We start from the raw sequence: 72,089 nt of genomic DNA on the forward strand, positions 1-72,089 counted from the left end.
TCACTCAAATCTAGTTCTTTCATGTTCAAAAGTTTTCCAATTTCGTGAGGTATGCTTCCGTATATGAGGTTTTTGTGCAATAAAAGTTTCTCCATATTGGTGGAGAGATTTACAATTGAAATCGGGAGCTTCCCACTTAAACTAGTCGTGTCTAAGCTCAAGAGCTTTAGATTGGTACAATTAACCAAAGAATCGAAGAAGCTCAAGTCACCGGGTTGCATATTGTCTCCAAGTGGATTATGACCCAAACCTAAATATTCAATATTAGAAAGGCTACCCAAATTATTTGGGATAGGCCCAGTAATATTGTTTATGAAGATATCAAACGAGACCAAATTGGATGCATTAACTATCGATGGTGGAAGCGGGCCTGAAAAACTGTTTGCGCCAGCATAGAACTCTCGCAGCCTAGGAAGAGTGAAACCCAAATCTGTTGGAAGCGTTCCTTCTAGCTCATTCTGGACGAGACTGACGAAAGAGAGGAATGAATTGTTGTATAGTTGTTGGGGAACCATACCGGACAACCTGTTTGCTGACAAACTAAGAAACTCTAATTTTGCAAGATGAGAAACATCAAAAGGTATCATTCCCACTAGATTATTATATAGTAGAGAAAGAACACGGAGAGATGATACGTTCGCTATCGACGGTGGAATTGATCCAGTAAAATGATTGTTTCCGAGATTAAACTTATAAAGCTTAGACCAAGGAGAAAAATCAGTGGGTAGTTCCCCTTCAAGGTCGTTGGCAGACAGACTGATGTTTCTAATATCTATACAATGACTCAAATTGGCAGGAAATCCGCCTTCAAAAGAATTGTCATTCAGATAAAGATATTGTAAGCGAAACAGTCGACCAATTTCATTTGGGATTGGGCCATGGAAGCTGTTTTGATATAGGTAAATTCTCCTGAGAAAGGAGAGATTTCCAATGTGAGGCGAAAGGGTTCCCACCAAGTGTAGTGAGGAGAGGTTAAGTATTGTTACCCTCTGTCGTCGGCGGCTACATATAACTCCTGTCCAGTGACAGAAATGAATGGAAGTGTTCCATGAGTGTAGTGCACCCATTGGGTCATCTCTTATCGAAGACTTGAAAGAAAGTAAAGTCTGTTCATCAGTGACATTGCTGGGAAATGAAGATATGAATGTTGTTGAGGTTCCGAATAAGAAAACAAAGAGGATGTTGAATAGGAGAAGGTTGAAAATCATGGTTGTACGATTAGGAAGAGAAAATGCTGCAGTGGTGGAAGTATTGGTAGTGAATGTTCGATTCATTTATAAACATGAAGTTGTGTAAGCGTATTCCAGACGAGTAGTACTTATCATTATCAAACAAGTAATAAGTTTTGTCTGCAGCAAATGACTTTATAAGGTCAAGCAGGTTAAGCCAAATATGACGAGTGAGTGGCAGGTACATTTTCCACACATTGCAACAAATTATGAGATAATTATTCATAATAGCTTCAGACTATGATGTTATTTAATCCATGATCTTGACAATTAATATCACATCAAATATGCATGTATGTTACGGTATTTAAAATCTACCAGGAAGCATCTCTAGTTGCTAGCAATGCTTTGACAATTTCGTCGACTTGGTTTCCCTGCTTCAACCACCCACTGTTCCAAATTCCAAACATGGAGGACACCTACAGTTACATATATGTTGAACAAATTGAACATTTTATATATGTTTAACTCATACCTTTACGATATTCATACAAGTTCAGACAATAACGTAGGGGATGCCTTGGATCAGGTTGGCTCAAGCACTACTTGTCTGTTGCAGCCTAATCTTTGCGATTCGTGTTACAAACATTGCCTCAAGTACATGCCACTGATACATTGGCATTGATTTGTGCAAGTAACTGCATATTTATATCAAGCCATTGAACAATAAATAAAAATCACCAAACACCGACTAACTGCATATTACAATGAGTTCAATTATAACAGAATTTAGACTATTCTTTTACGTATTCTGCATAGTTTATGTTCTCATCTTATTCTGCATTTAACTGTGCATGAGAAATCAAGTTAATAGAGTGTAAATTGGCCTGGTAAAAACAAGATATTAAGCTGCCTGGTAAAATCAAATATGGCGTTAAATATGTTGGTGTACATAATATTGGTTCAAATTACTACATAAAAAAAAATTATATATCGTTTAAAAGGCCAAATCCTATTTTGTATTGTTACTGGAGCTCCACCTCAGCTAATAAATCATCTAACCACTACAATAATCAACACCCAGACCTCTATACAAAAACGAACAACGATCAATAAACAAAAAAGATGCAGTACCCTGTATACAAATGCATCGAAAAGATTAGCCCAGCAACGTTACACAATTTATATGTACTGCAGATAATACAAGCATGTAAGAAATATGAGGTTTGTTGTAGCTGGATTGCTTTTATGCAAGCTGCAGTTTCTTTTGATTTTTCTTTGGTAGCCACAGTCTTCTCGTCTTTCTAAAGGGATCAACCCAGTTCTTATCCTCCTCTACGGCTTTTTCCCAGCGCGCCTTAAATTTTTTAAGCTCTACTGTAGATTGTCTTCTTATCTGTTCAGTCATTATCAGATACCGCAAAATTAACTTAAAGTGATCTCCATTTCTGAAATTATAGACAGTTACAAATGCCGCAAAGCATAAAGTAGTAATGAAATTACAAAAGTTGATATGACAAAGCCATTACACCACCTAAACTGACAATAGGATTACGAAGTTTGATAATAATATTTTAAATCAACTTCTGGTATCTAACTCTTAGTAGACACTAAGTTTTGAACATAAGTATCATACAAATGTGTCTTATTGTGTATGCACTTAAAGAAAATAAAGGGGAAATCAAGTTTTCTGAACTGAGGGTGATGATTGCCTGTTTAAGGCGAATGGTGAATTGAATGTGAAAGCGAATATTACTCCCAAGTACTAACACCTAACATATTTAAGACCATCACTTCAAAAGTTGAGGAATAGTAATCCACATATGATACATGTAGTAATCAAATCACCTATTTAAAGGACTATAGTAATTGCATCACAGTACTTAAAGAAAAAGAAAGCTGTTAAAAGTTCAGTTGCCTAACCTCTGCCCGTACATCAACAATATGTCTCTGAAATCAGAAGAAATAAACAACAGTGAGTACAAAATTATGCAGAGCAAATAACTATATTTTTCAACTACCCGGAAAACGTAAATATTTAGGAAAAACATGAAATAATACAAGAAAAAGATTAGATTGCAAACGGATACCTTTAACAACTCCTCTGTTTTTGGACCCTGCAAACAATTAAAAGGAAATCCAAAATTTCAAACTAGGTTGCAAAGATTATGAAACATTAAAATGTTTTCTCAGTCAACAAATTTAGTAGCACGTATCAGGATTTGTGCAAAGTGCCGTCAACATAGTGATTTTATAACATTAATATGGCTTATATCATTATGTTCAAAATAACTCTCATCATATGACTAGAAAAAAATCGGGCATATTACCTTTTCTGCAGATGGTCCACCTAGAGTTTGTATGCTCTGATGAACCAGATATTCACTATCAACGACACCTATTTTCTTTGTGCGATCCCCCTGGAGAAATTCAATATTGATGGAACATACAAGAACGTCAGATACCAGGATGAAAGCAGGAACTATGCGGCTACATTAAAAACAGTCTCTTTGGTTCCCAGATTAAAGACCCCAAAAATTGAATGCAAAAAAAGATGTTAAGTGAATACATGTATTTTAAAGCCCCACAAGTTCAAAAATATATATAATATTATGTTTAACAATGTTTATTAACATATGATATAAAAACACCTTTATATATGCTAGTCGCTACAGACTTGAATGTCTAGAATAAATCACTACGAGGTGCTATTTAATAAGTTATACTGTTATAGTAAACATTGTATACCAACATTTTTTTTCCTCACACCACTAGCAAGTCAATTAATTTTGATTAAAAGTTTCTCGTGAAAAGAGCCTCTTAATAAACTAAAGAACATTAAGCAATAAAAGGTACAAACTCAAGCAGCCTCCTTTAACATCCAGCTAGTATTATTAGAAAAAGAATAATGATATTTTGTTCATCATACTAATGTGATAATAAGCAAAACTTTCACTGGTTCATCCAAAATCTAAACTCCAATAATAAATAATTGTCCTAGAAGAGGGATTAGCAACAATCCATGATTTTACCTGTGCACAATAACCGAGTTTCATGTCCAAGCCCCATCCATGAACAAGATCATTCTGACAAAAGATTAACAGAGTAGGATTTATTAATAAGCTTCAATTCTGTATATAAACAAACCAAGTGATGAATTTGAGTGAGAAAGTCTCAATCAATACCAAAAAATCCAACAAGCTAGACCCGTAAAAAAAGTCCTACAAAGAACTCCCTATTCAACATGCACCTTGCATAATTTATCCAACTTTGTTTAGTAGAATAAGGATGACTGAAATGTGCAGGAGTGCATTTGAACAAGTGAAAAGACTGGGTTTTTTTATATCACTTAGGTTGGGTAGTTATAAACATCTATCGTCGTGAACACTATGATGTAGATCCTACTTAAAACTCCATTAGGTGGATTGAACTCCTGCACTTGCTCTACTAATGTCACGTCTCCAATTAAATTCACACTTACAAACTGCTTCTCTTATACTCTCTAATATATATATATATATATATATATATATTCCCTACCTTCCATTCTCTAGTATCATTAGCACAAACATTTTTTTATGATCTATAAAAATAACCATGAAAGTAAATCAATCATCAGCAATCAGCAACCCTCGTGTTATAAATGTTGCCTTTCCATTCCCTGGAATTTAGCTCCATAGAGCTGCCTTGTGGGTGGCCATTCAGATTTACTTTCTTGGGTTCAAAGCTTAATCTTAAGAGCACTGACATTTATGATAACATTATCAGGACGAAGAACCCCAACTGTTCTAGTTTAACTTTACATAAAAAAACTTCCATAATATTTGAAACATACTTCGAGTAGTAGGGCACGTTTCGAAAGATATTCCTTATTCAGTTGTCTACATTCCACACTGACACTATTTATGTACGGTGTACACAAAGATACATTTTTTGCATTTTTTTTGTTCTAGTTAAGTAAGCATGTGTATTTTAGTAAAACATCCAAAGCTGTTGATGTGGAGTAAGCGCTCTTCCAAAATTATGATCGAATAACATACCTGAATGAGATGCCACGTACAATGCCAAGCAGATCTCGAGAACACTGGAGCCATACCTTCAACAAAACTGAATATATAGAAAATTTTAATTAACAGTTGGTAACTGATACAAATATTCAGTAACAAAATGTGCCTTCCAATTGAATGTTTGCTTTTATATGTTAACATTTCCTACAGTAGAGAGTACTATATTGCTATCTAACTAACGAGATTTCCTGGCTTGATTTACCGAATGAACCCGGTTGAACTTCCTGAATCAAGTCTAGCAAAAAGAACAAACGTTAACTTACCCGGAGCATGGTGGACCTTCACTGTCACCTGAACACTTTGTTTTTCCTCTTTTATCATATACTCTTCTGCATTAAATTGATTATACTTAATAGCATCAGAATCCAAATGCACCACTAATGATGGTAAAATCTCAGAAAGCTGGAAAGTGGTAGTGTTCGAATCTTGGAAATGTACACAGTTACCTATGAAATTGTTTGCGTCTACTTCGTATGGTGATCCTGTGATGTATACCAGTCGAATTTGGGTCTAAAGCCGGTTGAGATATCTCAAATCCTTGAGATCTAACAATATCCAAGTAACTGAAACCAGAAATCACGTCAATTATTCAAGTAACTATTCTAACAGGTGTACATTACACTGTTCTACATTCAATTATTTTTAAACGTGTGCAGGACACATCTTCACAACCATTTCAATAAAACATATATATCAGAAATCACATGAAAAAAATAAGACAACCAGCTAATAAGTGAATAGAAAATACCTTCTTGGATTAAAATCCTCAACCCCCAAATCTTCATCCCAGAGAAATATATAGTCATAAACAGAAACAACCGCCGGATGTAGAAAACGTTTTGCAAACCACCTGAAACAAGAACACATGATCGCACAATCTAGAATTTTTAACACCTAAAACAATAAAAAAAATGTTGTATGCCTTACCACTTTGTTTGGTTCTGACCAACAATATGAATGGCCTGATTACTCCATTCAAGATTCTGCCACCCATCCACTTTTCCGTCATAATGGAACAATACAATTGTAAAATTAACTGGAAGAAACTGAAATGAAAGATGTGAGATCAAATACTCTGCGCAGTTGTGTAAAAGGTTAATGAACATTTGAGCAGACTAATGAAGCCAAATTTATGAAAGTAAGTACCTTCTGAACTATGTTATCAACATTATCCTTTTGACTAATACCAACAGGAATTGCCAGCAAGTAACGAGGGCCGGAATCTTTTGCCTGTTACAAACACATAGGCAAATTTCAGCACAGAAAACAACACTACGGTAAAAAAAGTTCGTATGATACACTACATACACTTAGAATGTATCAACAAGGAGTAAGCAGCAAGTAATGAAACAATATGATGACTACACTGAGATGCATTTTGCACATTGATGTTAGATCATAGATTCATATTAAATAAGAATAAAATTCCAACCTTTGGCTTGTTGGTCGTCCACAGAGGTCTCAAGTCCAAATCAGAGGTGGATTGAATGATGCCACGAGGTAAACGAATTAAACTTCTCCAAGCTTCGTCCACTGCCTATACAAAAGATCAGAAGCACCTTATTTAAAAAACACATGCTTCCGCAAGTACTTTGAGATGAACATAAGAATGATAACATCACGCCATTTGCTTGTACAAAAAAGAGTACATAGGAAAAAGGAAATGACAAATGAAACTAATACAAAAGGCTGATGTTGAGCCTGTTACCTGTGATGTATAGAGAGGATGCAGTTTAATATCCAACTGATGATGTGAAAAGAAAAGGGAATTCATTAGCCAGACCATTATGGGGGGAAATAATACAGTAATAAAAAGCAGCATTATCGATACATTAATCTGAGACAATGAGTGCTTAAATGGCCATAACAAAACATCTACTATAATAGAAGCACTCTAAGCAACAAGCAGTGGGTCAAGAACCTTAATTGGAACTAATGCTCTTGACAAGACTTTAGGTTATGTGTCAGACATACTTTAGTGTATCCATATGTAGGTGCATATGTGCATAAATGTGTTTGCTCACAAAACATCATTACGGTTTCTGTGAACTACATTTAAGTCATCGTGAAAATTCAAACAAGTTAACTAATTAATCTGGCTTCTGAAAAATCATTAAATGGTCCCTAAATTCGTCATAGCTACTACAGACACACCCAAGTAACCAAGTTGGTCAGTATGATCGCCTAAATAGATGCCATAGTTTGGTAACATACCTCAGTCTGCTGGTACTGGTAATTTGTGGTTTTATAGACAACAAACAACATCACGGTACATACAAATCCCATAAACGGTTTCATCTTGAAATTGCGAGTCACCTGCAGTTTGAATGGATAGAGTAACAAAATTTAGTTTTCAATTATATTTCAAATCGTCAAATGCTCAAAACATCTATGCTAAGTTAAAGAATATTACCCCATCAAACAACACATGTCTTTTCCTCAATAGCCACCTCCACGATTTAAATCCCCTCATAGACAAATAGGAATCCAGATATTCTCATAAGCTGCAGCCAATGTTAACAAAGTATTCAAAAGTAAATTAGGAATATCCTACAAATGTTTGGAAGATGGAAATAAAAGAACCATAGAAGATTCTTACGCACAATGCAATTACCTAACAGTATCATTATACAAAAATAGTGGACTACAAAAAGATCAAACACTATGTTAGGCAACCTAACACCCCAACTTAACAAACCAAAAACAAATAACAACTAATAACGGTTAAACACAACCACCATTAAAAAATTCTAAATCACAAGCTACAAACATCCGATCTTTAAAAAAGTGCCATACTCTCATACCAAGTGCATTTCGGGTGTAAGAACATCTAGTAAATCTTGCTCTATACATATAATCAAAACAGATTGGGTTTGCTTCAAAATATCAAAATTCATTCACAAACAAACCCAAAACCCAAAATAAGTTGCACCCATTTCGATAAAAAATCGAAAACCTAACAAACAATAACAAGAATTAAAAAAATAAAAAAACCCAAATAATCAATACATGTAAAAAAGAAGCACATGATCTCTGTCAAATATATAAACTACAAATCTTGATTTAAAACAATAAAATAAAACAAGGGTATAAATCAAAGACAGTAAAAGAACAAACAATAAAACAAATGTACAAACTAAGCTACTAAACACTAAACATATATTATAATCATTAAACAAAGGAGATCTTGTAGTAAAAAAAAACACACTTAAACATATACATCATATGCGTGTGTGTGTGTATAACAGTAATTGCAGCTGAAATCAAGCTCCGACAAGCATCCAGTTCATCGAATTATGTGTCAGGCGGGAAAAAGACAAAAAGGGGGTTCAAAGAAGCACAAGAGTTTCAAAGGTTTAAGATGATTATATGTATGTATGTAGAGGAGATAGATAGATACAGAGATAAAAGAAACGAGAGGGTTTTAAGGAGAGACCAAAGTTGAGTAAAGTGTTGCAACGTTATATAGTACGAAGCCAACTCTAGTACTATTGTTTGTGTGTGTGTAAACTGTAAATGTGTGTGTTTGTGTTTTGTAAAAATGTAAAGTGTGTGTGATGTTAAAGACACTATCAATGTCCTAAATATAATATTGTAATAAATTTATTTATATTTGGCGAAAGCATTTATGTGATTCTGTTCTTTGAGGATGTAGCTTTACATTATCTTTATTTATTTATTTTTGTTTATTTGTGAAAATACTGAGATGGGAAAGACGTGTGATTTATGACACCTGTCTATTTCTGGTGTGATTTAATTTTCATCATCATGTTTGTTTAAAATGATCATGTAACAACGACTTTGGAGTTATATTTGATTTGCGTAAAAATTTAAATTTGATTTAATATAAATTGAAATATATATTTGAATTTAAATAAACTTATTATGAAATAATATATTTGGTAACTTGAATTTGAATTTAATTTTAAAATTTTAATATATTCAAATATTAAATATGAGAATTTGAAATGATAAGCTATTTATTAAATATATTTTTTCAGAGGCTGTTTGGGTCCTATTTTCTGATAATTTATAAGTCAGAAATATACTTATCTTTGAACTTATAAGATAATTATAAAAAAAAATCAAGCATAATAATGTTGTAAGCGTTAATCTTGCATAACAACAATCCTAGGAGACCGTGAAATCGCCGGTAGATCTAGTAGAATTGTTTAGCCATATGCACACATGTATTATATTTCAATTATAATATAATTGCCTAGTTACGTTAGCGGTAAGCCGGCATATTTTATTTGCTCAACTGAAATAGGTTATAAACGAAATTTATACAATTTTAAAGTGAAAAAGCTTGATAAAAATAATTGTTAAGTTTAACACATATTGCTTAAAATTCAGTATAAAAGCAGTTGCAAATGAGTTAAATTGTTTGTAAATTATTGGAGTTTTATCGCTAAAATTACTTATTTCAGTATTGTAAATGAGTCAAATTGTTTGTGAATTTCTAGAACTCGACTCTTAAAATCTTCGAATTCGATTCAATAATAATCAAGCCAGATTCAAATTATTTATCGATTGAACTCGAACTTGTCGAACATTTTTAATTAACCCACTGGATTACTCGTTATTAATTAGTTTTGAACAAATTTATAAGTTTGCTCACCCACTAAATTAATAGATTCTCCATGGCAAAAAAATAATAAATAAATAGATTCTCTAAGTAATTATAGCAAGTCTTTCCTTTCCAGCAATAGACTTTAAGGTATGCTGGCATGTGGGTTGTTAAGCCTGAAATTAAGGTCAATGTTTTAGGTGAAACCTAAACACTGGGACCGTTACAAACAATATTTTAACGAGCAATAATATATTGTTAATTCTTAATCGAGCAGTTGCTTTCTCACTTGTCTGTAGATCTGGGTTTCCCTTTTAAGGAATCTATTTTGACAATGAGTTGAGCAGGTTTTTATTGCTTCCTTTTGTGAAATTTGTATTCAGAAATACAAGAAAACTGCTTAGATTTCATGTCATTTTCTCATGGTACATCTCACCTTTTCGTAGCTTATCTTGTGAGTGTGAATGAATAATATCGGAATCATGGTTACAGATTTTGGATATCGAAACTATTTAGTTGAGTTATCGATTTGCAATTTATCGGGATCGAACAAATATTTTTGAACGATTTTTGAGTGATTTATGGACGATTTTTGAAAAATCGACTAATTTCTATAATAATATACGGATATATTACCGAGCGTGGTGACGTAGTAAGGACTTATTTCTTGTCCCGGGATTCATTGGAAAACTTGCTCATTTTCAAGGCATGGACATAAATTGGATTTTCATAGAAAACGTCTATGATAAGTTTGTACATCTATCTCTTCTCCTAAATGAGAAAACTAGAATACACTTTAATATGTTTGATTTGGTGTTCTCACAACTGAGTTATGTTTAAGATGATAATACAACTATGGCTAATCAGCTACTTTTAGCTAAAAAATGGAGAAAAACTACAAACCAGTCATCTTCTGTGCTGCTCGTTTTCTTTCCTTCATCACCATAGATTTAGATCGATGATTATTGGAATCTGTGTGCACAATCTTTCCGGGATGACTGAAACCTTTCTTTGTCACCAGCTTTGACTGCTTCGGAAGATTAGAACCATCAGCATTGTTAATTTTTTTGGAACCAAGCGATATCCCTATATGTTTCTTTGCAGTCACCGGGGACCCTAAAGGAGCAGAGCTGGAATCAGCATTTCGCATTTTTAGGTACCCCTGTGGAGATCCTGAGCTTTTTCTTGCCACCACTGATGACTGCAGTGCAAGTGAAGGAGTACTAGGACTCACATCACCTACTCTTTTATTACCAAGTAGAGTTCCAGCAACACCACCTGCAGTATCAGTTGGCTTAGCAGAAAACTTTGATTTCTCTGGTCGGGGGCGAAAACTTCTTGGTCTTACAGGAGTACTGCGCATTGGTGATAAATGTACAATGGACGAGAAAACCTTATCAAGGGAATCCTTGCTTTGTTGTCTATATTCTTTCATGAGAAATTCTCTGAGGGTAAAGGCAGACTTGTACTCGCGTGTTCTTTTCGAGTAAAAAATCAGCGCATTATTGGCTAGCAAAAGAAAGTCTCTGAAGAGTTCTCGAATTGATTTGATGGTCCCACTATCAATTCTCGATCTTATTGTGTCGAGATCCATGTGTTGTCGGATTATTCTCTTGTACCGTGCCCGCTTCTGTAAGAATTAACATTAATCACGTAAGTGTACAGATAAACAACTACAATCAAGATCTTTTCTTTTTTTTGAGGAGGTGAAGAATGACGGTTCAGGAATCAAGATCCACATCTTATACATGTCTCACTATTGCCTAATCAACGAATATTTTGGTAGTAAAATTTGATAGAGATGCTAAAAATTAAACAAACACCAAAAATATTTTACCTACCTGGCTATCAAGTCTTCGCGTAAAGACCATAGCATGCTTGCTTTCTGCAACGACTCCAAACATCCCCATCAAGCTTCCACTGGTCCCCCTAAACAAGTCTCTATATTTACCATCTACAGAGGAAGATTTGTTTATTTCACCACAGCCACTGGTAGAGGTTTCCTTCCAAGATGAATTGGTTTGAACATTAGATGGACAAAAATGTTCGCTTTCTAAAATGCTACCTTCTCTGACTTCCATATTACAACCTTTCCTCTTTCTTTTACCTCTCCTCTTTCTTACAGTACTTTTATTTTCATTCATAAGCCCTTGTAATTTTATGCTTAGAAGTGTCTCATGCTCATCAGACTCCAAACTCTTTGGCTTTGTTTCCAATTCTGGAGTTGATTCCAGTTCTGTAATTCGACATTCAGGGGAAAAACTTGACCTGAAATCCTGAGTGAAACTTCCAGCAGATAAACTGTCCTTGGAAGTTTCTTTAGCAGAAAACTCAACGAGCTTGATCTTCGGTACAGGTTCAGGTGATTCTGTCCGGCTGGTATCATAATCAACCTGACAGTCCTCTACTTTCGCAGCCTTAAGCCTCTTCAGCTTCGCTTCAAGAGATCTAAACAAAAAATAATAATTCATTTGTACTTCAAATAAAAGGTTCAAGTTCTTAAGATAAAAAATAAATTACATCCATCTAAATTTGAATATGAAAGAGAGAAAACTACTTTCATAAATGATCAGAAGGCAAAGAAAATAAAAGTTAAAATAGCCTTGTTGGGCAACAACACCAAAATAAATAAAAAAAAGGTATAAAATATCTAACCCGATTGATTCTTCGGATTTCTTCAATTCTTGCTTAAGCTCTTTCACCCGGCACTTCCTTAATTCTTCAAACCAAGCTCTAAAGAATAGACAACAAGGAAAATGAGAAAACATATATCAAGGGAAAGTTGATTACTGGATGGTTAAAGATAAAAACTGATTCACAGATGTATTTTATTTTTGCGAACAATGGCAAAGCCTGTACTGCTGCCGGGTTACCAGTGGTGGGTAAATTACTTCTCAGGATTAAAAAGAAAATACTCTGTACAATTGCATTATATTAAGCAAGGAAAAAAAGCTATTGACAATGTATCCAATGTTTTAATACCATTGAGTCCAAGTGCTACAAGGTCATGATGTCCTTAAATCTAGTTCAAAATATACATTATTTGCAAAGTCTGCAAATCAATTTAGTGGTTGTAGTAGGACACATTAACCATCCCACGAACTAAAGTACACAGGGACTAGGCTAAAGCTCTACTAGGAATCACCTTACTGCAACACCATACAATTCCCTTTAGAATTTTAACTAATAAAGTAATATGACAAATCAAATAATAGATGTATCAAAGAAACACGTGTACTTACTTGCAGCCGGAGTAACGCCGTCGTAAGTCCTCATACTTCGCTTTGCAGGCCTGAAATCAAGTAACAGTTAGCATCGCACCAAAAAAAACAAGACGAATAATAACCTAACTAGAATAAATACAAAAACAGTGAAAATAACTGAATGACGTACTGTTAAATTCCTTTAGGTTAGGAGGGATGAAATTGGATTGAATAGGATGGAAATTCTTATTGTTAAATAAAAAGCTTTTAACTATTGTATTCCTTTCTTCATTCCATTACGAATTATAACTACAGCTCAAACCCACCAAATTTAAAAATGGTTGCTCCATGCTCCTTCCTAATCTCTTTTCACAAATCTCATTACTAAAATTTTTAACTCTTCTACTTATTACACTCTTTATTCTTCCAACCGCTTCTTCTACCTCTAATTATGTATATAATCTTTCATTCTGTTCCTCCCAACCGAATGAAGTATTAGTTACTTATCCATCCTCTGACAAGTAACAAATAACCTATGATGGTTGGTATAAATAAGTCAAGTGAAACTGAGTCTATCTGGAGTGGAACTTTGACTAGTTTCACCACGCTGTAATTTACAAATTACTTGGGTGTTTGTTTCAATAAATTATCATCTGGAAATATGCATTTGTAGGGCTGTAATTCGAGCCGAGTTCGAGTTTTTTGCAGTCGAGTTCGAGCTTTTCTTTATCGAGTCGAGTCGAGCCTGAAAATAATCGAGCCTGAATTGTGTGTTCGAGCTCGGCTCGGGTAATACACGAGCCGAGTTCGAGCAGTTCGCGAGTTTTCGAACTTAACGAGTTTTTTAACGAGTTTTCGAGTTAAACGAGTTTTTAACAAGTTTTCGAGTTTTCGAGTTTATCGAGTTTTTCACATATTTTCGAGTTATCGAGTTTATCGAGCCTACGAGTTTATCGAGTTTTTAACATGTTTTCGAGTTATCGGGTTCTTATCGAGTTATTCGAGTTTTATTTTTACCTTCGTAAAAATATTTCTTTTTTAAAATTTTGACTTGTAATTTAAAAACATTAGTTTCACTATTAATAACAATAAATAAATGTTCAAAATAACATACATGTGTTCTGAGGTAAATCAAACAACACATTCAAATACATGTATAAACTAGAAAACAAATAACAACACCTTTGTTAGTATAATTTTTCAAATCATCTATTTTATTAATTTTGTTTAACTCTATCTTCATATTTCTTAAAAATGTACTTATTTTTATATATTGTATATTGTATATCTTATATATATAATAGGCAAGTGCTCAAATACAAACCAATATTAGAATACAAACTACAAACCAATGAGACCCATATGTTTAATCACTTTCCCCTTCGTTTTTAATTTTACTTTTCCCGTTAGTTGGTTAACTTTTTAAAAAAAATAATTTCACCGTATTTTTATTCATCTCACACTCATCGATTTGCATAGCATATTTGCTATATTTTGACGACAAATCAGTATTTAAATGGGTTAAATATCAAATTGGTCACTGAAGTGAAAGTGATATATCAATTCCTTCACTGATCTTAACGGGGTATCATTTTGATCACTAAAGTCGTATAATTATCAAATAGATAACTCCAAAAATGTGACAAAAAAATAAATATTATCTTTTGTTAAGTTCTACACATTTTTCTTCAACGCTACTATAATCAAATGAAAAGTTATGAACTCTAGCATTTTAGATAATATATCTAGATTTTAAAACTTTTATTTACTATTTATTTTTAATTAAGTAAGATAAAATAACTATAAAATTTAAAATAGATAGTAAATAATTTTTTTAAAATCTAGATATATTATCTAAAATACTAGAGTTCACAACTTTTCATTTGGTTATAGTAGCGTTGAAGAAAAATGTGTAGAACATAACAGGTGATAATATTTAATTTATAATCGTATTTTTAGAGTTATCTATTTGATATTTATGTAACTTTAGTGATCAAAATGATACCCCGTTAAGATTAGTGAAGGAAGTGATATATGGCCTTCACTTCAGTGACTACTTTGATATTTAACCCGTATTTAAACTTACCCGAATCAGTAAACTGAAATCTGTACTAATTCCAGAACCAGTACTTTTATTGATTCTCGTAGACATAATTAGTGATTTATCATCGAAACATATCAAATATGGTACTGATTGTTGGATGATATAGAAAAATATATTGAAATTAGATTTTAAAAAGAGTTCACTAATTGACGGGAAAAATTCAATTAAAAATGTAGGGAATTATGTGTAATTGTGTGTGGGAGGTGTAGTTTGTATTTTAATTTAGTTTGTATTTGAGTAAGACTCTATATGATAAATAAAGTAAAATGATAATTTTATTATTGTCGGGACTCGGGGGAGAAAAGTAATTTTTATCTTTTTTAAAACAAAAGTACGCAATAGACATTAAATCATTAATAAATAACAATTATAAAAATAATAATTTTAATTAATAACAATACAACATAATAAAACTTTTTTGGTATAATTTATATCATATTGTATAATATACCTATTAACTTATCACTAAATTGTAAATTTAGATCTAATTAGTTGACATCTCAATTAGAATTTAGACAACTATCAAAAGTATGATTCGAATTTATAATAAAATATCAATATAGTAGTAATACATTATTACTATAAAGGACCGTTATATTTTGAAATAAATGATAACTTTTGAATCTAAAATAAAGGAATATTCTATAGATTCATGATTTAAACAAAAAAATAGAAGCCCTATATTGAATAGATTATTTGATGTAAAATTCGTAATTGTCCTTTTTATTTTAAAATAAAATCAAACGAAACTCGATAACAATTTTACTTGCTTCAACTCCAACTTGATCCTTTTTTGTTTTACTCTTTCAAATTAATAAATTCTTATTTTTCTATAAAAAATTAATAATTGATGCAATACAAATCTAATTCAGTTCAAAACAAAATTAGTTTTGAAACAAAATAAATGTTACATGAAAAATTGATAGACTAAAAATGTGACCAGAAATTTTTACTTAAAAAAATTAGTATGACAAGAAATCTGAGTCAACAAGTATTTATAAATGATACGCTAGAATGAAATTAAAATATTTTTTTTGATAATCATATCCTATTTTGTGTACAATAGCAATAAAGAAGGCTTTATAATGTCGGTAGCTAAAATATTTTATAATTTATATGTATAATGGAATAACACAATTACATATATATTGAGAAAAATTAAAAAAAATATTTAAATTAAATAATCTTTATTAAGGTTGACCAAAAAAACACCCTTGGGTAGAAAAAGGGACAATATATAGGAATACATGTGAACTTTGAAGAACCGATTGAAAAAAAACAAATGCAAATATTTCAAACAAATAAAAGTATGGAAGGGTCCCCTCAAATATACACAAAGTGACAAAGGACTACCAATATCAAAATATATATACATATCCAGAAAAAATTATCAATCATGTAAATAACAAATATAGAAAGACATAAGTCATATTAATAATATAAGTAAAATAAAATATTATTAATCATGTAAATAATAAATAAAAATAGCATCAAGTTACATTAATGGAAAAAATAAAAATTTAGAAAAACATGAGTAATATTAATAACATAAGTAATAACATATATAAAAAATAAAAATATTATTAAAATATAAAAAATTAACCGAGTTCGAGTTCGAGTTCGAGTTTATCAAGTCGAGCTCGAGTCGAGTTCAAAAAAACTCGGCTCGGCTCGAGTTTTTAATCGAGCCTAAAATCTTGTTCGAGCTCGAGCTCGATAACGAGTTCGAGCCGAGTTAATCGAGTCGAGTTCGAGTCGAACTCAAAAAAGCTCGGCTCGAATTACAACCCTATGCATTTGCAAGTGTCAAGAAAGTTTCACAACATACGGGAGATAAATAAAAAAGCAAAGAAAAGAAAACATTTTTGTTTAGGAAATGAAAAAAACCCCAAACCCATATTACACTTTGCTATAGGTGGAAACACAACTTGGAAAATGCATAATGAAACCTAGAAGCCTAGGCCTCAACCCATACCCAAAACATTGAACATTCAGCAAATCTATTGACATGTTAATTATCTTAACTAAAAGGCAATTTTTATGTTCACTTCATAATCACAATTAAAAATTTCCAAAATTTAAGAATGAAAAACTTGACAACAAAAAACATATTAAAACCAAAAAAAAACATCCGCAAATTATTTTTAATAATTCAACAAATAATCAAATACACTTGTCTCTATGATTTGTTTGCGACAGTATTTCACTCTCTTTTTTATGTTGTTAAATCATAACACTTTAAGATTGATCATATGTAATGATCAAACTAAACCAAACTAAGCATACTCCAAAGTCTAGAGTAGAGTCTGGGAGAGTAACATGTTCAACAATCGTACTCTCTAATCTTAGGAGTAAGAGCAGATAAACAATCATGCAAGACATATTTTACTAAAGGGAACATATGAACTCTCAGCCTCTGAACTGCAATTATCTTTGAACTGGTTCAGTATAGAGTATAAACACCTATAACAATTATTGACTGATCTGATTCAAAACTTAGGCACCATAGTGTACTAAGACACCCAGGGATTGCCAATATCTTCTCTATGGAACTTTACTATTCTGCCTCAATCTCAATAGGAATAAATTTAAGTATTCAAATGAATGGTATTGATAATTTATAATCTCTATTGCACCTTCTTTCTAAGTAGAAAATAGGACGTGTAATTATAAAACTCGTTCAAAAAACAAAATTACTGATACTGAGTATTTGAAGTGTGTCATTTGTATTGTAACTAGTTCGTATACTAAGATGATTTGTATTGTAACAAGTTTGTATACTAAGATGACTTGCAATGGAACACGACTAGGCATATATATATAACTAGATAAAAGTAACCTAAAACTTAAAATCAGTTCAAATGTAATGCCTTGGTTCGTTTTTGTATAATCTAAACATAACTTGTTTTGGTTACTTTTGATAATTTGCGCTTTGGCTTAATAAACATCAACATAATATTTTGAATGTAATTATAGTAAATTCTGTTATTTGGTACTTTTATACTTTCAGTTAATTTTTTTATTCTGTTACTTTTATACATCATATAACTTAAAAGTTAAATGAGTTAGAGATTTGAATTTAGTGGAGAGCGGAGAACTACCACAGGATTATATTCTTTTCTTTTTAATTATTGAACACACTCACAAACCCCTCCTTGCCAAAAACCACATTTGAAACCTCGACCTCCCTCCTAGCAAAACTGAACTTTATTTATTTTTTAAAGGCAAGTCTCCAAGTTCTTACTCGCAAAATATTCTCTGCAGAACTAAGCTATTTTAATGGTATATACCCAATCTGAAAAAGCTTATTTCATATACCAGTCTCAGAAAGCGTATTTCAACTTTTAAAAAATAAAAAATTATGTTAAATACCTATTCTGAGATGGCGTATTTCAAATAGAAATCGTATTTCGTCAATATTACCAATTTCAAAAAATACAGTATTATTTACCATTATCCAAATTTTTACAACAAACTTTTACTTAAAGACCCAAGCACGTGAAAAAAAGTGACTTGCAAACTTTTACAACTTCACTAATCTTTTACTTAACACCTAAGCACATTACTCTACATTTTTATAAACCACTAACTTCACATTTTCTTCCCACATGTCTACATTAAACAAAAATAAATGAAAAACACATTTCTAATAACTTAACATAAACTAAAATAACTGCAAAAAATAAATTCCAAGAAATAAAATAAAATAATTTAATAACCTCAGGGGTGAAGCTAAACGGGTAAACGGTTCGGACTCGGAGCTCCGAAGCAATCAAATTCCAATCCTTTTTCCCGTGCCTTAAAACCGCGCTTCCCAATATAAGTTCCTCCCATGTACCCCACCTCAACCTGGGCCCCACCGCTAACTTCCCTTCCCTCATCTTTGCCATCCACGTGTACGCCCACGATTATATCACCCCTATTACTATTGCACGCACCCCGCGTATTTTAGCAAATGCCCCCCTCGTATCGGAAAAATATACACACAAAAATACATACAATTTTCCGGCGAGAATTTTATTGTTTTGTAATAAAAAATGATGTTTGGAGAAGAAGTAAGCGTGAGAAAAGGAGTTGAAATAAAAACCGCTAATTAAAAAAACATAAAAATAGATGATTGGTAAATATTATTAATTATTATTATACATAATTTTGATGTAATTGAGGGGTTTGTGTGTGTATATGTTTATCTCTATCTCCTCTATATCTTTGTCATTCTGTTTGTAAAGTGGTGTTGCTGTTTTGCTCCTCTCTTTTTTTTTGACGATTTTACCCTGGTGTTTTGTCCTGACATTTGTGTTTTCAGGGGTTTATTTGGGTTTGTATGTGTTTTTTGTCCGTACTGGTTTTTGAAATTTTAGTAATTTTTTATTTTGTCATTTTCAGTAGGAGTATGCTTTGCCAAACATTCCTTTAAGCCCTTGTTTTTCAGATGCTTTTTGTATTATATTTATTTGCATGTACCGAAATTGACTATCATCTCCTGTATTGATTAATTTACAAAATAATAGGAGGATAATTTGGTGTTCTTTGTAACGGGTTTTAAAATGCTTAGTTACCAATTTATTATTAGTTCTTTTATCTGGAATGATATGGATCTCTCGGCCCTCATACTTACATAGAGTCCCATAAAATATTAATCTCTTTTGTGTTATTTTGAAATGTTAACACTTTGTCTTAGTTTCCCAATCATAGTATCTTGAAGATATAGTAGCAGCACATATAAGTAAGATATAGCTATTGGAGACAGTTTAAGAAACATGCGTCTGCTATTGTAATACACAGTGCAGAAATGTTGCAGGTAAAAACCTTGCGCAATGTGCATACCACAGAAATTCAAAACTCAGACTACAGATCTCCTTGCTGCGCATAAGCACACTTATTAGGCTCTCTCAGCTGCATGTCCCGTAATGGACTTGCTTTGAGCTAAAATATATTAAACAAATTCATATTTCAATACTTCACAGCCAGATGCATGGTCTCCGGACATCGTTTTCCATTCAAGCAAGTACAATAATACTTTGTTATATTGATAATTCACTGGGCAAAGACATATTTGGCTTGATTTTACTAATATACAACCACCACTGTGCTAGGGAATGGTAGTTTTAATTGAGCAAATACAGTTTTTCGGTAAAAATACATATTGACGTATTAACAGCTGCTTTTACAATTGTACCCATTGCTCGACGGGGAAGTATGTCATTCTTCTGCCTGAGCTTAGTGCAAGTGGTAACATCCATGCCCTCCACGCTCCAGACTAGTGGTGAAGAGAAATGGCATTGTTATCCTCTGAATTGAATGTAACTCTCCATATAGATTCTGGGAGTCGTTCTTTAAAAAAAACTCTAAAATACATAAAGGATCTTGTGTGTTCTTGCTGCATTGTCGAACTCAAGCTACTTGTCTTCGTTTAATCACCTTATCCAGGTTTTCTGAAACCAGTGCAGTTAGGTTGGGATCCTCAAATCCAATATCTGCACCAACCCTAAAAGACCAAGAAAAAGACACTAGAATTAAAAGAAAATATACAAAACAAGAGGATCTTTTTTTGAGATTTACACATAGTTAGTGCACTTCAAATCTACAATGGCAGAATAATAATTAAATGAGCAGAAAGCTTGCAATTCGAACACATAGAGACATTATTCACATATAGTACCAGCTTAAAAAATTCCCGAAGTAAAGTTAACTGACAAATAAGCCACATTAACTCAACCAGAACAACACACGCACACACAGAGGGGGGAGGGGGATGGGGGGAGACGGAAAGGGAGGGAGCTTTATTTACTTACTTTGGATCAAGTACCAACTTTTGTACTTCCTTGATGGCTGAACTAGCTGCATAGAGTGATATCTTTCCCACCTGCATCAAGAACGACTATGAATTTTAAAAAATATTGAAATAAGAATGGGTTCTTAACAGCCGCACAGAGGAAGCGCGTATTAAGAATGAAAGAGAGAATGTAGAGGAGGTCATTTGAGGAAGATGGTAGATAGGTTACTGGTTAAGCTTACCTCCAATATATGCTGCTTGGCATTGTGATCATTAGGAAGACCACGGATGTCTTCAGCAAGTCTTGTTGCCTCCTTGAGACTCTCGGGCCAAAGAAAATCAAGGCCTAATTGAACTGTAGACTGCAGAATAAAATGAAAAAAAGTACAACTCATCAACTCTCATGCAGATATTCAACTTTACACTGTTTTCGTGCATCATTTAGAGAGCAGATATGGGTGCTGGAGCCTACTGATCTCCTGGATGTTTAAAACGTAAACGGTTGAAAAATTCCTCAAAAAACACATATTTCTTAAGATGAAACCAGCACAGAGAATCCAACAATTAGGTAATTAAAATAACAGTATCTCCCTCGCTCTCTCTATGGGATTTCGAGGGTTTGAACCTTCAAAGGACAAGGTGGGTATGTGAGTGTGTTTAACTAAAACAAGTAACTTTTCAAAACAGTGCAAAAGTTGCTACGGATGCAATCGATTGAAAAAGAAATACTATTCCAATTAACAGAGTCATAATTTGCAATCCTGAGTTTCCTGAGAGTAAAGATATCAAACAATACAGATTATTGCTAATGGAAAGGGAAATGCAGACTACAAGCATACCGAAGTCCTACAATATTTTTCAGGTCTCACTGTGGATAACACTTAACAGAAATTCTGTCGAACATACTTCAAATCATTTAACCATCGCCTTCTGTCTTCTAAAATTAGTTCTGGGTCGCTTTACGTAGATGAGGATGACTGACCTGAAGATTTCGCACTTGGAAAGGACAACCAGCAGGGAGGAATACGGCTTGCCCTAGATGCTGCTCAAATGACCATGGCTCTACTCCTGAGAGAAAAAACAATGATTAAATATTATCATAGCTAAGAACAAAAACGAATATTAAAGTTGGTAAATATATCATTTTTGTTTCATAATATATAGCCTTTGTTGGTGAAATTCCTGGGCCCCAGAACCAATCGAAAGAATATATGCACCTAGTTCTTCCTTCAACTTTCTTTTATGATGACTTTTCAAGTATATCACTCCATCGTAAAGTGGCTGGGGAACCTAAAGATTAAAACAGTGGAGTAACAATGTCAATGAAACTGATGAGGAAAGATCAACTAAAAGACATAATCCAATTACCGAAGCAAGAAACATACAGAATCGTATGTCAACTCATCTGGTCTTCCAAATTCCTTCGAATGGACTTTCAAAAACTCAAGCAGCTTTGGAACATCCTGTCGCCTGAAGACATCCCAAATAGCTCCTGGACGACTCTCTCCAGAGAAGTTCTTGGTATCTCCGTTCAAGTCTTCACAACTAACAAGTTCCTTTTCAGCCATAGAAACAGCAACATTATCTGTTGCTTCTTCCTTAACTAAATCCAAATGGCCCTCCTGCTCTTCTTGTTTTTCATGTTCCCCGAGTGATAATTTGGGTGATCCGTCATTGCTTAAAGTAAGTGGTGGATCATTGGTCAACTTATGTGCATCAGGTTCCTTAAAGTCGTTTTGCATAGGCTCAACAGCGGTCTTTTCCAACCCCTTGAGCTTCACTTCACAATTATGCACGAGCAGGTATACCTGCATAAAATGACATCTGAAATCATGACCATATCTGGAGTGCACATAAGAAGAAAAATTTGGGCAATCTAGTGGATTAAAATATTATAGGTTTAACTAGTTTACAAGTTAAATAACAATAAATCAAAGTAAAGAAAGAATCTGAACAACCATTACTAGTCCATGACCAAAAGTTTCCGAATTCAAGAAGATATATAAGAAAGTAAGAAACCACCTAAAGAGGTTGGCCAGCTCTTTCCTTTGTGAAATGCTACCAGTTCAATTAATCTACGAAATAGCTGTACAATTGCTATTGTCTTTATAGTTAGTATATGAACTACTAACTGGTCACATACTTCATGCATATTATATAATCTACTGGTATTGACTAATACAACAAAAAAGGCCCTTCACTCCTTTTATCGTCTCGTTTACATTTTTAATTAATGACAGTAAGAAACAAAATACAGGGAGCTCACCATGTCCCTCAGATTGAAACGGAGATTGTTCACTGAGTCACCGCGATCAAGTTCCTCAGATGTCCCATATGATATGAAAATTTTAGGTCCCACGTCATTCTGCAAAAAATAATGTGGCAGTTTTGCAGCTACATTAAGTAGACCCCACTTGGAATGAATATACTCTAGCAAAGGAAGATCGTTGATAATTTCAGGTCTCTGGTACAGTAAGAACTCATCCAAAGAACTTGGAGAGGGCCAGTTCTTTAACTTCAACATTTGTGGACGGCCATTTTCATGAAAACGACCCTCATGATATCCTTTGATAAACTGACCAAGTTCAATATCAACCTGTAATAACATAACATACAAGCGCATCCATCGTTAGAACATCGGGGTGCAGTAGTAAATCATTTTTAGGATTTATAGAACACCTAAAAAGGAAGTCAGAGAACTCTAGACGATACAGAAACTGTATGCACTGATTAAAATTTGTTAAATCCTACCTCTGACCACTCCATACAGTCTAGAGCCTTCACATCTTTGCTTACATCTTTCGTTTTCTCTTCTGCTGTCACTTGAATTCCTCTATATATAACCACCGGATCCCAATTCGGCATTGATGAGATATCTATTACCTCCTTTATGATAACAGGTTCACCTCTGATCCAATGTTTCCTGAAGTCCCCAATCCCTTCCGCTCTAACATCCTTAGATGATGGACAGTACAAATAATTATCTTTCTCATCTTCTCTGTGAGCAAACTGGCAAAGTCTAGTTTTATGTTCAGCTTCTTCTGGACTTGTAGTATCATGTATCTTGCAGCCATTAACCATTTCTTCGACATTCTTCACCAATTTCGCAACCCAATTCATCTTAAATATGCGTTTTAATGTTAAGGATGAGCAACCACAGCCTCCATACTCTTTTGGGCGGCATGGTATACTGCCATCAATGTTGGCTCTCCAGTCAGAAAATCTATCAACCAGTCTATTTCTGGAAGGTTTGAGTTGCTCAGACATGGCCATAGCTTCCTTATCACTGTTTCTCCCTGTTGTCCCATCTTCTACCTTTACTTTGGTATCAACTTTAGATAAATCTCTAAGATCTTGGCAGCAGCCAAGGCATACATCATATGAGCAATTCATGCAGTGTCGATGATAATCAATAATAGGACTCCTACAAAGATCACTGCAAGAATTTTTTTTAAAACAAATCAAGTTCATTCTCGTATTAGAAAGCCGCATCTTTAATTTAAACATGCTTAAGTAAGGTAGTAGATCACATATTACTTCTCCTCAGCTCTGCAAATACAAATAACGAAAATACCAGGTAATTGTACTATAATGGTTCTGAGAATCAATGTTATCAAATGAAAAAGTACTAGCTCTGTATCTGTGCAAGGCACATGCATATTCTAGATATCAATTAGTTATTGGTTGTATTTGGTGTGTTTGCATGTTGCCATGAATGAGTTACGAGACACTTAATGTTTGCAGAAGTTCATCTTTTGATGCCGATCATTCCCTAACTTGTTCGAAGTGTTATACTTGTACACATGAAAGTTTATTTATTATCTTCATGTAAATTTGAACTTATTTCTACTACAAAAGTAATATTTAAAGCATGGTTGTCACGACTTACATCGAGGCGAGTCGATGAACCTCGGGCTAGACGACTAGTGATGAGGAACGGAAATAATCAATTATTTTATATGTTATTAAGTAGTTTATATTTGTTTAGGAGTTTCTTAAATTAGTAGTTTATTTACAATAAAGCCCAAATGTTTACGAGCCTTGGTCCATTAGGTTTAATACTAAGGTTTTATAGTCTATATATAAGTAATGTAATCCCCCACATTATTACTTAGCTTTATTTACACAATTTCTTGAGAATAACATTGATTAATTATTCTTGGGAATCGTATAATTCATCGCTTGTTCTCTTATTATCGATCTTGCTTAATAAAATCGTTGCTTTTCAATTCTTGTCCTGCATCAAATTGGTATCAGAGCCGAATTCCCGAGGTTTTAGTGTTCATCGATCACTGTTTTTACTGTTCACATCCGTTTTTACTGTTCACAGTCACGTGTTTGCTGTTCGCCACCCTTACCACTAGTCAACCACCATCCCACAGCCACCATACAGCTGCTGTTCATCCACCTATTCACCGCTGCTACCCTACACGTCCATTACCCAAATACAAATCCCTAAATCCCCAAACTCTAAACCCATAATTGCGAACCCGACCCGACCCGTATGCAAGAACCCTAATCCCCAAATCAGAACCCTAATAGCCAACCCAAACCCGCAAGCACACCAACTACTTCTCTAAACAGTCATCATCGGACAAGTGGAAAGAAGGATCAGATTGTGGAAGTAAAGAACATAATCAGAATCAGATTGGATAACCTTTCCAGTGGAGCTTCATAACTTTTTCTGAATTAAACGTGAGGCTGGTAATATACATATTTGGTGTATTTATATCTCCTGATTATGCGTTTATGTTCTAATAACGCATATGTATTAGATGCCCGGTACTCTGACAGTCCAATCATTACCACAAAACCCCGCCCATATCCTGTAGCCAGCCCATTAAAACTCCATCGTTTTGTCACCTGGAAACCCAATGGAATATATATTATTCATAAACTGCAGTTTAGTACCCGAGAGTTTACAGAAAGATTAATCCAGTCCGTGAAGTCACGTAAACTACGTAGCAGCCCCTGAACTTTGCAGAATATTCAGATCAGTCCCTGAACTTTGCAGAATATTCAGATCAGTCCCTGAACTTCAAAGTACTTAATGTTCAGCCCCTAAACTTCAGAGAATTGGCATTTGTTTTATGTCTTAGAACATGTCTTCGTACATTAAACAAAAAACTGATATTGTGGAAGATAATATCTATTGTCTTGAGCGTGAATATGATGAATTCTATTATGAAGCCTATGTTTGTCATCGTGACCATTGGTTACTTCAATATATACTTAAGGTTAAGGAGTTGAATAACCAACTTGATGAACTTAAAAGATTGGAAAAGAGGTACGAAATTGAGTTGAGGAAAGAAAGGTTGAGAAAAGAAAGATGCAACCTTGCAGATGAAAATTACAAGCGTGCAAAGGTGGAAGTACATAGGGCTTTTGAGACTCTCACATCTCAGGATGAACGTCTTTTACATTTGGAAAATGAGAAGATGTTTAAAGAAGAGATGAAAGTTGAGCATATTGAAGAAGCTGATATGGAAGATTCAATTGAGGAGGTTAAAAAACTTACGGAAGATTCAGTCGAGGAGTTTAAACAAGTTGAGCATTTAGAGGTTGCTTGTGAGGAGCAAGTGGAAGAAACCAAGCCACAACCAGATTGCTTTCAAACTTTTGGGTATCATAAAGTAGATGATGATATTATTGAGGTTGAGCATATCGACTTCATCATTCCGGACTACTTGCCTAGGCTTCCTTCACTTGTTTGTCAATTTTCAAAGTTATTCGCGCCTCCGTTTTTCCAGAAGACCATGAAGTTCATCTTGGTTCCATCTCATCCTTGCATGGTTCTTGACTTCTACAAAACTCGTGGTCGAGTTTTCTCCAACAAGGGGAGAATGACGAGGAACGGAAATAATCAATTAATTTATATGTTATTAAGTAATTTATATTTTTTTAGAGTCGAGATAAATAATGTATTTATCTATATGTTTTATACGTGGGGTTGGGAGTTTATTAAATAAGTAGTTTATTTACAATAAAACCCAAATGTTTACAGTTGGTCCATTAGGTTTAAAACTAAGGTCTTATAGTCTATTTAAGTAATGTAATCCCCCACACTATTACTTAGCTTTGATTATACAATTTCTTGAGAATAATATTGATTAATTATTCTTGGGAATCGTATAATTCATCGCTTTTTCCCTTATTATCGATCTTGCTTAATAAATCGTTGTTTTTCAATTCTTGTCCTGCACCAACTAGTCGTATACTAGTCGAAAAAATAATAATATATTACTAAAATTATATATAATAAATATATTGTGTAATTGAAGTTTCTAAAAGCTAACTTATTGTTGTACTTTAGAATTTTAGGATCCAAATACTTAAGAGAATGCATGGATAAGTGGAAAATGATAACAACAAAGCAAAATAATGGTTTTGTAATATGCAAGTGACTATTAACACGAAATGATGTATGATAGACTGATAAGCCGCAACTAAACTTATAAAGCTTAAAACATCAACTGAAAACAAAAATAAGTTTATTACTTCAAGAATAAACTGAAAACAGAGCCCATAAATCGAAACATGACAAATATACATACAAATTCGTATATATATATATACATACATAATCTGTATGTATAGTTATAAAAAAATCAACTGAAAATTTGTATGTATATACATACATAATCTGTATGCATAATAAGTTGTTGGTGTTGAGCAGCATCGTTTTTTTGTTATATTAGAAATCAGGGTTCAGATATTGGGCTAAAAAGAATTTGGGCCAGGTTTGGGTCATTAAAATAAACCAGTTGGAGGCCCATAACGACCGGTCAACCCGACTAGTTGGCCATTCGACCCAACAGGTCGCCCAATCGACGAGTCAGTCGACCAGTCGCCCGAAATATGCATTTTTCTCAAGTCGACATGTTCAGTCGACTGCCAGATCTCAATTGCTTGACTAGTCGTCGACTAGTCGCGACTAGTCGAGCGCCGTGACAACCATAATTTAAAGTATAGGTTTAACATCGAATGTGAAAAGTATTGTCTCAGGTATTAGTATGTCTCGGGTATTAGTATTTTGTGATCCATGATTTATTTTAGAGGAGTTACAAACAATCACACCACAAATTAAAGATTTTATAAACATACTATGCCTCTGTTTGGGATTGCAGTTAAAAATTGTTGTTAGAAAAAGAGCCGGTAAAAAAAGTGTTGTTATAAAAATCATATGAGTGTTTGGTAATATTTTTGATATGTATATGTTTTGATGTAAAAAAATAAAAATAATAATGCTTTTGGTGAGGTTTGATGATGAAATTATCAAATGCTTCTCGCAAAAGTTGAAAAGCAACTTTTTCCAAAAGCATGGGGGACTTGCTTTCTCTAACAACAGCTTTTAGGTAAAAAAAAAGGTCAAAAGCACTTTTCGGAAAAGCCGCTTTTCAATTTTACCAAACAGTTTTAACTGCTATTCAGTTGCTGTCTGCAACAGCAATACCAAACACACTCTACATCTGTATATCATATTATTTTTGCATGTGTATTTTGGATAAAATGATCTAATTTGGTGGTGATAAAATATGAATGCCTCGCTTAAATTACAATCCGGTCATATTCAAATTCTATAGATTTTTTTATTTTTATACATACATGTGTAAAATATGTTCAATATTTGAGATTAGATAATATGTGTAAACTATGTATATAGTATTTATAAACATTAAATATTTGATATTTTTCTCACAACTTTATAGCACTTAAATACAAAATAATCTAGTTTTGTGATCATGTTTTCCAAACATAATTATTTCACCTAATTGTTATCAATTTGGCACAAACTGACATATACGTTATGTTTTTTCCCGGAAAGCATAAACAAACATATACCGATATACGGGTATGTCAGTGAAGCAGAAACATGTTTTAATATAAAATCGGGACATACTGTGTATTTTAATATGCAATTTCACAACGTAAATGTAACAACTATTTTCTGCTTTCCATGTAAAATATTAGAAAATATATATAAAAATGAAGTTATTGGGTGGTAAGAAAATGTTTAAAGCTGTTGAGAGAAAAAAAATCAACTCAAAAAAGATTGTTCATAGATTTCTCTCTTAATCATTTTCATTCGTAATTCATTGATCATTTTGTCAAGATTATCTTGGTTTTAGGTTTACATGTCAGTTCTCATTTTTTTAGGTAGTTCAGCACCTGAGTTGACATTTAAAATTAAAAGCCTTAAAACATTATACCGATTTACTGTTGGCCCTTGTGCGTATTTCATAACCTTTAAGATGTGATCATCTGGTTGTTTAAGGCCTGGGTTAATTGACGTTAGGACAACTAACAACTATACAAATTACAAGAAGTTCATATTTAAATAAGAAAATCTATTTCCATCTGTAAAAAAAGCCTCCTGAATCATGTCATGTATAACTAAGGTATAGCAGTCTAAAATAATTATAAACTTTATGAATTTTTAAACTTTTGACAGTTAATGATTGTTTATAACTAAAGTAATCGTAATTTTATAAAATAGAGTTGTAAAGAAGTTTTCTTTATTGAAGTAAGCGCAAGTACATTTTCTGAATTTACAAAACTAACTTATTTTTGTTTCACCAATTCCGTAAATGATATTATATCATCTATTATTGTAAACATAAATTCAAAACAAATACATTTAATTTTTGCATGCATCACTGAAAATTAAAATAATACACAAAAATATCAATGTATGCATGTCCGTATTTGTAATAGCTTTATATTTAAAATTATTTGACATAATATATATGTAAATATACATACCTATATTAATAACAAAACAATTAGTATACATTAATAAATATGAGATATGTAATAATTAGGAAGTCACTCGATGTTTATAATATCATCGAGTTAAATTGCGTTTTGATCACTCAACTTACTATAAACTTGCAATCAGATCATCAAACGGAAAAACTTTCAATCAAATCATTGTACTCTTTAAAATTTCCATTCAGGTCACTGGCCATCATTCCGTTAAAAATGGAAAGTTGACTAAGTTTGGTCAGTTGGCTTCCATGACATGTACAGTTAGTTGAAGCGGCGTTTGGTCACTTAACTGACTAGAAACTTACAATTGGGTCATTAAATTCAGTTCAGGTCATTGCTTAGATCCGTCAAAAGTCGGAAAAAAATCGGACTAAGAGCCAACAGCCTCAAAAGCTCTCCAACAACACCTCTTTACAACAAATACACACACATTATCAATGGTTTCAGTCACAAAAACTTCATTCTTATTAATCTCTCGTCATTCTACATATCTTTAGGCCATTTCGAAAAAGCCCGTCAGATTCTTGATTATAATTTTGATTCGCTTTTCTAAAACGGCCTAAAGATATATAGAATGAAAAGAGATTAACAAGGATCAAGTTTTTGTGACTGAAACCATTGATGTTAATGTGTGTGTATTTGTTGTATTTGTTTGGGAATTTTTTAAAAGAGAAAAGAACTGTTGTAGGAGAACTCTTAAGACTATAATAGGAGAACTTTCAGTCCGGTTTCTTATCAGTTTTTAACGGATTTTATGGTCAGTGACCTGAATGAAAGTTTTTTGAGTTTGATGACCCAATTGCAAGTTTCTAGTCAGTTGAGAGACCAAACGCCGCTTTAGCTGACTGTACATGTCACGGGGGATTTATTCAAGCCAACTCACCAAACTTAGTCAATTTTCCGTCTAGTTTCTAACGAAATGTAACAACCAGTGACCTGAATTAAATTTTAAAGAGTACAATAATCTGATTGAAAGCTCTTTCAGTTTGATGACCCAATTTCAAGTTTCTAATCATTTGAGTGACTAAAACACCATTTAACCCTAATATTATCTAATGTAAAATAAAAAATAAAAATAAAAAGTAATCTAAATCACATACATTACATACGTATCTTAATTACAGAACTATTAATATACATCAATACGTATAACATACAAAAAGGTAATAATTAAGGAGGGGCAAAATGATTATTTGACATGATTAAATTTGCTCATCAAACCCCATGCTGCGGTATTACTGATAATATAGATAGATATAGAATTATAGATGTAGATGTAATAGCAGATGGTGGGAATACATTAGTGAATCACTTAGAATATTATATACAGAAAATTAGAGCAGGCAAAAATACCAGCACATTTGCTCATCTGCATTCAGTTTCATTCTGGGAAGATCTATCTCGTTTCCTGGAGAATAGGTAGAGAGAAAGTGAGATCATGCTGACATCATATACTGCAATGCTAAAACTCCAAAAGAACTTTATCAGCAAGTCACCTCGAAGCCTTCTTTCGAATTCTACCTCAGAACATTGTTCACGGTGTATCCTCTTAGCTACAGGAAGCACCGAAGACAAGAGACAATATATATACTCCAACTTCTCTTTGATAGGTATCTCACGAATCTTAACCTGAAATGGATAACAATTGTGATCACTAAAAACTCATTGCAGAAAATTAATATGTACTCGAAATTAACTGTAATGGCAGAAGCGATTAGCTGTAACAGCAGAAGCGATTAGCAAATACTACATACCTTGATTAAATTGTCATTCCTTAAGCACGCCTTACAGTTACAAGTTCCGCGACATGCAGGGCATCCACTCTGGATATCTTCATAAGTGACGTCTGAATACCTATTTTAGAGAGAAGTCAGTGTCATATAAATTTTCAGAACAGGAAACAAATTTATATTTTATTGATTAAATATACTTACCAAGTTGAGATGCAACTGCCACAGTATCCTCTCCTATCACATTTGAGGCACCAGATAACTTCTCTGTCATTTTGCCGACACTGATGGCAAATTTGACCCACAGTATCATCAGATGAATCTGAGCTTCCATCATAGGACTCCTAAGAAGAGAAGGGCTCATTTAGGCAAGAAAAATAGACTCATCTAAGTAGAAGAAGATGCCTCGAAATGCTAGTTTGCTCCTATTTTAAGGCTACCACAAGCTTGGAAAGTACTGTATCAGCCCCAAAAGGACAGTTAAATACTTACTTTAAAGAATATCAAGCCTACATTACAATTTCAAATTTTTGAAGAACTCAATGATTACACGACTTAGGCCCACATTATTAGGCAAGTGCTGCAAGCCTGTCCAACTTAGTACGGGTCTGAAATTATAACATCCAGCTTATCTTAACTGGCCATTCTTAATTCCTTTGTTTTGAGCCTTAAAGCCATATTTCAAGGTTCTGCCTCAACCTATTAACACTCCAGTAGCTCGCACCTAATTGACTTCAATTAGATATTATAATCCATGTCGCTGAACATGGAAGGTCTTCTGAACTGATCGAATTCATCTTAAGGGATCATAACAGAATTATGAGTGCAATTATTTACCAAAATGTAAATAGAGGTAAATACATAGTTCCCACCTTTTCCTTATGATATTAGAAACACAGAGGTATGTTGGAAGTGATATTATTGCTAGGTGAATTCAAAAATCAGATCAAATAAACAATTGAAAGAACAAAAGATAAAAAATTACGCTGAAATGAAAGAACAAATATAAGACCAAAAATTACGGTGAAATGAAAGAACAAATATAAGACCAGTATTAAGCAAGAAACTAGATACCGGCTGAAATATTTTTATTGGAAAGAGAAACAAATACTTTTTCTGGAAGCACACTACTGCCACTTTCCCACCCATTTCCTGTTCCACACTGTCACGGAATGTGTTCATAGACACTGTTTAGCACTCACTCCTTGGTCAATATTTTTGACAGTTCATTCCAGCTCCCATGTCAAATACATCTAGATTCTCCGTAATAAGCATTTGCGCTTTTTTAGCTTTCATATGAAAGCAGTAATGACAAGGCTAAAACAGACATAAACAAAGCTAGAGTCACAGTTGAACTAACCAATGTAGGACTATCTTCGAAGTTCTTTTCTGATCTACTTCTAGATGACTCCATAGCTGAAAGAGGTGTGCCATATGACCTATAATTCTCCTCATGCTGTTCAAAAACTATTCCCGTGTTATTATTTGACACAAAAAGAATATTAAAAGACAGATCGTCCATAAAAGTTAATTCAGCAAATAACTAATCCAATTGTTTTATACCTTATCATTATACTTTCTCCCAGAGATTGCACCAGAATAATCTCCATGTTTTGAACTCAAAAATGGTGAATCCATGTCATCACTCTTACTCTCCAAGTAGACATCACTTTCACCTAGAGAATTTCTTTTGGCTTTTTTCATGCTGGCCCTCATGGCAGAATTTGCAGCCCTCTTCTTCGCTTGAATGTAGTGCTTTTCACAAACTGTCTTATCCGGCATGGACAAGGCAGTGCATCTCCATTGCTTCCCATCTGACCTCTTACACCTCAAATCATCAGGAATCCCAGAAGCATCATCACCATTTCCAGGAGATGATCGAGCATAGTCCATCTATTATTATCTAAGAATTAAAACTACGAACATAAAAATAATAAAGGGAATCAACCTGAATTTAGTGATCCAAATAATCATGGCTTTTCTATATATTTTTACTTGAAGACTGTCCCCATCTCTTGTACTATTATCATGCTAAGAGGCGAAAATACAGGTGCCTACGAATTTGGGTGCGAGGGTATAAGGCATATATAATAATATGTTAATTATATGCATAATGTTATTAATGACAAAAATTATCAACAAAACTAAGAACTTTATGCGAATCCAATCAAATGCATAACCTAAACATCCAAAACACTAGAATACAAGTTAAAACTCTTCTTTTCGCAGTAATGAACATATCATCGGTACCTTTCACTCAATTACAAATTGTAAAAAAAAAAAATTATAGTTGGTGTTGTGTGAGTATCCAATACCCCAATCATCCGAGTATTCCCATGTATCCAATATAGGGGTGCTTTAGGCAACTCAAGTATCCCCTACTTCCTAGGTATCATGAGTGTGTGAAAAAAAAATCCAGATTTATCCTACTCAGAAGTAGGATTGGGGAGGTAACATGTACTCAGATTTCACCCCTACTTTAAGTCCAAGGAGATTTCAACCACACTCCAATTCCAAGGAAAAGGTTTTTTCCATGTTGGCTTATTAAATAGGTACAAAGACATCAGATTAATTACATTACACTAATATATTATGACGGTGTGTACTCATTACTACATTATCTAACCTGGGTACAAACTACAAAGTGTCAAACATGAAACCTATCCAGGTGCCACAAATTAGAACTGGAGTGTTAAATATAAAATCAAGGCGCTTGAGTTTGAACCCTCCTAACCCTCAGAATTATTTAGTACAGTGATGTTGAAAAGGACACTAAGTAAACTAATTACCCAAAAATTAACCATAAAACACAATTTAAACATGATTTCGCTAAATGCTTTAAAAATTAGGTGCACTCTTCTCCTCTTCTTTCTCTTTTCACATCAAAAGATCACCTCTCATAATCCTTGGTCACATCACTTTCTAATTATCAATCCGCAACTTCTATTTATACTAAAAAAACCGAAACCGAAACCTTTATCTACACAGAATCAAAACAACTAACAAGGTAAACAAATCATCAACTATTAACCGAGTAATTTCACAACTGAGCAACAAACCGAAAATTACAATTTCCCTAAATCAACAAAAAACACAATGTGCCCTCACAATTAACACAAACAATACATAACTAAATACAAAACATGTAATTCAACACAAACATACCACTTAAATGTTAATCCTCTGCTTTTCTTCTTTCTCTGTACTTCAGTTGTCAAACCTCAATTCAACTAGCATTACAATCAACTGTAAAAAAATTTAAAAAAAAAACAATGAAACAGCAAACTAAACCCTAGATCAATTAAAAACAAAGAGTAATAAGAAAATTACAGGGGTAATAATTTGATGAGAGGGTAAAAGAGAAAACCTTAGAGAAGCAATTACGCCCAAAATTACAAAAATCGTGAGCTGTGATTTGAATTTAGTTTTGATTGTATGTATTTTTTTTGTTTTTGGAAGTATATATACGAAACAAGCCTGTGTGTCGCAGTAATTGCAGAGATGCGTAGGAAAGAAGACGATCGTTAATTTACTTTAATACCCCTGTCATGTATATTTTTTAGCCGTTTGTATTTTCTGCTCTATCTGCAATGGGGAATATTTAAGAGGGAAATTGTGAAAATAATGTTATTGTGTGTTTTGTTTTTTATTATTAGGGTGGGAATGAATATGAACGCTTTTTTTAAGAAATTAACTAAATTAGTTCTGTGAAATTATTCTATTGTGTATTTATTATATAATGTGAAATGTACTTAAGTTTTTAATCAACAACTCCTCATTTCAATATTTAATTTTTTTTTATTTTATACCCCAAAACACGCATAGATAAACTATTGAAATAATCATCTAATTAGTTTTTTTTTGTTTTTTTTAATAACACGGTGATTTTTCAGCACAAGTATTATACGTGTTTTAGAATTTTCGGTAGATATTGTATTATTACTTATTTTTGCTCGGATCTACTTGATCCGAAGAAGATGATGAAAAATAATGTATTTACTACTAATGGAAAATGTAAATAACATTTATTTTTCAATAAAACTAATGACCAAGTTTTATAAAGATTAAGTGCTAACTTTAATAACAATAGACTGATTGTATAAATTTACCCAATTAAAAGGTGAATGAATAAATAAATTGATCTAAAACATCAACTAGTCAATTGATCAAAGCTGCATTGAACAAAACAGCAATTAATGTTCTTATTCTAGGCACCTATGAACAATTCTGGACTCCAGAAATAGGTTATGTTCTAGCTAATCAACAAATAATTTTATAATCACACCATCACGAGAACTCTAGTACACAAATTTGTCACACAAAGCAACAATCAATAAATTGAATAGATACATTTTCACCAAGGCCATGAAAGCTTGATAGCCTCTGCGAAACTCACAACTGGAACCGGAATTGAAAGTGACGATGCTAAATTCAAGTTGTTCTGACAAAATTTGTTTGGAGGCCAAGCCAAGTCACAGCATTCTACCAAACGTCAGCTAGCTATGTAGTTTGTTCTTTTTAATCTGATTTATTCTCCAATGTTGTCCCTTGTTCGGGCTCTTCCAACCATATGTTGAAGGTCCTCAACAATTTCGGACATCGGTGGCCTGAACTCTGGCTCCGGCTAAAAAACACGACAAGTGACCAGAAATATTAATTATCTTGACATGCAAAAAAAAGGATAATGAACAAGATAAGTAAACAAAAATTGGCCCTGAAAGGAATAAAATCATATGCAACAAGCCTCACAGATGAAAAAATAATATTGTCTTGCTGTACAATTTTATTTTATAGGGAAAGAAAACTACGAATATTTCGTATAAGATAGGTACAATTTCTAAAGAAGAAGCAAACTGGTTCTTTATGCATGCAATCTAAATATTTTTAGATAATTTGGTGTTCTATGGAAGTTCAAAAAGTATATACTGCTTCCTTATTGTTCCATCAAACATATTAAATATACAAAACAGAAAAAGAGTGTGAATGAACAAAGACGGAAGAAAAGCTCACCTGCACACACAGGGATATTATATCAGCCAAACGAGATAAAGACTTTGATGGATAAGTTCCTTTTAATGAAGGATCAACCATTCTTGATAACGCATCAATATCATGCAGCTGTGGAGCTGCCCATCTAACCAGGAATTGCTCCCCTCTAGGGAGCGACCTAAGGATAATAATGAACATATTGTTAACATTTTCCACTCTTTTGGGTACAACTATATAATTGATACATTGCATGCACAGATAGATTATAGAGAGTTTAAAAGAGAGATAACCTGTCATAAGCTTTCCTCCCCGTAAGTAGTTCCAACATAACAACTCCAAAGCTGTAAACATCACTCTGGCATGTATAATTTCCCATCTCAAGCTCTGGGGCACCATAACCGGAACCTTGGAACTGGCATGTGGACAACTGTCAGTAGTTCTTTACACAAGACTCATTATAACCTTGTGACTCAATTCATATGTACTTGTCATAACTGCTTGATAAGATAAGCTTATATGTACACCCACAAATGGAAGTTATTTCTCCATGAATACGTTGATTGAGTCAACTGATAACCGTATTTTTAAAAGATTAGCCTCCGTCTTTTTCATGAATGGTCTAAACTAAAGTGCCTTTTTGACTAACATCAAATCTGAGGCAAATATAATCTCACGATATAAATCATAACGCCTTGAAGTTGGTAAAATTTTCCATAAACTAACATTAGAGCAAATCAGATGTGTGATGTGTTCGAGGATGTAAAATTATACTTGTAAAATTTTGATTACTCATAACAAAGATTTACACTTCCTAAAATATTTTATACGCAAGTATGAAAACTCGTCAGTGAGGACTGCCAAAAAAGAAAGCATTGATGTCCCCAATACTGATTCCTATAACAAAGGGTAATCTACAAAGGTGTAAGGTTTTGTAGTCATATTCACCTGAGTTACGTAACTAGATGATATCAATGGAGCCAAACCACAATCTGAGACACATACTGCAAACCCATCATCAAGAAGAACATTGGCAGATGTAAAATTCTGGTGGACGATGGGTGGTTGACAAATCTCGTGCAGATACCTGTGTCACGAAACAACAAGACATCAACTCAATTTCCAACATACGGAATATAAATGATGTTAGATGTAAGACTTATATGTACAACCAAAACTTTTATATTTACATGATATAAAACTAGATTCCATGGCAATACAGTACAGTTATGTAGTTATCTTACCATTAAAGAATAATTGGAGCTTAATAAGAAAATGTAATGGACGGTAATCATAACAAGAAATGGAATGGTGGCATAAATGCAGTATATTTAGATGTGCAAAAACTAGTGATTATAAGAGTGTTAGAGGGGACAGCCAGACAGGCCCCTGTTTTCCCCTCATTTTCCGTTCTTGCAGTTTCATATCAAATTAGATACTACTAATAAAACATACAATCTTTTAAAACTCTCGAGCCTAAGAAAATGAGAATCTAGTATATTGCATTGAGATTTATTTCAGATACTTACTCTAGGGCTCTTGCAGATTGAAGTGCCAAGCGTACCCTAGCATTCCATGAGAGATTCTTGTGAATTTCATCATCTATGTGCAGTGCTTCATAGACTGTTCCATTGCCACAATATTCATAAACAAGTAATCTTTGTCCATGTTCACAACAGAAACCAACAAGCTGAACTATGTTAACATGCTGCAGTTCCGAGACTCTAGAGACAAACTCGAGAAAATCTTCATCAGTCTGTTTCTTAGAAGCTGCACCATCCAGTTTCTTTACAGCCAGTAGCTACAAATCAAAGAAAGTAAACTCAAATATTTGATCCATGAAACATATATATATATATATATTTGAGAGATGTGGGGGGGTATTAGTTAAAAACAAAAGTTATCATTCAGTGATGTTCTATTACTACTCCCACTGTAGTTTAAAGTCTGAAAATTTAATAATACATAAAGGTATAGTAACTTTTACAGACAAAGCACAAGTTAAAATAAGATTAGAACAAAACTACAAAAGTATGCAATTAGCACAACAGCCAACTTTTTGCCCCAAATATCAACAGACCCAATTAACACGATACTTCGTTGATAGTGTCTCAAAATCTTGTTTCATTGGTAAGCAAGAACAATTATTACCTTTCCATCAGGAAGCTCTGCTCTATAAACTGTACCAAGCATTCCACCTCCGAGAAGATTATCTTGAGAAAAACTATTTGTATACTGTTGAAGAGATGCAATGGAGAATGTCCTAACAGAGCTCAATTTCTCCATAGATTGTTTTTTAGATCGCACTGGGGGAACATTTGGCCTGATAATCACCTTCTCAAAAGGATTATTTAGAGGAGGCAGGGGTGGTGGTGGTAGAATATATTCATCTGATACTGGCATATCTATCTCATGCTCCTCTTTATGCCTAGGTACTCCAGCCACCTCATTTTGCCTAGGTACTGCAGCCGCCTCATATCGCCTAGGTACTGCGGCCACCTCCTTTTTTGGTTCAACATCTTTTTGGGCTGCGCATAAATAATAAAAGGTGTCCATTTCCTTTAAAAAACAAAATTACAATATGTGTTTGTGTGCGTGTGGAAACAGGAAAAAGATAATTGATATGGACATCAAGAATACCATTCTCATTGCGACTGGTTTTCAGCAATGATGTGTCGTGCCTAGGCTTCTCCTCTGGGACATCATGGACGTCCATTTCATGCCTCTTAGGAACTTGTTTGGTTACTGGGCTTCCTTTGCAGCACCTTGACATGCAAAAGCAAAGTCCCAAAGCAACCACTATAACTATCACCAATCCTGCTACAACAATCCAAACAATTTTTTTTGACAGAAAGTTTTCCCCTTTCGAAGAACTTGAGTTATCTGGATTAGAAGGCTCGTTCGGTCGTATTCTAGGGACTTGCTCAGAAGGTGGAGAGCCAATTGGTGGTGCTGAAGGAGGCGATGCTGGTGGTGATGAAAGAACAGTAGTGTTGAATGGATTTCCTGCTCTTCTGCATAATGATGTGACTCTTACTTAGCTACCTTGCTAAAAAATAAATGAAAACCCCACTACCAACTATTAAACCTAGACACTAAGATGAAATATGTCGACACTACCATACATTACTAATCCTCCATTAATTAAATAGAGTAGAATTAAAATTTGTGAACAAATTAAAGTGGATAGAAGGATGTAGTGGAAGAGTTGAAAAAAGGAAGACTTAAAAGACGAAAAAGAGCAAATTTTATATGATGAGGTTTTAGAAGATTATGAAAAGAAAGAAGAATTTAACTTTGCTATCGCAAAAGCCCGCCAATATGACCAATCTCAAGTTAATATGCTTTTGCAGAGGATGTGAATACGTCAAGTTTGATATACTCTGTTTGCAAAGTATCTTCGTAGTTCGTATACTCTCAATTTATTCACAGTACTCTGCTTAAAAAGTAGAGCAAAGTTCTACTCCAATAAGTAATGTGGATTTGCTTTCGGATATGACAAATAACAAAGTGACCTAAAGAACTAATCATCCTTTAATAGGATGGAATAGAACCTAAATTTGTGAACAAAATTAAACTGGATTGATGTAGACGGAAGAGTTAAATAAAGGAAGATCGAAAAAGATGAAAGAGAGAAAATTTTAAATGATGAGGTTTAAGAAGAAAATGAGTAGGAAGGAGAATGGACAAATTGCTAGGTTTGAGATCTAATTTATATTGGTAGGAAATAAAAGAAGGATATAGTAACCCACAAATAGTACAAAACCTACTTCATTTTCTCCCAATTTAATCTGTCCAGCCAAATAGAGCTTTAGATTGAAAGTGCAGATTGACATAATAAGTTTATGCAACTTTACCTAAAATTGGGAATAGTCAGCAACTTTGGAGGTATGGGTCCTGAGAACAAATTGTTCTCAATGTCCCTGAGGAACAAGAAAATTTTGCATTCAAAATTACCAACACACAATTTATAACTGAGAATAATGTGTGCATATGAAGAAATAGATTACAAGTCTATTAAGGGAAGATCTTGCAAAACATCAAGGGTCCCAATAAGACGATTGTCCTGCAAGTGACTGCAATACAGACATGGCGATGCATGAAGTTAAACACGGGTTAAATAATCTTGGATATAAAATTATAGTTATTGCTTAAGATAATTACGCACAATGTGGTAAGTGATAATAAGTTCCCAAGTGAAGGAGGTAGTTGTCCCTCTAAATTGTTGCCAGACAAATCCCTGCAGCATCACCTGTAAGTACTAACTTCCAACACCGTATTCTTCTTTTAAATTTAGAGTATGTATACATGTTAAAAGTAAAGGACTAAAGAGGATACATACAAATTAATTAACCCTGTAAGCTGTTGGAAAGTATCTGGTATAACTCCCGTCAAATGATTGTTGCTCAATGACCTAATAAATGAGTTCGTGTGCATATATATAAATTAAGATTGAGTAAAGTAAAATAATAGTACAATGCTCTGAGACAAACTGAATGTTCTTACATGTCTGTTAATTGACCTAAAGTGGAAAAGGTCTCCGGGATGGTTCCAGTAAATTGATTACCTGAAAGAGACCTACAATATGCAAACTAGTCAGTACCTAGAGCAAGTAACAAATTGAATTTAACACTAAGTTCTTTAAACAGTTCAATGTTAAGGGAAAAGCTGTCTATAAGGGTTTAAACTTACAAGATCCTTGTTGTAGTTGGCAAATTCGACGGAATGATTCCCCCAATATGGTTATTGCCTAAATCTCTGCATTTAAAAGAAAACATTAAATGTATATTATCTTCCGGCTTATTAAAAAAAGACATGAACCAATGTTACTAGTATAATGATGTGCCAGCGGAAAATTTTAATACTTCAACCTAATTACTAGACAACTAAGTCATAACACGATAATAAGAAAAACAACGAGGACAAACAATATAAAATAAACAAACTCCTGCGACCAATGATTTATACTTACATTTGTATGATGGAAGCAAATACCCCTAAACTCTCTCCCAGTACACCGCCCAAATTTGCTCCATTCAAAGCACTGTCAATCTTAAACCTTAAGTAATTTATAGATACATATCCAAAAGGCATCAAATTTAAATCCTTATAAATAAGATGCATACATTGCTGTGATGTTGGCATTAACACATTGTACACCTTGCCAACCTTCAGTACACGGGTCTCCACCAGCTTGTACCCATCCAATAAGAGGTGGTGTACCCAGAGCACCATATAAATTATTAATAGCTGCAACTGAAATCGAATAAACAACAGGCAGAGAATCAACAAAACTTTGATAACCTTCACAGTTCACACACTACTATAACACTTCAAACTAATTTCCAATCTTATGGATAAGGCAAAACAATTACTGCCTTGAACTATTAACCAAACTACTAGATATTTTCCCACACACACACACACAATCATATGCATATATCAAGAAGCAATCTTGAAAATAAAGGACAAAACTTTAAATTTTGAACCAATCCTTACCATCTCTAGGATCTGTAAAACTCTGACAAATTACAAATGTTGCCATCAATCCAACAAAAACTTGCATCCAATTAAACTGACCCATCTTCAAATATAGCCTTAAAGCCACTCAAAAACCCTAAATTTCAAATCTTTTCAGCTAATTTCTTTCTGCACAAACTTTTCCAGTACAAGAATCTACACCAAGAACCTCAAAGCTGAAGTCTTGAACTTGAACACACTATACACACAATAAAATTGAAAAATAAAAACAACCCATTAATCAAAATCAAAACTTTTTAGTGGGTTCATAAAGTTATTGACAAAAAGCAAAAGTAACATACTAAACACACTAGTAGTTGGATAAAAAAAAGTATTATTTAGCCTCTAGGTTGAATAATTAAAAATTAGAAACTCGAAAAGATGAGTAAATAACAAGGAATTGAAGGAGAGTGATCAGACATTAAAGGTGGCAGCCGACAGAATATTTGCTTGATATATATCTTGAAACTGTGTGTGTAATGTGTAGGTGAAAAATCTTTTATAAATAGTTGCTTGTGATTTCAAATATATCCAGATTTAAAACGGAGGCGCTATTTATTTATTATTTTTAAATTAGACCGTTGAGTGGCTCAAGGGCCTCATTTTTGGGCTGGGCTTTTCTGCCTTTTGCTGTTCACTTGTTGTGCTCTATAAAGCAGATTCTAGATATTGGTTTTGTATATTTCACAAATAATTTTTTTCTGAAATATCTCCTTTTTCTCGATCATACCAGATCCTCATTAATATTTTCATATTTTTATTTATTGATTATTCGTGCGAATCACGGGCTTATATTAATATAATATTAAATAATAATTATAAAAATTTATTCTAAATTATAATTAATATATATATATATAATAAATAAAATTGTACGAATATTGCAATTATTCTTTTGAAGTTATATGTAATTTTCATTAACTCAAATCTTATTATAACAACAAACTCACGTTATTATATATATGTTTTTCAAAAAGACATAACTAACATTTACATCGAAACTTCAGCCAAGTAATAAGCAATACGATTGACGGATAATTTAACAAAATATTAAATGAACATTACTAAATAATTACATATTAAATTTCTTATTATTAGCGGGATTTGTGTTTTTATATAGTTTGTGATCGCATATTTTTTTCTAATAAAATATTCTTTATGTATTTATAAATTTACATTTGATGCTAAAATAAAATTCTATAGATATGAATCTATAAATTACAACGTATATACGATTCCGTTTATATAAAAATAATATAATTATGTGATATATAAGAATAAAAAATGGGTAAAATATTACATATATTATTATAAGTCATATGGAAATAAAAAAAATAAATATGTTATATTTAGAGCTATAGTAAGATTTAGAAAGGGGTGAAACCAAAAGTTTGTGAAAACGATAAGGGTTTGAAACCAACTTAGCGATGATTTCCCGTATTAATAACAACTAGCCTAAAACCTGTGCCTCGCACAGTATTATAATATTACATATATTAGCTTAAAACTCGTGCAATGCACGGGTTCGCGTTAATATTTAAAAAATTTATTTATCTCGTCTCGTGCGATGCACGGGTTTTTGTTAATATTTAAAAAAATTATTTATCTCGTCATATTATAATTTTAAAATATTTATATAAATATATTATAATTTTAAATTTATAATTAAAATTATAGAATAACATGCGATCGTAGTTTAGGAGGATAAGTATAATATGTCTAATAATTTAACAATTTAGTAGTTTAGCGAATATATAACACTATTTATTTATTTTTTTAATAATAGGAAAATTGTGTTTGTAGTTTAGTAGGATAAATAGACTATGTCTTGTAGTTTAACAATTTATTAGTTTAACGGATATATAACAGTATTTATTTATTTTTTTAATAACCAAAATTAGGGATAACCGTTAAACCAAATTATACCTCATTCCGGTTATTATAGTATAATATAGATTTTTTTAAAAAAATTAATATGAATTTAATTCCTAAATCTGTTCAATTAATATTTTTAAATGACATAATTTAATGATATATATTAATCAATGTTAATGACATTTTTAAAAGAGGTATCTGAAAAATATTTGTTACCCATTCAATTATATATTTTTAGTGATATTTCTCCGCGTGATCACAAATTTTTTAATAAAAAGTTAAGTTAGTTTAGATGAATAGTGTACGAATTCCGTTTATTTTGATATTAACTTCTCTTTATCTTCGTAATAATAGTTTATATTATTTTGATTTAACTCGAGGTTCATTACATCGACCAAATTCAACTAATTAATTTAGTTTTATTATAATTTTTTAACCCGGATCAATTGTATAATGTGTTTTTAGTCTGAATGAATATTATAATTATTTTATTTTAGCTTGATTCAATAATATAATTTTATTAGCCGGATCAATAATATTTATTATTTTTTGAACTCCAGACACAATATAGCAATCAAATCCAACTAATTATATCTAGTTTATATTTTAATTTTTTATTTTAGCTCGGTTAAAAAAAATTATTTTATTTTAACGCGGATGAAAATTGTAAATTATTTTAAAATAAATAATATTTAAATCGGTTGATATATTAAAGATCATTTTAGAATTTAATTGAATAAAAATTAAATTAGTAGAATAAGTTGATTTTAATATCAATTTGAATAATATAGACCACATTATGAATTACAATTTAAAATGGTATAGGAGGTTGAATTTAATATTGATTAGAATAATATAGAATTCAAAGTTAATTATAATTTAAATTGATTGAGAAAGTTGACCTCAATATCAATTAAAATTGAAATTGACATGAGAGGTTGACTTTAATATTATTAGAATAATACAAAATTGGATATGAATTGGAATTTCAATGGGTACATGAATTTCACTTTAACGTCAATTAAAATTCGAATGATCGACCGTCCAAACATTGCATGTTCTTGATTTTTTTAATTTACATGAATTGAATTTTTTTAAAATAATACCATTACTTGAATTAAAAATAGTGTATTTTATTTTAGTTAAAAAGGAACAATTGATTGATTATTAGTAACTATAATAATTAATAATTATAATAATTATACAAACTTCAATTCACAAATAATTTAATGGGGGCGTCAATATAGAGAAGCGGGGCGGGTAAACAAAGTTTTGAGTTGACCCCGCCCATAGGTTCCTTTGTCGTTGGGGCTAAAAAGAAACCTTGTGACTCATTCCTTCGGTCGAGCGCTCTTCGGGCGTCGATCAATCTCACTCAAAATCATAGGCCGCTCTTTTCATTGTCTGATTTTTGGTTGTCTGATCACACTCGAAATTATGTATCTACTTATCGTATTTTTGCCCCTGCTCGGTAGTTCCGTAGCAGGTTTTTTCGGACGTTTTCTAGGATCAGAAGGAACCGCTATAATAACCACTACGTGCCTTTCATTCTCTTCGATCTTATCTATGCAGTTTATCCAAATAGAAAAAAAAACTTGATAGAGCTTTATGTGAGGGGTCATATAATTGAAATTATAGACCGACTTAGATGGGTAATTGACTTTAATAAAACAATATTAATATAATATGTAAGTAAGGATAATTATGTAAAATCAGTCTGTATTAAAAAATAAATACCGACGAACAAAGTTTAATGTTTGGTTATATGAAAAATTAATGTAGTTTCATATAAGAACCAAACAATAAGTATTTATAATATTAATATAATTTATACATGAACCTGCTTGGTTATACGAGAGTCAGAAGACTCGTACACAAACGAAAAAAAGGGAGTACAACTTAATTAAGTGGTTCAATGAAATTTGATCAACAATGCTGGCTTTAAATATTTGTTTATATATTATTTATAAATCCCGTCAAATAAGTTTTTATATTCTTTACGAAGATTACTCGCATATTTAGTAACTTGGAGTACCTAATATCATGTAGTTTCTTTAGTAACTTAAGGTACCTAATATCATGTAGTTTCTTGGATTGATATGCAGACATATATTAAGTCTATTATTTTTATTATATATTAGAATTAGAATATAATAGATATAGGTAGTTAGTTAAATTCAATGTGTACCAAAAAACATGTACTGTACCAAAACTTTGAATGTTTCGTCTTCGATATAATAGATATATAAAGGGTTCTATTTTATTATTTTAGTAAACAAATAAAAAGGAATTCTACGGAAAATAGAAATATCATAATTATAATATGATATTAATAATCTTTATTTTGTTAAAAAACAATATAGAACTCTACATGTAAGAGAAATCTAGGTGTGAAACCAAAATACGGCGTAACCGTATTAAGATGAAACCAAGTACCCTATCAAGAAATAATTTAGAATTCTACGAAAAAATTGTAATCATGATACGGTTTGAACAAATTTATTATTTTCTAGGGGTGAAACCAAATCACAGTGTTCGTAATATCCATATCATTTTATTAAAATGGAACTTCACCTACAAATTAAAAAATTCTAAATTAAAATATTCCAATTTAAACACGATTTATTTACTTGGTCGTGGTTTATATTATTCAGAATCTATTTATTTGGGCCAATTTATGAACCTATTAATTTTAAAACATAATAAGATTCAAAATTATAAGTTATATAGGAATCAAAAAGAATAAAAATAATACAGATAGAGTTATAGCATGAATCATAAAAGGTGAAACCAAATGTTGGTGGAACAAAAAATAAGTGAAACCAAAGTAGCACTTAAAAGGAGATTTTGCTTATTAACAAAGGTTATTAATTATACATAAATTTTAATAAAATGTCAATGTTATTGTACAAGACATGTCTGTACTATAACAAGATTAAGTCAAATCGACATCTCAAAGTTAGCTGTATGATAATCTAAGTTTGCATTTTGTATTGTATTTTACTTGAGTCTGTAAAAGTGTAAATAGATTAGACTGGAGTATTTTTCTGTAAACAGTCTCAAGCCTAAGAATAAACTCTGGAAGAAGATCATGAAGATCATGCCTCATAGAAAGTGTGAAGAAGCTTGGAGTTGAATAAATATATTTTGAGAAAAACATTCTAAGTCAAGAGATCTACAAGTCACGGATCAAGTCATATAGAGAAGTCATTCGAGAACTCCATAATGACTTATCGACAAGTCAAAAATTACCTTATAGAGAAGTCTCAGAGATATCGACAAGCCAAATGAAGATATGAAGATTGGAGATATCGACAAGTTATTTCTGCATTAGAGATCCCAGAGATATCGACAAGCTAAAATGAAGATATGAAGATTAGAGATATCGACAAGTTAATTCTACATGCAAAGACTTGAAGACCTCGACAAGCCCAGCTCATTCAAGAACTCAGAAATCTCGACAAGTCAAGTTCATATTCGAGAACTCAGAAATCTCGACAAGTCAAGTTCACATTTGAGAACTCAAAGACCTCGATGAGTCAAAACACTTGTAGAGAACTAAGAGATCTCGATAAGCCATTATACTTATCGAGATGTCAGTTCTCTATAGTTTAAACTGGAGATCTCGATATAAACCTCAAGTACAGAATGCAGACCAGTTAAAGATCCAAGATTATCAATCAACAAATAAATTAATCACTGATTTGAAAAGTCTACAAAAAATAGTTTGAAGAGTACAATATCAAAGGTCAAGATTAACTGATAAAGTAAAGTCACAGACATGCACGATTTGCATAGATACACTAAGCCAGAAATAGAAAGTTTTAGTTAACTTAAAGTAGGGTTGAGTACATGTTATTGCATGCTGTGTAAAACCTGTGTTTATTATTCTATAAAGTAAACACTAGATGCTTTGTTTTAAGAAGTAACAAATAGATCTAGAAAATTTTGTAACTCTCTCGAGAAAGAAGCTGAGTTCTTTATCAACAAAAAACCGAGAAATTTGTAACAAGACATATTTGATTTTAATATAAAATTAAGTGAGTTTTGAAGATAGTGTGTTTATGTGCATATTTTTTCCATTTCTGTTAAAACACTTAATCTCTACAAATTAGATTGATTTGTTCACCATATCCATAACAATTTAAAAAGCTTAAAAATCATAGAAAACACGTTCACCCCCCCCCCCCGTGTTGTATTCATTACCTAACAAATGTAAATAATTAAATCATAAAATTAATAAGTAAATAATCTTAATTTGAATGTGAATAAGATCAAATAGTATACAAATAATAATATATAATTAATAAGATTTGAATGTGTATCAATCATAATATATATGTTTTTTGTTCACGTATACGAATCTGTGAGGTTATTTTTATTTTTATAAATCTATTACTAATATATAAAAGATGAAACATTAAAATTTTTAGTACGTTACCTGTTTTTTGGTACACGCTGATTTTATCGGATTAACCTTACTTAATTATTTTTATAAAAATAATTGATATTTAGATAACATAATTTATAAAAATTTATATTAACTGGTTCTTAATATAAACGAGCGCTCAAGCAACATAAGTTAATTAGAATCCCGCCCCCTAAAATTTATGTTAGATATATTTGTGATGCCATGTCTAATCTGTTGTGTTTAGTTTCAGAACTCAATATCAGGACTTACTGGAAATCAGAACTTACTAAAGTCGGAACTTATATCAGGACTTAAATGCGGGTACTTCAGATAAGAAATGCAGCTGATTTATAGGAGAGGATCTGGACTAAAACAAAAGAAGATATGTTTGAAGAGTTGGACAGCTAGAAGACTTGTAGAAGATAATATATGATTGATATATTTTAGGAGACAGAATTATATTCCATATCAATTAGGAGATATTGTAACGCCCTCAAGACCCGGGGTATAAGTTTGGGGCTTACTCGCTAATCACCAAACCTGTACAATCTGATTAACATATAATAAAGAAATGATTCTAAACCCCTTTAACACTAACCGGGATCTTTTTAGGTTGAAGTATGAAAACAAGAACCACTAACTACTTTATTACAAACCAAATTCAAAATCTTACAAACTCTCTTTATTACAAACCATTGTCTAACCAGTTTTAAACTAAGTTCATCTTTTATTCAAACACACACGCTAACTATCTACACTCCACCTGTTCGGGCAACTCAAAGCGTTCTTCCTGGATTGGGATCAACACCTTGGGTATGAGAGGATCCCGAGGCTTGACCCGCTTCTTTACCACTCGAGTCCTGATGGGTTTCATATTCCTTCTTAACTGAAAGCAATAAGGTGATAACAACAAAAAGGGTGAGCCAAAAATTGCTCAACAAGTCCGCAAAATATAAATAGTGTTTAAGCAGTTCAAGTGAAACGATAACCTGGGTATATCTCCAAAGATATAACCCCGCGTGAATAGAAAGAAGGCCATTACTGGCGAATACAAACGAACTAAACTGGATACAAGTTCGCATCTATATCCTGCTGATCAGCCAGGATACAGTGCAGATCTATATCCCACTATATGGATCCTGTCGGGCACCCTGGCACTACGGCCCATCTCAAGGATCCGGTTATGTCCCGGTCCTTAGGATTAAGTAAACTTAATCCCCAAAGTATCACTATCCAGTCCATGGAATAGCAACCGGAACAATCGGTATGCTTTGACATATTTTAATCACCAGAATACATCAATATTTGTGAGTAACAATTGGAATATGAACAATGAATTCAAATGAAAAGGAGAAATCAAGAATTGAAATGAAATATGAACAAGAGAATCAAAAGAGTGCAAGCGTGATAGGAATCTGAAGAAATATCACTATTCTGAAAGTAGAATAGGGGAAAAACTTGCCTTCTGTGTGACTCACTGCAAATATGTCACCTTCGTCTATCACCGTCCCAACCAGCCTTGCTGGCTTAGCTTCTGTTAGAGAAATAGACTGGTTTAGTCATTTCGTACTTCAATTGCATCTTGAATTGACTCCACATCGTTCCTATCGTCTACCCATGCGCTTATGACTGACTCGTATATTACATATTAGCAAGCAAGACTCGATCAACCACATAATATACATAAGCACATAAGCACATAATCATTTTTATAGTTAAAAATAATTTTTAGAATCAAAATCGACTCGCTGATCGCTCAACTGATCATTATCTGACTCGTTTCCTATTTTTCGGACTCGTCTCGGCGCGCGATTCGACTGATAATCAAACAAATAACAAAGTCAACTAGTTTCTAGAAGAAATTAGGTCTTAATATTATTTTTAATGAAATTATCTCATTTTTCTGAGTCAAAGGGCTTTCGTTTCACTCAAATCAGACTTAATTATATTTTTAAATAATTATTTAATAATTATTTTATTTTAAAATAATTAATCCTTAATTATTAGGATTAATTACAATTTATTACAATTATTTACAAATTATTATTACTTACTCGATTAGATCGATTATTTACAAATAACTAATCGATACAATTAACTGTTACGTTATTTACCGAATAAGTAATTATTATTCGCACTATAATCTAACTCAACGATCAACTACTCGTATAAATACGAGTTACTCGTATTCCTCGTATAATTATCGAATTATAAATCATATTATTCGATTTTTTTTAATTATATTTATTAATTTATTACTTAATTATTAAATAATAAATAGATAAATAATTAATTAGATAAATAATTAATTAAATAAATAAATATTTTCGATTTTCTAAAATGATAAAATAATTTAGAAATTATTATTTATAATAATTATCAGATTTTAAAACTGATTTTTAATTGATTTTTAAAATTATTTAAATCTGATTTTGGATTTTATAAAATATAATTAAATAATTAAAAATCCAGAAACAGAAAACAGGTTATTGAATTCGGGTTTTGAAGATCAAACCCGGGTCGTACACTGGGTCGAAACAGGGTCGACCATGGTTCGCCAAGAACAGCCGTCCGGCTGCCCAGAATCCGGCACCGCTGGTTTATTTCCGGCGAGGCTCAATCGTAGCCAACACGTAATGATTTTGCACCGTTCTTGCTGCCAACACGTTCCCCACTACTCCGTCATCACAACCACCCGTCCTGCAACGACCGACGATAGCCCCGTCGTCTTCTCCGGCAAAAATCGGCGGAACTCTAGCGAAAACACGATTCTTCGTGTTTGTATACCAAACTTAAAGATTATTATACGAAATCGAAGCTCTCCAGTTCACGAATCAATCCCAACAACTTACAACAATAAAAAACGTTCATAAAGTAATAAAAACGAAATCAAAAATTAATAAAACCCAAAAATTCGAACAACTACTTCTAGGGGTTATATGAATCAATTAAACACACGAAATCATTCCTTAACTTAAGATAAAGCTACGGAAATTATCAAAACATACAAACGATTCCTAAATTAAAAACCCCTAAATTCAACATAAACCCTAAAAAAAATCGAATTGAGAATCACACACTGAAACATGAAATTGATAGCAAAATCAGAAAATAGAGTCCAAGAGCTTTCGATTGACTACTTACATGAACGATTTGGTGCACAGAATCACTATGAAATCGCTGCTTGAATCCACGAACTCAAGATCCCTAATTCTGGAAATTTGGGGAAATTTCTGAATTTTTCTGATTTTTAATTAATTAATTAATAATAATTAGGCTATTTATAGTAGTAAAATTAATACTCCTAATTAAAATTAAGACCCTAATTCTACATCATTTAAAATTAATTGGCCATTAATTTTATAATTTTTGAGTATTAAAATTTAATTTATAAATATTTTATATATGCAATATATATGCCAAAATTTCCCAAAAATTGTAAACAATGCAAAAATACAAAGAAATGGTATAAATAAAAGTCCAATAATTTTATAAAAATAAAAATATGATTTTTGTGGGGATTTTTAACACCCAATGGGGCCCGGAAAAGTCATTTTTCGTAAAACGAGAAAATTTATCAAATGCCTAGATGTTCAGAATAATGCGATGGTAAAAGCCGTTTGATGAAAAATAAGGCACATTATTTTATTTGAAATACCAGGTTTAAAATCATGGTTCGGGTCGTAAAACATTTGAAATGAAAGCTATGAATGCAAAATAAAATATCTGAAAATACCTTAAAAATACTGCAACGACACAGAATGCGCGTAACACATATCAATTAAGGTTTGACAGATAATTCCACATAAGTGACACATTAACACACATAATTTATTATAAATATGATATAATACAGACGTAATTTCCCAGACGTTACTATTATCTTGTAACTGTGTACTATATAAACACAGTTTAGGGTTTACACTATAAGTGTTATCATTCACAAGAACATTATTGATTGTAACCTAGCAGCTCTTAGTGATATTGTTCATCACTGAGAGAGTAGTTTAACCTACTTTGTAATTGTTATTCCCAAGGAACTAACAATGAGATTTACAGAAGGGGGGTTGAATGTAAATCTCAAAACTTTTTCAAGTTTTGAGCAGTTTATAAAGCAAAGTGTTATGATGAACAGATGTGTGTGAATTGCTTTGAGCAGGTGCAGACAGATGTATATTCAAGACACAAATGTAAATAACACAAAGGCTTCAAAAACTTTTCTGGTGGATTTGTTGTTCCACCAGAGATGTGTATTTCAGAAAATATGTGATACAAAGAATTGATCACAATTGCTTCCTAGTAGAAACTAGATGATTTTCTCTCTAAGTTTTTCTAAACAGCTCTGGAAAATTCACATTTAATTACTAGCTGCTACTTGGTTTATACATCACCAAGTTTACAAGTAAAGACAAAGATAAAATACAATTATAAAATAGTTCTTCACATATTTCTTCTTTATTTCTCTATCCAATGCAATCTAAGATAATCTGTAAAACTTTGAATACTTCCTTGTTTGCACCAGAATGGAAATGCTGCTTTTTCTTGATTCCTCCAAGAGGCTACCACATTCCAATTGTCTCTGTCAACCCATGTGCCTCTGTCAGCTTATGAATTGTCACTATCAACTGCTATGGAACTAAGCATCCGTTGAAGCTTTCATCCGTTGATGGCTTTATTCGTTGATGCTTTAGTGACATCCGTTGATGCTTTAATAGTTGAAGCTTTATCCGTTGATGCAATCATCCGTTGATGGATGTTATCCGTTGAAGTTTTAGAAACATCCGTTGAAGCTTTGTTTCTCATCCGTTGAAGGCCTTTAATCTATCAGTTGATACTACTTCATTTATACAAAATTATAAGGCATGAAATATTTACAATTAGCCCTCTTATTTGCATATCCACTAGTAGTCAACATGACTTATAATTTCCCACAACTTCTAAGAATTATAACTTAAATGCAGAGACTGAAATGAGCTATAATACTAAACTTATTTCTAAGTAAAGCTACTCTATCAACGGATAGCCAAGATGGACTTATCCGTTGAGCATACAAACACTAGATTTCTACTTAAGTGTTTTGTTTAACTTATCATCAACTAATACACATATTCCTAACAATCTCCCCCTATTTATGTCTACTAGAATTGTAGGCATAAATTCAGGGTTAACTTGATGATAACAAAACACTTAACATATATATGAGTTGAAATTAAGTAGAAATTCAAAAGTGCTGCAAAAGTGTATGTACTGAGATATAATTGAAGATTTACAGTGTTTCCAAGGGTGCTCCTTTAGTCTGAGCAAATCATTTTCTTTTCCTTTGTTCCCTTGTTTTTTTCCCTAGCCTCCTGTCATTTTCCTCTACTTGGAGTTGGAGTTGTCTGTAGAATTCAGCTTCATCTTCTTCACTGTTGTCCAACTTAGATTGCATGTCCTTGAGAGTTTCATTACCGGCAATTTTAAGCTGGTCTTCAAGTCTGAAAAATCTTCTGACTCCTTTGTTGTCTCTGAACTCCATCAACCAATGAGGTGATTTATGAATTGTGATTCCATGCTCAGGGATGAGTAATGTTCTAGGCAAGGTATTTGACTCCCACCAATTCTTCCTTATGCTGGCAACTTTGTTGAGAATCTCAGTTTTGGCAGTCATGGTAAAGCCAGTATCCATTTTGATAGCTAAGTAGACTCTCTAACCAAGGTAGAATAACCCTCATTTTGAATTCTTTGTAGAGGCCAAGTCCTTTCCACATTTCCTTTATATTTGAACACTAGCCTTTCTGGTAGCTGTTTATAGGCACTTATTCCCCTTACTTCCTTCAGCTCATCCAGGAAGAGTTCAATATATGTATGTTCTTTTATGTCACAAATGTGAACATAATCATCCTTTGAGGCTTGTTGCTTAGGCTTAGGTTTATGTTTCTGAGTGAATTTACTTGAGGTTAGAGGAGGTGTTGATTTGGATTTTCTTTTCAGTTTCTTTGGTGGTGGAGAGGTAGTTAGGAAGGTAGGCAATTTGATGGTGTCCCAATCAATAGGTTCCTCTTTAGGGATGATTGTTTCACCATGAATGTTTATACTGGGATCAGCCACAACAGGTTCAGGAATAGAAGGTAGTGGTTTAGATTTTGATTGGGTTTCCTCAGTGTCATCTTCACTCTTCCTTTTTGCCTTGACCTTCTTTCAGTTCCCTTTCTGCCATTCCTTTCTTTCTTCACTCTTTTCCTCCACACTCTCACCAACCATATTCCCCATATACACATTTATGCTTTCAGTCTTGTCTCCTTCACTCTTGTCTTCAATTTTCTTCTTTTCTTCAATTTGACTTGACTTTAGCTATTTTTCAAGCTTTGCTTGTGCTCTTTTTTCAGCCTTTAGCTTTTTAGCTTCTTCCTTTAGCCTCTTGGTCTCTTCCCTCTTGGCTATTGAGAATTTGGGATGTCCTTGCATCACACAGATGCTCTTTCCCTCTCTATAGATGATAGTCATATTCATTCTTTCCACTCCATCCTTGGTCTCTTTGTGCTTTATGATGTTACCACCCAAAATTTTGTTTTCATCAGGCTTTGGAAGAGGAATATCCATCTGTTTTAGTTGAGCAAAGCTTAGAGGGTTCTTTGTAGAGTCCTTGTTGAATCTAGTGGTTGGCTTGAGTACCATAGGCTTCAGGTTCCTGAAAGAAGTTTCTCCAACCTTATTCCTCCATACTGGCTTGTGCTCCATTGTGATTGGCTCAACTTTTGTGCAATGTTTCACAGATAAGGATTTTGTAGTTGAAGAGCCAAACATTTGTTGCATCCTTTCATCAATTTTTCTCCTTTGCTCTTTCACCTTCATCTCAGTTGCTGCTAGCTGGATTAGATCAATTCCATCAAGCTTTCCTTTGATTTGAAGTGTTGGAGAAGTAGTGATGGCTGGAACTAGCACTTTTAAAATTTGTATTTGTGTAGATGGCTCCCCTTCCCCTTCCCCTTTATTCTCCCCCTTTTTGTTATCATCAAGGAGAGGGGTCAAGCCCTGTGCTTTAGCCAGTTGCATTAGAAGACTAGTCTACGACTGTTGATTTTGAAAAATGGTGACCACAGAGTTTTCAATGGCTTGAACTCTTTCCTCCAATTTGGCCATTTTTTTTCAGCATCTGATTATCTTCTCAGTCTCAGTAATAGTTCCTGCATGGTACCATAGGGCATGATTGAATCCAGCTTCTCAGAATTGTAGGACTTCAAGTTAGCTATATCCTTCTTGAGTTCATCCACACTTAGATTCTGTCTTACTTGTTGTAGCTTCATGAGATGTAGAGAATCTAGGCGGGCTTGAAGAATAGCCTTGGTACCAGCATTTGAAGTTTCCTGAATGGCCTTTTGGATAGACATGACTTGTTTGACTAAGGATACATTGAAATGCCCTGGTGTAGACTCCTTTGTCAATGCCCATTCAGGTAATTCTGGAATAGAACTTGGGCCTTCATCTCCCCCTAAGTTCATGCTTCCACAAAAGAATCAGAGTCATCATCATTAGAATTTACTCCGAATTCTTCAGATGGCTCACCAGCTGTAGAAGGCATTCTGTTGACAGCAGCTTTATCCCTTTGTAGGTTTCTGAAGTATGTACTAGATTTAAGGTCTTTTCTGCCTCCTCATTGCCCTGAATAGCCAACAGTTGATAGGCTGACACAGGATGAGTAAAAGTGTCAACATCCAAGGAAATGTTATCAATTACAGCTTTGTAATGTTGCTGAAATTGCCTTTCCTTTTCAGCATCATCCACAATCATTGACTCACTAGCAATGGATGTATCCACCCTTATACCTCCTGTACCTGCTTTTCTCTCAATTTCTCTCTTTTCTTGCATCAGGGGCTCCCCTTGGCTCACACTCCTCACACCCTCACCTTCACCTACTAAGGTGGTACTCCTCTTACTTTTGCCATGCTGGAAGAAATAGCATGCATATTTAGACTCTCAAGCTCTCCTTTTGCCTGGGAGCAACCCAGCCTCTCACTCAAGTTTTCACTCCCTTCCCTCAATCCTAGAAGTGACTGTATAGTAACCATGTCTTCTACACTTGGAATTAATTCAGTTGTTTGTGTAGAGACCATCAATGGATAAGGGGTATCCGTTGAAGTTGAAACTGATGGTATCAACGGATAATTGCTGTGAAGCTTATCCGTTGAAGAACAACCACTTGTCAATGGATGAGGAATATCCATTGAAGAAGGAAAATAAGTAGAAATTGAAAGTGGCATAATTGTTGAATCTGTGTGGATTGATTTTAATTTAGGTGACACAGATTCTTCAACTAAGTCTGAAAGAATTGGCTAATGATCCAACAAATCATCTAAAAGATGATGATCATCAGTATTTGAGTGGGGCTCCTCCCTGAGTTGTAAAGAGGGAGAATCAGGAATTGATGTGAATATCATGTCCACATCCAGAGATGGTGATGGAGAATTTGGTGATTGATGTGTGTCAATTTTGAGAGAATGGGGCTGTGACTCCACATTTGTTGGAGTCACATCAAGCTGAATTTGAGAAGGCATAGATACAGGTGGTTGTATCTGTGCAGTGTGTGCACCCTGTGTGGAAACTAGGGTTTTGACCCTCTTTCTTCTTGTGAAGGCTTTTACAGGTGAGTGTGTGGCTTCAGTGTCCCTTCCTCTTTTGTTCTGTATCCCTGGTCGGTGACTATTTTTAATAGCTGCACCCTTTTGGGAGGATGCAACTAGGGATGAGTTTGAATCCTTTTCAACCACCACAGTCTTTTGAGAAACTGTGGCTTGGCTAGCTTGGGTACCACTCACCTCTCCTACCTTATTCTGGGGGTTTTCTTGATATTCACCCCTCCCCTCACCACTAACACCCTGTACACTCCCCTCAAGGTTCATGGTAGGTGTTACAACTGTTGTCTTTTGAGAGACAACAAAGGTGGCTTTCTTTGACTTGGTTTTTGAAGTTTTAGGTTTGGTGGCCTTGGTAGGAATCTGTTGGGGCATTAACACAGATCCCATGGCCACACTTGAAGGCAAAGAAGTGATGGGGTTGGAAGAAGTAAGAGTTGAAGAAGTATTTTCCTCACTTACCTGAGGTGCATTCATGATTGGTAAGTATACCAATGGCACCTGACTGTTGAGGTTAATTCTTAAAAGGTCTGCGAGGACCCTCTTCTCTTGTGCCCAGCATTTGAGTTTATTACTCTAATTAGTTATGACCAAACCTTCAGCAACATGGTTAGCCAATAACATAAAGAATCTAGCATAGTAGATGTTATGAGGTCTATTAGCCTTGTTACCTAACCTAGTACCCAATTCTAGCATAACATAATTGCTAAAATTAAAATACCTATCAGAAACCAGCATATAGAGCATATTAACAAGAGATGAAGTTATTGCATCAAAATTACTAATTTTCCCAGAGAAAACCTTGATAAAGGCATCACCAAGAAAACTCCATTCTTTCCTAAGGCCTTTTCTCCTAATACTGCCTAAACTAGCAGAATCAAAGGAATAGCCTATGGAATCTAACATGCTAGATACATCATTATCAGTGTGTGGTGTCATGGTATTATTTTCAGGTAATTTAAAACAGGACTGTATATCATTACAGTTAATACAGTAATCCTTACCTTTGAGAGAGAAAGTGATGGTCATATCAGTGGTGTTGAACTCTGCAGTTGTCCACATTTCCTCAACTACCTCACAGTAAATCACTGGGGCTTCCAGCATTACATAGCTTAGTTTGCAGTTTTTTTACTACTGGTGCCATTGTTGTGAGTAGAAGTTGCAGAGAAAGGTTGAGAGTTTTGGGAGAGAAAGAGAGTAAAAGCTTTTGAAAATTGCAAGAAAGCGTAAAGTGAAAATAAGAATTCAAAGGGGCTTTTATACTTTCTCAAATTAAAACATAAAGAGAATGATTAAACAATATTTTTAAGTGAATTACAGCCGTTTGTGAATAATAAAAAAACTGTAAGTATTCTAAAACTGCCTTTAATACATACAACTGTGTATATATGTATGTATCAACGGTTAAGTAAATAGAATCAACAGCTGTGACTTACTCAAAACGACTGATGTGACACTTCAACGAATGAGGTAAACAGCTATCCGTTGAAGATTAGCACAATTTTATCCTTTGAAGGATAAAATTACCAGAAATGTATTTTTCTTTCAACGGATAATGGACATCTGTTGATAGAACAATTTTGGCTTTCAACGGATAGGGAATATCCATTGATAGAATAAACTTTACTATAATCCAACTTTGTTCTTGCAACAAATTCATTTCCGGCTACAAAATAAATTACAAATAGAACATGAATTTAGGAATAATTAAGCATACCTAGCTCACTTACTAATCTTATGAATGTTGATTCATCAAGTGGCTTGGTGAATATGTCTGCAATTTGTTTTTCACTAGGAACAAAATGAAGTTCCACTGTACCATTCATCACATGTTCCCTTATGGAGTGGTACTTGATGTCAATGTGCTTGGTTCTTGAATGCTGCACTGGATTTTCAGTAATGGCAATGGCACTTGTGTTGTCACAGAATATTGGTATTTTGTCAACATTTAGGCCATAGTCAAATAGTTGATTCTTCATCCATAATATCTGTGCACAACAAGTACCGACAGCAATGTACTCAGCCTCAGCTGTTGATGTAGAAACAAAATTTTGCTTCTTACTGAACCATGACACAAGCTTATTCCCTAGAAATTGACAGGTGCCAGTTGTACTTTTCATGTCTATTTTGCAACCTGCATAATCTGTATCTGAGTAGCCAATTAGATCAAAACCAGACTCTCTAGGGTACCAAATTCCTAAATTTGGAGTCCCTTTGAGAAATCTGAATTTTTTTAATAGCAACTAAGTGAGATTCTCTAGGATCAGCTTGGAATCTAGCACAAAGACATTTAGAAAACATTATATCAGGTCTACTAGCAGTTAAATATAGAAGTGAACCAACCATGCCTCTATAGCTTGTAATGTCCACAGACTTTTCATCCTTGTTAAATTCAAGCTTGGTGGCAGTGGCCATGGGAGTTTTTGTTGATGAACATTTCATTAAGTCAAACTTCTTTAAAAGATCATAAATATATTTAGTTTGACTAATGAAAATTCCACCACTAACTTGTTTAACTTGTAAACCAAGAAAATAAGTTAGCTCTCCCATCATGCTCATTTCATATTTACTTTGCATTTACTTAGCAAACTTTTTACAAAGTTTATCATCTGTAGAGACAAATATAATATCATCTACATAAATTTGAACAAGTATTGTAGAGCCATTAACATTTCTAAAGAAAAGAGTTTTGTCAACAGTACCTCTTGTGAAGTAATTATCTAGGAGAAATTTTGACAAAGTCTCATACCAGGCTCTAGGTGCTTGCTTTAGTCCATAGAGTGCTTTCAACAGATAATACACATGGTCTGGAAAATTTGGATCTTCAAACCCTGGAGGTTGACTCACATAAACTTCTTCCTTCAATTCTCCATTCAGAAATGCACACTTGACATCCATTTGATAGACTTTGAAATTGGCATGGGCTGCATAGGCTAGAAAAATTCTGATGGCTTCAAGTCTTGCAACAGGAGCAAATGTCTCATCAAAATCTATTCCCTCTTGTTGAGAGTAGCCCTTGGCAACCAATCTAGCTTTATTCCTTATGACAATACCATTTTCATCCATCTTGTTTGTGAATACCCATTTTGTGTCAATAGAACTTTTGTTCTTTGGCTTGGGTACCTGCTTCCATACTTTGTTCCTCTCAAATTGGTTTAGCTCCTCTTACATTGCTAAAATACAATCTGGATCCAATAGAGCTTCTTCCACTCTCTTAGGTTCCTCCTGTGATAGAAAACTACTGTATAGACATCCATCTTGAGTAGCCCTTCTAGTTTGCACCTTAGATGTTGCATCACCAATTATTAGTTCAAACGGATAATTCTTGGTCCATTTCCTTTGAGGTGGTAGATTAGCTCTAGATGAGGTTGCCTCAGTATTGTCATGATGTGAGATAGAGTGTTAATTGGTTGAAACTCCCCCTGAGTTATTAGTCCTTTGTAAGGAACTGGGACTTCCATCAACTGATGATGTAAATTGATTATCCGTTGATGAACTATGATCAACGGACGCTCCATTATGTACTTCAACGGATGATGCACTTTGTCTTTCAATGGATGCTGCATTGCTTCTGTCAACGGATGCTGAATTATGACTTTCAACTGATGCAGCATTTTGTGCATTATCCAAAGGCAGATTTTAAATCCTTTTTGAAGTGTCTTCTCCATCATTTTCATCTTCACTATCATCACAATATATCTCAATGTTGTCAAATTTGAGTCCTTCATGATGTCCCCCATCTATTAGTCCATCAATCTTTTTATCATCAAACACAACATGCACAGATTCCATAACAATGTTGGTTATTAGATTGTAGACCCTATATGATTTTCCAGCAGAATAACCAACAAAGATCCCTTCATCAGCCTTTGCATCAAACTTTCCTTGGTGATCAGGTTGGTTCCTTAGAATGTAGCATTTGCAACCAAAGACATGAAGGAAGTTTAAGGTTGGTTTTCTTCTCTTGAATAATTGATAGGGAGTCATGCCTTTTTCCTGATTGATTACAGAAATATTATGAGTGTAATATGCACATTTAACAGCCTCAGCCCAAAAGTATGTTGGGAGTTTTGACTCTTCAAGCATTGTTCTTGCAGCTTCAATTAGTGATCCGTTCTTCCTTTCCACCACACCATTCTGTTGTGGAGTCTTTGGAGCTGAGAACTCATGCATGATCCCATTTTCTTCACAGAACAACCTCATGGTTGAATTCCTGAACTCAGTTCCATTGTCACTCCTGATATTCCTTACTTTGAAATCTGGATGGTTGTTGACTTGCTTGATATGATTGATAATGATTTCACTAGCTTCATCCTTTGATCCAAGAAAATAGGTCCATGAAAACTTTGAGAAATCATCTACAATCACTAGGCAATATCTTTTCCTTGAAATTGACAATACATTGACTGGTCCAAAAAGATCCATGTGTAGCAGTTGTAATGGTTGATCAATTGCCGATTCAAGCTTCTTACTGAATGATGCTCTCTTTTGCTTTCCTTTCTGACAAGCATCACATAGTCCATCCCTTGAGAATTCCACTAGAGGCATTCCTCTAACTAAGTCCTTTTTGACTAGATCATTCATTGTTTTGAAATTCAAATGGGACAGCTTCTTGTGCCATAACCAACTTTCATCTTGACTTGCTTTGCTGAAAAGACAAGTAATTGATTCTGTATCTGTAGAGTTGAAGTCATCCAAGTACACATTCCCTTTTCTAACTCCAGTTAGAACCACTTTGTTGTCCTTTTTACTGGTGACAACACAGGCTTCAGAATTGAAGGAAACAGTATTCCTTCTGTCACATAGTTGACTGATGCTCAACAGATTGTGTTTGAGACCATCAACTAATGCAACTTCATCAATGATGACATTTTCTTTTGAAATCAAGCCATATCCCATAGTGAACCCTTTGCTGTCATCTCCAAAGGTTATGCTAGGGCCAGCTCTCTCCTTGAACTCTGTGAGCAGGGTGAAATCTCCTATCATGTGCCTTGAACAACCACTATCCAAGTACCATAGATTCCTTTTTTTTCCTGCACACAACAAAATCAAATCAAGTTGATTTTGGTACCCAAGTTTCCTTGGGTCCATCCTTGTTAGTCTTTTTCCTAGACTTCACACTTCCTGCACCTTTTGACTTATGTAACTTTGAGTCAACCTTGATCTCAGATGTAGTTGGTTGAAGTGTAGGGTTAGTCACAGAATCATTTAGCACATTTGATTGAATTTGATAAGGCATAGATTGTGCAAATATATTATTCCACATAAGCATGTTGTATGGCATTTGAGGAATACTAAATGCAGCAAAATAAGGATTATTAACATATGACATGTTTGCAAAATGTGCATGTGAATTCTGTTGAGACATAACAGGCATAGCATGCAGTGGTGACATAGACATGTTAGGCATGGAAGGAGTTAAAGGCATGGGAGCATTCTTAACAGATTTGCAGTTAGCAGATAGATGATTAACACTACTACAATACACATAACTTTTTCTAGGAGCATACTTATCAGGTGTGTAATTGTTGTGTTTGTTAATCCCTACCTTCCCATTTCTATTAGATTTTCTTTTAGTTTCCTTTTTATCCTCAACCAACTTAAGCCTATTTTTCAACTGATCTAAAGTCATGTGTCCTATATGCATCTTACTGGCATCTTTGGATGTGCTAGCTTCTTCTTTGCCAAAGTTCTTGGAAGTTGAACCAAATTTCTTACTGAGATTTATCAAATTATTCCTTTTAGAATCATTTGCCTATTTCAATTGATGAGCCTTCAACGGATGCTCCTTTTCTTCCTTCAACGGATGACTTTCATCATCCGTTGATTCCGCATCCGTTGGCAGTCCATCAATTAACTCTATTTCCTTTTTGTTTTTCTTCCAGACATTCTCACAGAGTGATTCAATTCCTTGAACCTTGACAATTTGAGCACTAACATCCCTAGATGTTTTCCAGGCCTTGATTACCTCTTGCTCACGTTCTGGTTGTCTGGAAAGAACTTCTACTTTCCTAACCGACTCTTCTAGTTCACTCTCAATAGATAAGCATTTGATTTTAATCTTTTTAAGCTCAATTACCTTACCCTCTAACACAGCATTCCTATCACTTAAAAACAAATTATTCTCTTTAATTATTGTGTTCTCTTTAGCCAGTGATTTAAGGGAAACACGTAAATGATATAATTCATTGGACATAACATTTATAGCTTCATTGCATTCATTTTTAGAAAGCTGAGAGAGGTCAGTAGTAATTACCTAGTTGTTTGATGAACTAGTTTCATTTTCATCAGAATTAGCCATCAGGGCTAAGTTGACATATTCCATATCATCATCTTCATTGGCTCCATCAGCTGCCCAGTCATTTTCCTGAGTCAGAAAAGCCCTTTCCTTTTGTTTGAGCAATTCGAAATATTTCTTTTTGTAATCCACTTGCTCAAATTTCTTCTTTTCAGAAGTTGGTTTTCTGCACTCACTTGCAAAGTGTCCACTTATGCCACAGTTATAACACTTGAACTTAGATTTGTCCATCATGTTATTGTTTGGCTTAGTGGCTCTAATGTTTTTCTTGAATTTCATCTTTGCAAACCTTCTGGACAGAAAATCCAGATGTTCATCAACATCATCAGAGTCATCTTGACTGGAATTGTCTTTAACCTCAACATCTTGCTCATTTCCCTTGCTTGATTCTAATTTGCTTGTGCCATTTTTGAGACTTGGCATTGTCTTTTCTTCATTCCTGGCTTCAGTTCTCTCATTGTCAGCTACAAGTACAACTGATCCACCTTTTCTCTTTCCCTTCTCCAACAGCTCATCTTGCTCCATCTCAAGTTCATAGGTCTTCAAAATTCCATATAATCTTTCAAGTGTGAAGTCCTTATAATCTTGAGAATTCTTTAGTGAAACAGTCATAGGCTTCCAATCCTTTGGTAGAGACCTCAGAAATTTTAGGTTGGAATCCTTGACTTGGTACACTCTGCCATACAGCTTCAATCCATTCAACAGTTTCTGAAATCTATTGAAGGTATCATTCAATGATTCTCCTTCTTCAGAATGAAAATATTTATATTGTTGAATGAGAAACTGCATTTTATTTTCTCTAACTTGTTCAGTACCTTCACAGATAAGTTGCACAGTATCCCAAATTTCCTTAGCAGTTTGGCTGTTAATGACATTATCAAACATATCTTTGTCTAGGCCATTAAACAGAATGTTCATGGCCTTCTTGTCCTTGTGAACCTCTTCAATATCTTCATCAGTCCATTCTGCTTTTGGCTTGGAAATAGACTGTCCAACAGCAACTATGGCAGTGACAGCTAAGGCCACTTTGTGAGGGATGTAAGGACCATTCTCAATGCAGTTGATGTAGCTTTCATCTTGAGAGAGAAGATGTAGATGCATCTTCACTTTCCAGTGATGATAATTATCTCTTTCCAGGATTGGAATCTTCACTCCAATATCCTTCCTACTCATGATGTTAGTAGAATAGATCTTTAAACTCTCTGTATGTCAAGAGCTTGCTCTGATACCAATTATTATTCCCAAGGAACTAACAATGAGATTTACAGAAGGGGGGTTGAATGTAAATCTCAAAACTTTTTCAAGTTTTGAGCAGTTTATAAAGCAAAGTGTTATGATGAACAGATGTGTGTGAATTGCTTTGAGCAGGTGCATACAGATGTATATTCAAGACACAAATGTAAAGAACACAAAGGCTTCAAAAACTTTTCTGGTGGATTTGTTGTTCCACCAGAGATGTGTATTTCAGAAAATCTGTTATACAAAGAATTGATCACAGCTGCTTCCTAGTACAAACTAGATGATTTTCTCTCTAAGTTTTTCTAAACAGCTCTGGAAAATTCACGTCTAATTACTAGCTGCTACTTGGTTTATATATCACCAAGTTTACAAGTAAAGACAAAAATAAAATACAATTATAAAATAGTTCTTCACATGTTTCTTCTTCATTTCTCTATCCAATGCAATCTAAGATAGTCTGTGAATCTTTGAATACTTCCTTGTTTGCACCAGAATGGAAATGCTGCTTTTTCTTGATTCCTCCAAGAGGCTACCACATTCCAATTGTTTCTGTCAACCCATGTGCCTCTGTCAGCTTATGAATTGTCACTATCAACTGCTATGGAACTAAGCATCCGTTGAAGCTTTCATCCGTTGATGGCTTTATCCGTTGATGATTTAGTGACATTCGTTGATGCTTTAACAGTTGAAGCTTTATCCGTTGATGCACTCATCCGTTGATGGATGTTATCCGTTGAAGCTTTAGAAACATCCGTTGAAGCTTTGTTTCTCATCCGTTGAAGGCCTTTAATCTATCAGTTGATACTACTTCATTTATACAAAATTACAAGGCATGAAATATTTACAATTAGCCCTCCTATTTGCATATCCACTAGTAGTCAACATGACTTATAATTTCCCACAACTTCTAAGAATTATAACTTAAATGCAGAGACTGAAATGAGCTACAATACTAAACTTATTTCTAAGTAAAGCTACTCCATCAACGGATAGCCAAGATGGTCTTATCCGTTAAGGCTACAAACACTAGATATCTACTTAAGTGTTTTGTTTAACTTATCATCAACTAATACACATATTCCTAACAATAATAGAGATTATTATATTGAATAAACTTGATTACTGTTATATACTTGTGTTCTAAATCGATTTGATTGTATAAACACTATATTTAACCCCCTTCTATAGTGTTGTGTGACCTATCAAGTGGTATCAGAGCCTCTCTGTTGATATACAAATAGTGAGATCCAGTTTACAATCATGTCTGAAGAAACACAAACTCTAACTAAGCCCATAAAAACTCAAGATACTCAAAACAATCAAACTCACAGTCGATATGAGAGTATTAGGGTTCCCATACTAAGAGCATCTGAGTATCCTATATGCAGGGGCAGACGCAGACTGAAGACATGAGGGGGGCCAAATTTTTTTTTCTAATTAGAGATCTTCTCTCTTTCAAGTTACAAAAATCTTCTATAATATAATCTACAACAATAGTATAAACAATTTCTTTTCAGGATACAATATTAAATAATAATTCTTGAAAAAGTTGAGAACTTGACTTTAGTGCTCGGAGTTGGGAGACCAGAAGTAAAGAAAAAGAGTTCAATTTTGTTGTATCACATATACAACTGAGACGGATAGAGGATAACTGTTTTACTGGCAATTTCTTTTGCTTTGTAATTTGTTTTTTGGCTTTTTATTAGTTAAATTGGATTTGTATTGAGCGTAGGGGCCATTCTTATGTTTTACAAGCAATTTATACATAAAATATATACTACTCCTACAAAGCTGCTGGGAAAATGGAGGGGGGGCATGGCCACCCATGGCCTTACACTAGGTTCGCCCCTGCCTATATGGAAGGTAAAGATGGCTATATTTCTGGAAGCCACAGATCCAGAATACCTTGATAGAATTAATGATGGAACATATAAGCCTACCAAGCTTTCTGTTACAGTTGCTGATCAACCAACAAAGATGATACCAAAGGAGAAATATGATTACATAACTGAAGACATCTCATCTATTGCCAAGGATGCAAGGGTAAGGCATCCGCTTCATAGTGCAATTGACAATGTCATGTCAAACAGGGTAATTGGATGCAAAACTGCAAAGGAAATATGGGATGCTTTTCGAATAATTCTTGATGCAAAGCCTAGAATTCCTTCGTTATCCTTCTGAGTTGTGATTTATTCTCCCGTTAAGTCGTCATCTTGACTTCTTCTTGACAGCGACGAATCTTCTCTAATAACTCTGGTTGAAAAGTCATAGCGTAGATAGCTTCTATAGATTCATTGGGAACACGAATTTCGATTTCCAACTTGTCAAATTCCTTGGCTAATTCTTCACATGAAGTTAACAAATTCAATCTTTCTTTCCTGCTCAGCGCATCTGCCACAACGTTTGCTTTCCCTGGATGATAACTGATCATAATATCGTAATCTTTAATCAATTCCAACCATCGACGTTGTCTCATGTTCAGTTCCTTCTGCGTAAAGATATACTTTAGACTTTTATCATCCGTGTAGATTTCACATTTCTCACCGTAGAGATAGTGTCTCCAAAGTTTCAACGCAAATATGATCGCTGCTAATTCCAGATCATGCATAGGTTATTTTTGTTCATGAGGTTTGAGTTGTCTCGAAGCATAGGCAATGATTTTACCGTGCTGCATCAGTATACATCTTAATCCGCGGTATGAAGCATCGCTGTAAATGACAAAATTCCCATGCTCGTCTGGCAATACGAGTACCGGTGCGGTTACTAACCAATTCTTCAGCTCTTGGAAACTTTCTTCGCATTTGTCATCCCATACAAATTTTTCACTTTTTCGAGTTAACTTGGTCAACGGCGTTGCTATTTTCGCAAAATCTTTGACAAATCTTCTATAATATCCTGCCAATCCCAAGAAACTTCGAACATCTGTCGGTGTCTTTGGCCTTTCCCAACTCAGCACAGCTTCAATCTTTGCGGGATCGACTTGAATGCCTTCTCTACTGATGATGTGCCCTAGAAATTGTACTTCCTTCAATACAGAATTCACATTTTGAGAATTTCTCGTACAGTTGCTCTTTCCTCAGAATATCCAAAGCAATCCTCAAGTGTTCAGCATGCTCTTCTTCCGTCTTTGAGTAAATCAAGATGTCATCAATAAATACAATCATGAATTCATCCAAGAATTTCTTGAATACCCTATTCATCAGATCCATGAATGCTGCTGGCGCTTGGTCAAACCGAATGCCATTACCAGAAACTCATAATGTCCATATCTCGTACGGAATGCAGTCTTGGGAATATCTTCAGCTTTAATTTTTAATTGATGATAGCCCGATCGCAAATCTATCTTCGAAAACCATGCGGCTCCTTTTAGCTGATCGAACAAATCGTTGATTCTCGGTAAATGATACTTATTCTTGATAGTGAGCTTATTCAATTCCCGATAGTCAATGCATAGTCGCATGCTGCCATCTTTCTTCTTCACGAACATACCGGTGCACCCCACAGAGATACACCCGGTCTTATGATACCTCAGTCTAGAAGATCTTGTAGTTGCGTTGACAATTCCTTCATCTCAACTGGAGCCATTCGATATGGAGCTTTCGAAACTGGTTATATCCCGGAAAGCTCGTCTGGAAAGACGTCCGGAAACTCACATACAACTGGAATGTCTTCTATTTTGGGACTTCCCTTCTCAGTATCTAACACGTAAGCTATGTATATCTCACATCCCTGTCGAAGCAATCATTTGTTCTGCATCACTGTCAGAAATTTCTTTCGCTGTTTTTCGCCCTTGAACATTACCGTTGTATTTTCCGCAGTTTGTAATTTGAATTTCTTATTCGCGCAATCGATCTGAGCATTATGATAAGCTAACCAATCCATTCCCAAAATGACATCAAACTCTCCTAACTTAAAAGGAATCAATTCTACAGAGAAATGATGTCCGGCTATTTCTATATCACACACAGGACATACTCGATCTACTGGAACTTGGTCGTCATTCGCTAATTTTATAATTAACGTCTCGCCCAACCATTCGATTTCGCAATGTAACTTATCAAGAAATTCTTCAGAAATAAATGAACGGGTAGCTCCAGAATCAATTAATACTTTTGAATCTACGGAATTCACCAAAAGCGTACCTACAATTACACTAGGACTCTGCACTGCTTCTTTCATTGTCATGTTGAAAGTTCTTGCTCTGGGTTGATTAGGCGGCGGTGGATGAGGTAATGCCAACACTTTCGGATTACTAGCTGCCATGGCTGGTTCTTTGCAATTCCTAGTGATATGTCCTTTGTTTCCACACTGGAAGCAAGTAATTTTGGCTGTTTTTCCTGTTAAACATTCGTTGGAATATTGCCCTTTCTGTTTGTATTTGAAACACGTCACATCCGCTTTGATACATACGCCGGTGTGCTTTCGTCCACAAGTTCTGCAGTATGGCACTGGGATTCTGACAATTCCCTGCTGGCTGGGGGCTTGGAAATGATTACTTGTTTTCTGAATACCTTGTCCTATCCTTTTGAAATTCAAATTTGTCCGGGCTTGAAATCCTGGCTTCCTGCTGGAGCGGTCTTGGAAACTTCTCTGTCCTCTTTCCTTTTGAGATCTTTCGTTTTCCCTTTCAATGATCAAGGCTTTTTGGACCACGGCGGTATACGTCATTAATTTAAAAACTGCAACTTATCCACGGATCCACGGTCGTAACCCTTCTTGAAACCTTTAGACTCATTTTTCTTCAGTATCAACTTATTCTGGAACGAACCTAGCCAATTCAGTAAATTTGGCTTCATACTCTGTCACGGACATACTTCCCTGCTTAAGTTCCAAAAACTTAATCTGCATTTGATTTTTCACATAGCGAGGAAAATATTTCTCTAAAAACAGTTCTTTAAACCTATCCCATGTAATAACATCTTCACCTTCTAAAGCCTTTTATTCCCACCAATAATTTGCTTCTCATTTCAACAGATAACTAGAAAAGTCAGTCTTCTGGTCTTCACCTAGCTTTACTAGCGCAAATAATTTTTCTATTTCTTTCAACCAAGTGCTAGCCTTAATAGGATCAGTAGACCCCTCAAATTCTGGAGGTTTAACCGACTGAAACTGTTTGAAAGTAACAATAGGTATAGCTGGTGGTATCTGGGGCTCAGGACGAGGTGGTTGTTGTAACATTTGCTGTTGAATCTGCTGCTGCTGCTGTTGTTGCATCTGTTGTTACATCATTACCATCTGTTGTTGCATCAAATGGAATAGTTGGTTCATGGTATCATTGGTCTGTTCTTCAAAATTGCTGTTAGAAGTCTCAGTCCTAGTCTTTCTCTTTGGTGCCATTTGCTGATAATGAAACAAGTGATGTTTCTTTAACAGTTTAATAAATAATTGATAGTAGGTAAGAAAATAATTTATCTTGTATTAACAAAATTTAAATAATGGTTTGAAAAAAGAAAACAGTTTTCTTAATATAATAATAGGAAATGTAAACAGTTAAATGAAATGTTTGTTCTCTCTTTTTTTTCAACAGAATTTAAATTTAAAGTACGAAAAGCTGTAAAATAATAAAGTAAAGGTAAATGTTGTAAAACTGTAAAGACTGAAATTTTAAATTAAAGAAATTTGAAAAAGTTCATTTTATATATGACACCAGCCTCAGGTGTAAGAGCTTGGTACCAAAAGTCTCGCTCTGCTGGTCATCACTGCGACTACAAGTCAACTAACTACTACCAGTCAAACTTGTTACGACCGGCATTTTGTGTAATATTATTTGTGAACTCTGTATAATATTAGAGCCGATTAAAAATATACTTAATGATTGTACGTTGTGTGAATGGAAATTTCTGCATTATAAATTGCTTTATGTAGAATATAAATTTTTCAAAGCAAGAGTTTTATTAATTGCTCTTATTTTTGATTTATAAGGAATATTCTATACCTTGGAAAATTTTCTTTTAAAATTATTTCATTCACAAATTTTAAAAGTGATCTCATAAAATTTCTAAAAAACCAAGTTATTTTATGGTATAAATTTTATAATATTTGAACTTTTATTTTATTTTATAAAAATAAATCTTTGAAAATTAGTTGCTTAGTAATTATCAAATTACATGGTTACCCTTGCATGCAAATACTCTTCCATTCAACAAAGGGGTAAAGAAGGCATTTCCAATCCCACTCACTTTCATTCTACTAGCCAAGTTACCACTTTGTCCTTGCATGCAAATCTACCTAACTTTAGCTAGAAGGTTACTCTTGTCATTTCCTAAATCCACTCACTTGTGGTCAAATCAAAAGCATAAAAACCAAGCAAATGTGATGATCACTCCACTTTCACTCCACCATTCCACCCTATCCTTTCTCCTCCCTCCCCTCTCGGCCCTCCTCCCTCTCGGCTCTTTTGGCCGAGCCCCACCCCTCTTTTCTTTGATTTTTCATTCAAGCTTCTATCTCCCATTCAAGTAAATGTTACTTCCTATATCTTGATCATATATAATGTAAAGAGTTTTGAGTGAAAAGTTTAAGTTTTGAGCTTGCATGTCAAATTTTTAGTTGGAACTCAAAGTACAATCTTGATTCTCATGGATTTAAGGTTGTATTTTGAGGGAACTACAAGGAATGGTGAAATTCCAAGTCATGAGAATGAGGCTCTTGATTTTAATGGTCATTTCCCTTCCATTTCATTCGGCCATGACCTTGAGGGAGCCGAATGAATGGTTCTTGAGGTTGTTTTGTTGCCTTGTTTCATTCCTATGTGTTTTTGGTGGTGATAACATGAGTTATAGCTTATGCTAGGCTTGCATGTTGATTTTTATGATAAAATTTATTTTGGAAACCATATTGTTTTAGTTTAAATATTCGAAGGCATGCATGCATGTAAACCACTCATGTTTTTCGAAAGTTTTTGATCATTTGGATTGATTTTGTTAGTAAGCCTTAATTTCAGTAGGGTTAAGATATTAATCTTGATTTGTACTCCTTGATATGTGATATTAATTCGTATATATTTATAAAGAAGATATAACTTGTCATTTTCAAAAATTGATGACTTGTAATTTGTGTAAAATGTTAACTTATATTTTGCTATGTTGCACCTTAGGTAAGGATGATCTCCACTAAGCTTATTTTGAGTGTAAGGGAGTTAGTTCAGTAGAACACCTTAGTTAAGGTTTGGTTTGGGTTTTTGGTTGTTGTTGGTTGGGTTTGTTAAGTAAGAACCTTGGTGAAAGGAGATTATTAGTTTCTGCAGAAAATCAGTTTGGTACCCTGAGGTTTAGAGTGAGATTTGACCTTGTCATTGTTGTGCACTTTGAGTCCCAAGACACCAGAAGCTAGCACTAGGAGTATAAAATAGCTTTTAGGTGTTTGTTAGAGATTTATAAGACGTTTGGTTAGGTGCACGAATGGAAACACAAAATAAGTCTAGCAGGGGACAGTTTTGTTACAACTTAGAAATAGAAAGTTAGGCCCTCATTAGGCCCTGTTGGGCCTTAGTTAGAGGGAATGTCAGAGGAGTTTTTTCAGCCATAGTTCATAGGATTTGAGTTGGAATAATGTGTCACAAGTTAGTTCAAGTCAGGACCTTTTCTGCCCAGAATAATAGGGGAGTCATGGACTTTAAGCTTAGGCCTAGGGAGGCCCAAGCTAGGCCCTTGAGCCACATTAAGTTTGGGAGTTGACTTATGATCAGAAGAGTCTAGTGTATAAGTTTTGAAGGAAAATGTGCCAAACGCACCCAAGAAACCTTAGAGGTCATTCTAAAA

At 33.8% G+C, this 72,089-nt stretch overlaps 5 protein-coding genes across 9 annotated transcripts in view; all 5 read right to left on the reverse strand.

The window, feature by feature from the left end:
• LOC141672876 (putative receptor-like protein kinase At3g47110) overlaps positions 1–1,395 on the reverse strand; it is a 4,317-nt gene extending 2,922 nt beyond the window's left edge. For both annotated transcript variants that reach the window (XR_012555723.1, XM_074479564.1), the window contains exon 1: positions 1–1,395. This exon is cut by the window's left edge and continues 1,484 nt beyond it. Coding sequence is in view for 1 of the 2 variants with exons in the window: in XM_074479564.1 (XP_074335665.1) it covers positions 1–1,274 (1,274 nt within the window). In the remaining variant the exon portion in view is untranslated.
• A 703-nt stretch (positions 1,396–2,098) lies between these two features.
• Positions 2,099–8,771, reverse strand: LOC141671723 (uncharacterized). 3 transcript variants are annotated; one of them, XM_074478048.1, is made up of 16 exons: positions 8,457–8,771; positions 7,650–7,740; positions 7,451–7,552; positions 6,945–6,980; positions 6,669–6,773; positions 6,383–6,466; positions 6,164–6,282; positions 5,985–6,086; positions 5,683–5,799; positions 5,500–5,565; positions 5,210–5,276; positions 4,202–4,255; positions 3,500–3,589; positions 3,260–3,286; positions 3,093–3,119; positions 2,099–2,565 (listed from the first exon to the last, which is right to left on the reverse strand). In XM_074478048.1, the coding sequence occupies exons 2-16, from the start codon at positions 7,707–7,709 to the stop codon at positions 2,416–2,418; spliced, it is 1,206 nt and encodes a 401-aa protein (XP_074334149.1). In that variant the 5' UTR covers positions 7,710–7,740; positions 8,457–8,771; the 3' UTR covers positions 2,099–2,415. The 3 variants fall into 3 exon arrangements, with proteins under 3 accessions (XP_074334149.1, XP_074334151.1, XP_074334150.1); XM_074478050.1 differs by having other exon boundaries at positions 8,445–8,771; XM_074478049.1 differs by lacking the exon at positions 8,457–8,771 and having other exon boundaries at positions 7,650–8,215.
• Positions 8,772–10,496: 1,725 nt separating this feature from the next.
• LOC141675029 (uncharacterized) lies at positions 10,497–19,385 on the reverse strand. Its single transcript, XM_074481738.1, has 5 exons — positions 18,833–19,385; positions 13,049–13,098; positions 12,462–12,539; positions 11,648–12,254; positions 10,497–11,436 (listed from the first exon to the last, which is right to left on the reverse strand). Exons 1-5 carry the CDS (start codon positions 19,001–19,003, stop codon positions 10,702–10,704), a joined length of 1,641 nt encoding a protein of 546 aa, XP_074337839.1. The 5' UTR covers positions 19,004–19,385; the 3' UTR covers positions 10,497–10,701.
• A 662-nt stretch (positions 19,386–20,047) lies between these two features.
• Positions 20,048–34,951, reverse strand: LOC141671747 (E3 ubiquitin-protein ligase JMJ24). The gene is made up of 16 exons (XM_074478077.1): positions 34,756–34,951; positions 34,554–34,634; positions 32,952–33,281; positions 32,749–32,844; positions 31,593–31,732; positions 31,413–31,512; positions 31,155–31,287; positions 31,012–31,066; positions 23,641–24,325; positions 23,156–23,485; positions 22,275–22,697; positions 22,107–22,179; positions 21,872–21,957; positions 21,132–21,251; positions 20,909–20,979; positions 20,048–20,601 (listed from the first exon to the last, which is right to left on the reverse strand). Exons 3-16 carry the CDS (start codon positions 33,279–33,281, stop codon positions 20,508–20,510), a joined length of 2,736 nt encoding a protein of 911 aa, XP_074334178.1. The 5' UTR covers positions 34,554–34,634; positions 34,756–34,951; the 3' UTR covers positions 20,048–20,507.
• A 574-nt stretch (positions 34,952–35,525) lies between these two features.
• On the reverse strand, positions 35,526–42,421 carry LOC141671915 (protein STRUBBELIG-RECEPTOR FAMILY 3-like). 2 transcript variants are annotated; one of them, XM_074478355.1, is made up of 17 exons: positions 42,315–42,421; positions 41,874–42,093; positions 41,501–41,630; positions 41,347–41,418; positions 41,067–41,132; positions 40,881–40,952; positions 40,717–40,788; positions 40,543–40,614; positions 40,385–40,450; positions 40,232–40,297; positions 39,015–39,388; positions 38,526–38,902; positions 37,904–38,175; positions 37,323–37,461; positions 36,668–36,789; positions 36,399–36,555; positions 35,526–36,012 (listed from the first exon to the last, which is right to left on the reverse strand). In XM_074478355.1, exons 2-17 carry the CDS (start codon positions 41,956–41,958, stop codon positions 35,917–35,919), a joined length of 2,238 nt encoding a protein of 745 aa, XP_074334456.1. In that variant the 5' UTR covers positions 41,959–42,093; positions 42,315–42,421; the 3' UTR covers positions 35,526–35,916. The 2 variants fall into 2 exon arrangements, with proteins under 2 accessions (XP_074334456.1, XP_074334457.1); XM_074478356.1 differs by having other exon boundaries at positions 42,197–42,384.
• Positions 42,422–72,089: the final 29,668 nt, after the last annotated feature.

This window comes from Apium graveolens, chromosome 7, assembly GCF_009905375.1.
Source record: "Apium graveolens cultivar Ventura chromosome 7, ASM990537v1, whole genome shotgun sequence".
In the NCBI taxonomy this organism is placed as follows: domain Eukaryota; kingdom Viridiplantae; phylum Streptophyta; class Magnoliopsida; order Apiales; family Apiaceae; genus Apium; species Apium graveolens.

Bases quoted from the DNA above. Each gene is read 5' to 3' on its own strand.
- LOC141671747 (XM_074478077.1), bottom strand. From the start codon at position 33,281: ATGGACTATGCTCGATCATCTCCTGGAAATGGTGATGATGCTTCTGGG. The intron at 32,845-32,951 runs GTATAAAACAAT...GTTTTTGAACAG, and splicing joins GGAGAAAGTATAATGATAAG to CATGAGGAGAATTATAGGTC. The intron at 23,486-23,640 runs GTAGGATTTAAC...ATGTTATTACAG, and splicing joins ACTGTATGGAGTGGTCAGAG to GTTGATATTGAACTTGGTCA.
- LOC141675029 (XM_074481738.1), bottom strand. From the start codon at position 19,003: ATGGCAAAGATGAGGGAAGGGAAGTTAGCGGTGGGGCCCAGGTTGAGG. The intron at 13,099-18,832 runs GTTATTAAATTA...ACTTGATTTCAG, and splicing joins CGTTTAGCTTCACCCCTGAG to GCCTGCAAAGCGAAGTATGA. The intron at 12,255-12,461 runs GTTAGATATTTT...TTTTTTGTTTAG, and splicing joins AAATCCGAAGAATCAATCGG to ATCTCTTGAAGCGAAGCTGA.
- LOC141671723 (XM_074478048.1), bottom strand. From the start codon at position 7,709: ATGAGGGGATTTAAATCGTGGAGGTGGCTATTGAGGAAAAGACATGTG. The intron at 6,087-6,163 runs GTAAGGCATACA...TTCTTGTTTCAG, and splicing joins GGTCAGAACCAAACAAAGTG to GTGGTTTGCAAAACGTTTTC. The intron at 2,566-3,092 runs GTTAGGCAACTG...ATGACTGAACAG, and splicing joins TTGTTGATGTACGGGCAGAG to ATAAGAAGACAATCTACAGT.
- LOC141671915 (XM_074478355.1), bottom strand. From the start codon at position 41,958: ATGGGTCAGTTTAATTGGATGCAAGTTTTTGTTGGATTGATGGCAACA. The intron at 40,789-40,880 runs GTAAGAACATTC...CTCATTTATTAG, and splicing joins TTAGGTCAATTAACAGACAT to GTCATTGAGCAACAATCATT. The intron at 38,176-38,525 runs GTAATAATTGTT...TTTGATTTGTAG, and splicing joins CAGAGCTTCCTGATGGAAAG to CTACTGGCTGTAAAGAAACT.